Genomic DNA, 72,089 nt, shown 5'->3' with positions numbered 1-72,089 from the left:
CACGAATGACTCAATATACCAAATTTACAGACTCAATAACATTTATGCCCGAAAACAAAGTGCCCTTACACAATAAATTTGTAAAAGGAAAGCTGTAAATCTAAAAGCCCTAATCCCAAAACCATCCAAATTGCAAACCATTCATAAAACATTCATCAACCATGAAAATTTACGGAATGCATCCATAAAAAACTGCAATTAAATTCTGGAATATAATAATATTGGGATTGAAACCTGGCTCTGATACCAATTGAAAGGAAACCATTGACGCTTTCAAAGCGAAAGTGATAATCGATCCCAATTTTTTATTTTCACAGAATTACAGAATTAACAGAATTATGCATTACATATAAAATTTACAGCATGCCTTTAAGGGAAATTGGAAGAAGAATACATACCCTTTGAAGAACACTTTCATCAAGAATTCCCTCGATCTAAATCACGAACTGATCTCCAAATCCAAAATTCCTAATTAGGCACCAGCACTTGAGAACTATTCTCTAGGGATTAGAACTGAGTAGAAAGTATAAGCAATGCTCAATTCTTTAGAAGAGGGAAGGAAGGAGATTGAGAGGGGAAAAGAAGAAGAACTTTTTCTTCAAAGAGAATTTCTCTATCATACAAAGGAAGAAGATGATGGGACGAGTCGTCTTTACCAACCACCGACACACTGCACGTATTGGTTGAGATAAATTAGGCCCTTTAATTAAATTAAATATAAAATTAACTTAATTAAAATAATATATATAATAACCACTTTTTTATTATTATTATTATTATTATATGTTATATCAAATACAATATAGCATAGAGTTTTATTATTTCTCAACAATGCATGGTATTTAATATAAATCATATTTATACTAAATTCAATATATGAATCTCATTCATATAATTAATATTTGAATCATATCCAAATATTTAATTCCTTTAAACTATTTATGGTTTTTAACATAAATTATATTTACATTAAATTTAATTATATAAATCTCATACATATAATTAATATTTGAATCATATTCAAATTCCTCTCAGAATACTTTATAGTATAATGTATCAAATGCATTATATTAATTCTATCATATATAATTAATTTAATTAATTCTATCATATATAATTAATTCCCTAAATTAATTTGAACAATTCAAATAAATCCAAAAAATAATTCTCAATTAAATCCATGTTGAGCTACGGAATGGACCTTATGGACCAGTAGAAGTAGATTGAAGCTCCAGTGGTGCTTGGATAATTAATTAAACTCTTTAATTAAATTACCCAACTTTCATTAACTATTGGTCACTCCGATAAAGACCGAAAGTTGCACTCTTCGTACTACAGATATATTTCTATATCCATTGGATATAATCAATCAATAGTATGATGACCCTTTACAAATTGCTCGTAAATATAGTTGGGCCAATATAACCATTTTGCCCCTATAATTACATGGAATCAGCCCTTAAAAGAGCAATTTATCTACTTAGCCCGACATTAGGGAAGAAGTGAATTTTATATTGTGTAGTTGTGTTCCCAACTCCCAATCAGTCAAATTCTCAAATGGCAGGCATATTGAGTTGGCAATATGGCTACTTCCACCCTTACAAATCAAAGGACCGCCTTCATGAGCAAGGGTTCACAGCTCACTCAGTATTCAGGTCATGTCACCTATGGTTATCGTGGTGAAATGTAAGTCTCTATTATTAACGGTGTTATATGATGAGACTAACCATTTCGTGGTCCGGTCTTATACAAACTCTTTGTATAGGACACCCTCGCTGGCATGTCTCTACATGAATCAGGATCAGATCATTTATTGCACTTTACAACACTTGTAACATATACAAAGCGGGTCGTATCTGTAGTGTTACTAGGATAAGATACCCAGCCTTATCCATCTACTACAGACCGTTTAGGTTATTATTTAAACAAGATCCACCTGTATGTCTCTACATACTTGTTTAAATTACATAAAATAACCTAGGATATTAGTTTATTAGATTGGGTGTATGCTCATAAAATACAATTATTTTATTAACAACAATTTGTTTATACAATGTTTACAAACTACGAGAATACAAGAGATTTAGGACACCAATCCCAACAGTTTATACATTACAAACTATGAGATTTTGGACATAAACCCAACAATCTCCCACTTGTCCTAAAGCTAATGGAATGTACAATACAATTAATATAACAATTAAAATACAGTAATGTACACTAATACAATAAATTAGGCATACTCTATACCCACATCCCCTACTTGCCCTAGACAATGTAGTGCATATTCCGTAAACCTAGACTGTCTAAATGACCCTCAAATACTTTACCTGTGAGAACCTTTGTAAATGGATCAGCAACATTGTGCTCCGAGTCGATTTTCATGACAATCACGTCTCCCCATTGCACAATCTCCCTTATCAAGTGGTATTTCCTTTCAATATGCTTTCCTCTCTTGTGGCTTCGAGATTCTTTGGAGTTTGCCACAACACCACTATTATCACAATAAAGTATGAAGGGCAAAGTCATATTTGGAACAACTTCCAAATTTGTCAAGAACTTTCTAAGTCATACGGCTTCTTTAATAGCTTCATATTCAGCCTCCATGGTAGATTCAACAATGCATCCTTGTTTGATGCTCTGACAAACTATAGCTCCATTCGTTAAGAGTGAACATTGATCCTGATGTGGATTTTCTAGAATCCCTGTTAGTCTAAAAATCAGAGTCAGTATATTCTGTAAAGATCAAATCCTTAGCGCCATACACAAGCATATAGTCCCTCATTCTCGTAACATACTTGAAGATTATTTTAACTACAGTTCAGTGATCAAATCTTCAATCTACGGTGTTACGGAGAGAGATTAATTATTCTACAGTCCAGTCTTATACAAACTCTTTGTATAGGATACCTCCACTCGCATGTCTATATATGAACAAATTGAATCAAATCATTTATAACACTTACAGAGTGGGTCGTATCCATAGTGTTACCAAAATAAAACATTCAACCTTATCCATATACTATAGACTTTTTAGATTATTACTTGAACATGATCCACCTATATGTCAGCCACATACTATTTAAACTTGGATGTTAGTTTATTGGATTATGTTACACAATTCTAAATGGAAATTAAAAATAACTTCTTATTTTATTAAATAAATGACCATTACAAACTACAATATCTAGAGCATAAACCCCAACTAAACGTACATTAGCGGTAGAAATCGAACCCCTAAATGATAAAAATTGAACCTTTGGATTAATTCAATTGTTACATTTTTTGCAATTATGTAAGTTATAATTTTAACAATTGTATAAATTTGATGAGCCAATTTTTATAACAGGAAGTTTGAGGGTATAATTGTAACTACCATTATATTTAACAAGTGATTTTGCAGTTTCCCCTAAACATAAAATCGAAAAATTGTTAGAAATAGCACTTGGAAGTTTTCATCTTTTAAAACTAACACTCTTTATGAAAACTTGTTAAAAATATTTTTTTTTTGTACATCTTGGTCAGGATTTGAATAAAAAGTTGACTTTTTCATCTTATCGATTTTTTTGCACTTTTTTAGTAAAATCTTGTCGGAATGAACCCCAAGATTCTCCTAATTAATTTTCCAAATATTACATAACCTTTCCAAATTCTATATCAAATCTCCTCTCTTTTCAAATTTTCTTCAAATTTTGTGATCTTTATCAAATCTTATTTTAAAATTTTCAACTCTTTCGCTCACTTAATGTTTCATTATATGAATTTTCAGATTTTTAAATGGATTTACCAATTATCTAAATAGATTTTGGAAAATATTTGAAAAAATTTAATGGATCTTATGTCATCCTAATAAATTTTTTTACCGAGAAAGTCTGATCAGTGTTTATCCCGGGCAAAATTGTACTCAGAAAGCCAAAAGAATGGATAATTTTGTGCTTTCTCAATACAATTTCGCCCAAGATTAAGTGAGGTCCACATATTTTTTTTCAAATATTCTACAATTTTTCCAAATCGTATACTAATTCCTATCTCATTTCAAATTTCCGTAAATAAATTTACTAATTATCTTTTCAATTTTTGTGCAATATTTAGCAATGTGAATTTAAATTTTAGAAAGATTTGGAAAAATTATGTGAATCTCGGTCTTCATCCTGATAGAGATTCACGGAGAAACCCAAAAAAATCAACAGTTTGAATATAAGTTGAAAAATTTATGGGTGTTATTTATGACAATTTCCCCACAAAATCCTTTAGATTTCTCCATGAGAACTCTTTGGTCACCACCATTTCAGGGCTGAGTCTGAGTATATGCCCCCACTTCACCTCTAAGGTCGGACCTTCCGTCTTTCGGCCAAGTCAAGAGAGAGCACACCCCAATTTGTACAAGCTTTACCACTGGGCCGTTAAGTTTCATCCAAGTCAAAGCTATGGCCTATGGGTTTGCTGATACTTTCTGCCAATTGATAAGCTTTTATGTAATGTAAAATATAGTCATCAGTACCCATTTACATTAAACAATTCCACAATCATGAGATCAAAGGTACCAAAGTCCAAACATTGTTTCTCAACAAAGCATAATATTCCTCGTCTCTGGTGGTGTCTCATTAGGCCCTCTTTCACGATCTCTGTGTTTATTTTAATCAAGTTTTCCAATAAAAATGCTTGTTTTGTCTTCACCAGCCTTTTGACCTGCATCAATGAACAAAGAACCAAGGGGAGTTTCCTGATGTTTGGTCTCTTGGTGAGATTTAATGTTTTTCTTTGGTATTACAGACAGCTTTCTTTCATAGTTATGTACAAGGTCTTGTACATTATTATGTGCAGGTGGATTGTACCAATCTCTTGTGCATCTCGTCCAACACCCAATAAATTGTGTCATGTGGCACAATTTTTTTGTAGAAAATATATGGATGGTATGGAAATAGGTGCAACTTAGGCCATACCTAATCATATCTTGTCGAATAAATTTAGTTGGAATAGATCAGATACAATTGTCTCGTGGATTCACTACTGGTGGAAACGAACAATTCTAGGTGTCTTGTGATATATAAGCTTTAGATTGACAGGATTTTTTTTTTTTTTTTCTAATAAACAATTTCGTGGACTTAGAAAATTTACTGGACATAGGAATTTTGCATGATTTTTTTCCTTTTGAAAAGAACCGCAAGGCGGTTTAGGGCATAAACCTCAAGTATTACTGATTATAATAGTCATATAAAAATAAAAACAAAATAAAATGGTCAGCACTCAAAGCTTTATATTTTTGAAGAACGAGACAAATGAATATTATTAATATTATTTTAACTGTTACACGAGTTGTAGAGACTTCAAGTCTTAGTATGTTTTCATAGAGGCATAAGTCTCTTTTGGTTCAAACAAGGCACAAGTCTTAAGGCTAAAATTAGAGTATTGTCATGAGACGAGAATTAAGACATAAGCTTGTTTTAGACTTTTAGTTAAATAGGGAAAAGTAGAAACATCAACCCGTATCAAATAGACCTCTAAACTTGTTCAAGCTGATTATACTTTATTAGATGATATCCTATTGAAGAACCCGTTCAAATTGTGTTAGTTAATTTTTTTTTGTTAAATTAGAACTTTAGTTCATCAACTTTTATGTTTGTGTCAAAATAGATCTCTAAATTTTGAAAAGTTTCTAACAAGTTTGTATCGAATAGGTTCTACAATTTTAAAAAGTGTTTAATAAATTATTAGACTTTCAATTTCGTTGCTAATAAGTCCTTAGACTTTCAATTTAATGTCTAATTAAACATTTCTTTTTAAAATTCATACCTATTAGACATAAAATTAAATTTCAAAATTTTATGTCTAATAGATTTATTGATTTAAAAAATGATTAATATAATATGATAAGATCTATTAGACAAGAGTTGAAAATTCAAAACCTATTAGATACTTTTTAGTATTTATGGACCTATATATTTAACACAAACATGAAAGTTGTAGACCAAATTTGTAGTTGAGAAAAATACTTTTTTCGTCCCTGAATTTTCAAGAGATGCATTTGATCGTTAATGTTTCAAATGGATCATTTTAGTCCTTGAGTTTTCAATTTTTTGAAAAGGTATTTTTCCCTTTCTAATTTAATCTTTCATTTTCATAATGAGTTATTGGAAAACAAAAGTCAAAATGATTGTGGTATATTTGATACTTTAACATTCCTTTCGAAGATATGCAAATAAGATAAAAAAAACTATATATGATATATAATTTAAAGATATTTTAATATTCTTGGATTAATAAAGTCCTACGCATTTGATACTTTGTTAGAAGCCATCAAAATGAACGTAACTAAGTGGTAATAGACATCTACTTGTTCTTTTAAAATTGGAGGTTCAAATATCTACATCCACCCATTGCAACTTTTGAATAATGAATAGAGTTATTTAATTTCTTAAATGAAGTTCGAAATTTCTTTTGTATATGATTTCATTTTGTTGAAATTCCTATTATAGATGACTCAATCAATCATTCCAAAGACGAATTCACCAAATGGCAACTTCATTGCTCTCTTCCTACCAACTTCATTCCTTCATATGCTCTCCCCTTAAATTCTTCAATATCAATTGAGGTAAACACATAAAGCAAAAGGCCAACATCATAATTCATAGCTGTGGAATTGGGTCCTTATATTCTAATTTCATTTGTCTCCTCGGATATTTTTTTAAATATTGGTTTGGAAAACTATTTAGTAATATAAGATTGTTTTTAAAGTATTAGAGATTTGTAGTTGTTCTAAAGATTTCGAAGTTGGGAAAAAGTTTAAAATATTATGTCGAGGGGTGAACCCTTGACCTAAAAATAATTAAAGAACAAGTCGAGGATTCAGCCCTCGACCTAATTGGAGGACATGTCGAGGGTCCAACCCTCAATCTAATTAAAGCGCTCTACTGCATGGTCAACGATTCGTCCCATCGGCACCAAAAATACACCTTCCCAACGCTCTTTGTTCCCTCTTTAATTTCCAACGACCAAATTAATCCGTGGAAACTCGACCTACAAGCTTTTAAGCCCCCCCTTCCACTTCTCAAATCACAGATTGCCCTGCCTTCTTCGAAGAACTGTTCATCTTCTTCTCCTTCGAAAACTTCTAAAAAATTTTACTCTCCGTCGGTTTCTCTTCTTTTTCGAAAACTTATAAAAAAATCACTCCCTTTTTTGTTCTAAATCTTCTTCTTTCCCCACATTCGTTCATCAAATTGTGTGGTTTATACATTTACTATACAAAATTTTGATTTTTTTTTTTAAATAACTATAAATTTTGTTCCTATTCTCATACTATTATATTCTTTTTATAGTTTTTGTTGTTGTTTGGGAAACAAAGAACAGAAAAGAGGTACGTTAACAAAATTTCTATATTCTCATAATATTTTGTTTTTTTTTTCATAGTTTTTGTTGTAGATCCATATTCTCATAATATTTTGTTTTTTTTCATAGTATTTGTTGTCAGATAACAAATAGCAGAGAAAAGAGAGACCATTGTCACTTTGAGAGAAAAAAGTAAAACCGCTATTAAATTTGTGAGTTTACTGTTTATTTATTACTTGTTTTTTTTATATTTAGTAGATCTATCATGTTAATTTTTTAATAGTTGTTGAATTCAATAATATTTACATATTGATGTTAGTAGTTCTTTCTCTATTAATGTTAATCTTAGTAGTTGTTATTAGTGTTAATCTTATTTATATTATGTTATACCTACCATGTTAATCTTATTTATATTTTATTTATTTTTGTTTGCATTTAAGTATAGTTTATTGTTATGTTTAAAAAGTTGATGTTTATACTTTAATATTTTTAGTTTAATACAAAATTATTGTGATTTTTTTAAATATATTTCTTATGATATTTGATTTTTTTTAGTATTAACTTTGAAAACATAATTTAAAATAGTTTTAAAAAGCTTAATTTATTGTTATGTTTAAAAAGTTGATGTTTATAGTTTAAAGACCTTAATATTTTTAGTTTAATACAAAATTATTGTGATTTTTTAATATATTTCTTATGATATTTTCTTTTTTTTTTTAGTATTAAATTTGAAAAATTAGTTTTAAAAAGTTTACCTTAGTGTTATGTTTAAAAAGTTGATGTTTATAGTTTAACAACTTTAATATTTTTAGTTTAATACAAAATTATTGTGATTTTTTTAATATATTTCTTATGGTATTTTAGTTTTTTTAATATTAAATTTTAAAAAATAGTTTTAAAAAGTTTACCTTATTGTTATGTTTAAAAAGTTGATGTTCATAGTTTAAAAACTTTAAAATTTTTAGTTTAATACAAAATTATTATGATTTTTTTAATATATTTCTTATGATATTTTATTTTATTTTATTTTATTAGTATTAAATTTTAAAAATAGTTTTAAAAAGTTTACCATATTGTTATGTTTAAAAAATTGATGTCTATAGTTTAAAAACTTTAATATTTTTAGTTTAATACAAAATTAGTGTGATTTTTTTAAATATATTTCTTATGATATTTTATTTTATTAGTATTAAATTTTAAAAATAGTTTAAAAAAGTTTACCATATTGTTATGTTTAAAAAATTAATGTCTATAGTTTAAAAACTTTAATATTTTTAGTTTAATACAAAATTAGTGTGATTTTTTTAAATATATTTCTTATGATTTTTTTATTTTTTAGTATTAACTTTGAAAAAATAGTTTTAAATAATTTTAAAAAGTATAATTTATTGTTATGTTAAAAATGTGATGTTTATAGTTTAAGAATCTTAATATTTTTTTAGTATTAACTTTGAAAAATAGTTTTAAAAAGTTTGCCTTATTGTGATTTTTATTGTAATTTTTTGAAAATATATTTCTTATATTTCTTATATATATTTCTTATTGTGATTTTTATTGTGATTTGTTTTTGTTTAAGTTTGATAATTAGTAGAATAATTAGTAACGTATTGTTTGTCTTTTTTTTTTTTAAAAAATGGCAGACAAATGTTTGGAATTTATGTTATTTACAAATGGTAATATGATTGATGGTATTGATGGAGTTGATTATGACCAACCACCAAGTGTGGGTTTTAGAATAGTGAAATTGTATTTGAACAATTCATTGAAATTGTTGGGATGTCACTTCGTGTAGATATGGGAACAGTTATAAATAATATATAGACATCATAACCTAGAACCATCAGGATCAATAAGGTTTATGCCATTCCCTATTCTGAATGCACAAGCTATGAACTTGATGTTCTCAATCGTGATGTCACTCCCGAATTTAGTGCATTTGTATGTAAATGTAAATAGGATAAGATTGGATATAAATTTGAATGCACTCTTTAGTCAGTTTGAAGATCCAACTCAATGTATTGATCGTGATGCGAAGTCAGTTACATCGCTTTGTGATGATGAAGATATGACGGCTAACAGTCAGTATAGAGATTTTAGAACAGAAACGGACGATGAATTTGAAGAGGAAAATTACTGATTGCTACATCAGTTGATTCGAACGGGCATCTTCTTCCACTTGCATTCACCGTTGCAGATGAAGAGTCTACAGACTCATGGGCATGGTTCTTGAAACACTTGAGAGAAATTGTAATACATGAAGAGGTGTGTTTAATTTCATATCGACATACTGGCATCATTGAAATAATGAACAATCCAAAAAATGGTTGGACAAGACCAAAATGTCACCATCGTTTCTGCTTACGACATATCGTCAGCAACTTTAATAAAAATACAAATTTAATATACTAAAAAATTATGTTTATCTTATCGGGTATTTCAAATTTGAAAGTTTAATAAAGCAATTAAAGATATCAAAGAAATAAATCAGAGTTGTCTGAGTTTTTTTTTTTTGACAACATGATATAGAACAATGGAATCAAGCAAATGATGGAGGGTTCAGATACGGGTGGATGATGAAAAATCTATTAGAGTGCATAAATGGCGTCCTCAAAGGAGCTCGAATGTTGTCGATAAATGCTCTTGCTAAAATAACATTCTTCAAGTGCGTAAATTATTTCGAGAAAAGAAGAGAAGAAATAAAGGTTGTTTTGGAGCGTCAAGATAAATACATCCAGTAATATTATTTTATATATATATATGTGTGTGTGTGTGTGTTATTAACAATTTGATTCAAGCATATTTATAATACTAAGTGGAGTAAAAATTCAGATACGCACACGAAAAAATTAATAAATAGGCTGCAAGATCTATTAAACATAAAGTACAGTCATACTGTCGATATGAAGGTGTGTTTCATGTGAAGACTGGATGTCATAGTCTCAATGCTAAATGAGGAAATGTTCAAATATTGAGGCTAAACAGGTTCGACTGGTACTGTTCATGTAACAAGTGGCAAAGGTTTGATATTTCATGATCGCATTTTATGGCAGTTTGCTCACATTTTAACATGAATTACGAAAATTTTATTGAGGACTACTATAATTAAATTATCAACGTAGGTTGAATATTACTCTCCTCAATTTCAACTTGTACCACATGAAGATTACTGAATCACGTACCCTAATATGGTCGTCTTACATGTTGATCCATCGTTGTTGAGAAAACCTGGTAGACTAAAAAGTTCACGTTATCATAACAAGATGGAGGACAGAACCAATCACTCGACAACGATGTGGATTTTGTAATCAGTTAGGTAATAATTGAAGGAAATGTCCTTCGTTACTAAGATAGGGCTCCAAACCGTTAGGGATTGAGAAATAAATAATTTTTTTCATGTATATTTAACTAATTGTAGATGATACTTTTATTATATATTTAATTTTTTTTAATTATAATTTATAAAGTTGTACATTATTTTTTTAATTAAGTTATACATTATTTAATTGAGAAATAAATAATTTTTTTCATGTATATTTAATTAAGTACAAATGATACTTTTATTGTATATTTAATTTTTTTATTATAATTTATAAAGTTGTACATTGTTCTTTTAATTAAGTTGTATATTATTTAATTGAGAAATAAATATATATTTTTTTAGATCATGGCTTTAAATCCAGGACCTATTGATCTTGATGTTTTGTACGACCAATCCATTCATCGATCATCTGTTGTATGGCAAGATTGTACTATCCCACCCCACCCTCGAATACTATCGCTACTCCGTACATCTAGATTTTATGGAGTTGCCATATTGGGATTTATTCATCTGATCACAGCCTTGGTCGAGAGATGGAGGCCTGAGACGCATATATTTCATATATCTATTGGAGAGTGCACTATCACTCTACAAGACATAGAAGTATTGTTGGGGTTACCTATTGACGGTGAACCTGTCATCAGAGTGATATATGATGATTGGTTACAAGTTTGTCAACTGTACCTTGGTGTGACCCCACCTGTCGACAAAATTAAAAGATCGAGGTTAAGTTTGATATGGATAGGGACATAATTCCGTGAGCTCGCAGATGATGCAGACGAGAAAACCGTCATGAGATATGCGTGAGCATATATACTACATATGATGGGTGGAAGTCTATTTTCTGACAAATCAAGTCATTTTGTTCACTTGATGTTCCTGCCACTGTTAGCTAATATCTATGATGTGGGACGGTATTCGTGGAGTGGAGCATGTTTGGCATGATTGTATAGACAATTTTGCAAAGCAACATGACCTGAAGTTCGTGAGATAGTTGGGCCTCTCATACTTTTGCAACTATGGGCTTGGGAGCGATTTCCAACAATGGCTCCACAGCTACAATATGTAAATGACGCTCAGTTAGCTGGACGAGCCTACGGTTCTCGATATATTGTTTTAATTCAATATAATTTTTATATGACTGATCTAGTTAATTCAGAATCTAAATTATCAATTTAAAAATTTAGGTGGAGAGACAAATTTTATGTGACTAGGACAGCCACACATGCAAATACATGTTTAATCTACTTCAACCTGATCAGATATATTAATACTGAACCAAATTGATTATTTTATACACATTTTTATTATATTTTTCTTTAATGTTTTACAATATAATATTTTGTGTTTCGGATTATTTGGGAGCCCTGCAAACTTATTATGCACACTTTGTCCAATTTCTGTACGAATGATCAAAACATACGATGGACGATAAGTCCCCTCATATGTTTTCACATTGGTGAGTGACATCTTTCTGACAGGATGATGAGACAATTCGATTTTCAGCAGGATGTCCCATCGCCTTGTAATACTGAACCTTTATTGTATGATATTGACTTAAGAACTAGAGATTGGTCTGGAAAAGTTACATATTTGGTAGTGTGATGGCACTATCATGCAATATTTATTGCAGTGGGGGTTTCTATTAAAGATGTCACTCAAAACTACATTAATTGGTAATAATATCACAATGCGCTACGTTACTCATCTGGGAGCAGTTGTTGGTCATCTAGTAAATAAATGAATATTATCTAATTATTTTTAATTTAAATTTATTTTAAATATTATCTAGATGTTTTATAATTCACAGAGACCGAACAAGAATAGACTCCTTGATGTTGCGAATGATCCGAACCAGGTTCTTGCTATATGCAGTGACAACCAGAGCTATATGGAGGAGATACATTATATGTGCGATATATCTATTGTTCCTCCACCAGCTCCTAGACGTAGAGGACCTGTTCGAGAAGAAGAAGACGAGTTCGATGAGGTTGCCCACAATGTGGATGAGTTGCCCTTGTGAGCAAAAGCAGAGCCAAACTAATATGTTAGTTTGATGATGATGATGCCAATATTTGGTTCAGGACATTATGACTCAGAGGCTGGTCCATCATCTTCATACGTGCATGGGCATGGTTAGGGTTGTTGAGAGCATAATGAATATTTATATGATGAAGCGCCTGCAGAGGTACCAGAGCAACATCAAGAAGAACCAGATCAACCTCAAGTTCGAAGTCGACGACGACAACCAACTCGAAATCGACGATGTCCGCCTTGTGGGACACATTGATTTTTGTAATTATTTTTATATAAATGAGATGTTTTAAATTTTTATGAGATATTATACTTTTTAATTTGTTCTTTTTAGAGTTAAGTTAAGAAAATGGTTTAATAAATAATAAAAATAATAAATAAAATGTAAAGAGGAATATACTAAATAATAAAATGAAAAAGAGAATTAAAATATTAAAATAACATAACGGAAAATGAAATATTAAAATAACATAATGGAAAATAAAAAAATAAAAAAAATGGAGGTCAAGTCTTCAAAACTCAACTTGAAATATTAAAATAACATAACGGAAAATTAAATATTAAAATAACATAATGAAAAATAAAAAAATAAAAAAATGGAGATTGAGTCTTCAAAACTCGACCTAGGTTTGTCAAATTTTGAAGACTCAACCTCTTTTGTCAAGTTTTCAAAACTCGACGACGTAAATTATAAAAAAAAAAGTATAATATTTTTATAAATAGTTTTGAAACAACAATATTTTTATAAATAGTTTCAAAAATCACAATTAATTTAAATATATTTTAATATTCTTGAATTAATGAAGTCCTACGCATTTGATACTTTGTTAGAAGCCATCAAAATGAACGTAACTAAGTGGTAATAGACATCTACTTCTTCTTTTAAAATTGGAGGTTCAAATATCTACATCCACCCGTTGTAACTTTTGAATAATGAATAGAGGTATTTAATTTCTTAAATGAAGTTCGAAATTTCTTTTGTATATGGTCTCATTTTGTTGAAATTCCTATTATAGATGACTCAATCAATTATTCTAAAGACGAATTCACCAAATGGCAACTTCATTGCTCTCTTCCTACCAACTTCATTCCTTCATATGCTCTCCCCTTAAATTCTTCAATATCAATTGAGGTAAACACATAAAGCAAAATGCCAACACATAATTCATAGCTGTGGAATTGGGTCCTTATATTCTAATTTCATCTGTCTCATCTGTATGGCTTTTGAAATTAGAGAATGATGATTGAAGAATGGTTTTTTTAATAAAAAAAAAATGGGTTGTTGTTCCTTTTATTAGTGCATGTCCCATCTCTTTCCATCAAGATTTTCTTAGTGCGCATCTCTTTCATTCATTTCACTGAAATGGTCAGTTTGAATTGTGGGGTAAATGACATCATCCTACTCATCCCAATACTTTCTACTTTATCAGTTTTGATTGGATTTTTAGGTCCATATTTGAGATGCATATTATTTTAATATTGATTATAAAAGACAAAAAAGAATAATTACATAATGTATTTAAGGAAGATTTTAAAATAGTTTTACTGTACGTAAATATAGATTATAATAATTGAAAAATTCAGTTATTATAATAGGAAGTCCGAATCTTAAATAAGTTATAGTCAACTCCATTCAATACCGAGGAAAATGACATTACAATCACTAGAGACAGAGTCTGTTTGATTGGCTTTTTATTTATGTTATGTCATCCCCACCATCTTGTTCTTCTTGTTGGTGGTAATTAGCTAGTTCTAGGCATATTCCTTGACATGTGAACTACTTGTTTTGGGCTACAAAGTTCTAGAAAGCTTGCAACTTGTGATGATCCACTAATTCTTTGGCACATGCATATGTGTTCTACTATTTTTTTTTTTTTCTTACAAAGGGAGAGATGAACAAATTTTCACTTTTTATGCAAAAGGAAAAGGTTCTGTTGCATCCAATATTAATGGATTTTTCACTCTTTTAACCCCCATTTGATAGCCCATTTTTTTAGAATAGATAGCTTATTATTTAATTTATATGAATTATTTTATATAGTTTAAATTATTATTGAATAACTTAAAAGAAATGTGCAACTGTTTGGGTACTAAATTGAGCATTCATATGTTTGTTGAATTTATTATATCTTTAGAGTTTTTATGTCTATATTTCGAGTGCAAAATTATTTTATCTGAATTAGAAAGTCACTGTTAGGGTGTTGAGTTGAGTTCATATGTCAAGAATATTTGGTACAATTTTTTTTAAATAAATAATTTGTTTTTATGGTGGTTATTTTTGTTTGAAATTTTTTTATTTAATAATTCTATATATATATATATATTAATAAACTATGTTGCATTTTTTTTTTTTAAGTACACATGTATTGTTGGGAATGTTAAGAGAAATGGAGTTTAGGATTTACTTTTGGATCATGCATTTCAATTTTTTTTTTTTAATTTAAACAACCATTTTACAAATTTGATGTTTCTAGTTAAGTTCAACAAAATTGTATTGGATTCATGGAAACAAAATAAATTTGGATTTATATTGTAAGCAAAATATTCTCGAAATGTAATTGTACTATAATGACCTTGTTAGTGGTCATATTACATAGTTGGCACAAAAAATAAGTAAAAAATGGTCAAATTCTCCACCCCAGTTATATGATACAAAAAAAATATATATTATACATGATATGAGCCAATAAGTGGCTAAGTCCACTTACACAAAAAAAATCACATAAACGTCCATCCAAATCATCTATCTGGTAGATATGCTCGACAACTTTCTTCTACCTTCAAACTTTAGTTCATATATATATATATATATTTATGATACAAATTTTTGTTTGGATTACCTTGGAAAAATCAATTTTTCAAAAAGTTATTTTCATTTATCATTTTTGATAAAAACTATCTAAAATAAAAATGCTCATGAGTTTAGCAACTCTTTCTTAAAATTGTTTCTATATACAATGACTTTGTTTGGTATGTTATGTGCTAAGAGTATTTTTTATTAATGTCAAATTACTACAAAGGACGACTATAAAATATTATGAGCTAATAATGGTCGTTAAAATTGATGGAGGTGGTTCTTAAAGAAGCTTGCCAGAGTTGGTCGGAGGTGGCGGCCAAATTGCCAATTGGGGTATCAGTGGTGATGAGGGCTAACTGCACTGTTATTAAGTAAGTGGACATGGGTATAAAATATCAGTGACATACAAAGTTGGACTCCAAACACTGATAGCTCAATTAATAGCAACTCATAACAACTCAAATACTCTCACCCCAAACACCCCTAAAAGTTCTAACAAATGGGTGAGATGGAAAATGAGGCATCATCCATATCTTTCTTTCTCTTCTCTCTTTGTTGTTGAATTACATTATGAGATTTTTAAATAGATAGTCTTTCTACACCATATATTTTATAAATGTCCTAAATTTTGAATTATTTTCTTGAAGTGCTTTTAACATTGATTTTGGACCAATTTAACCTTTTCACTATTAAATGTAAATTTTCAAAATTTATAATTATTTCCTTATTTATTTTATTTTGAATTTGATTTATCTTTTACATTTATGATTTTTGGTTACTTAGTTTTTAATACATAATCTTTTCTTTAAAAAAAAAAAATCATTCATTTTTAGGAATTTATTTTAATATAGGACCATTTTGTATCTTTCCTAATTTGTTCAATCGATTACAAATTTTCATTTTTATAGATGTTAAATTTTGACTTAAAATTCAGAATCTCCAATTTTGATGGATTGCATTTAATCCATTACAACTTTTTGTTTTCTATTTGCATTTTTTTATATATTTATATGAGATTTATTTCAAATATATACAAGGTTTATTTCGAATATACTTTCAACAATGTTAGTTATATAATAAATACCCAAATTTTAATTTTAATCCCATTTCTATTGATATATTTCATATACTTTTTCATATATATGTATGTAAATTTTGTTATTTTCAAATATATATCTCATATTATATCATTTTTATCTTTATTAGTCATAATACTTGATAAATTAGGGCATAATTTTGGAAAATAAAACACAGTTAATTATTCCCAAATTATTTGAAAAAATAAACAAATATATATTTGAATATTTAAAACAAAATTTAGAAATAAACCCCGTACATATACTATAACAATAATGTCTACATAAATATATATGCTTATACATATTATATACTCTTAAACAACATATTTGGTTAGCAACAAGAGCAACGGGCGTCAAAGGAATGGCAAAATTCTCCGCGGGGTCGGGGAGTGGAGAATCTCCGATTTGATTGGGAACAATGATCAAACCAGGGATTTAAATCGGGTCCCCAATCGGAGAGGGGAGGGGATCCCCCACCCCGATTTTTTAATTCTTAATATATATATAATAAAATAAAAAATGTGGATTTTTTCTGTGGGAACCCGAATCCCCAAACGGGATTCACCGACCAACCCCGAGTCCCCAAAATGGGAAATAGGGTGGGGACGAGGATTAAAAATCCCCACGGAACGAGGATGGGGAGTGCATCCCTCCCCTACCCCGACCCTGTAGCCATCCGTAGCTTCGATGACGGCCATGGTGGAGGCTTAATTTCTTCATTTTTCTCCTTTGTTATCAATCATCTTCCTCTAGACTTTCTCTCTCTAAAACCTGCAACTCTATAAAGAGAGAGACCTGCAGCTTCTTCGCAAAACCGCTACCGGTTTCTCAATCGGATGCTACCTGTCGCCGAACATATTGACGACATAATTATACTCTCATGGTCCTTATCCAACATTGGCGCTCTTCTTCTCAACAAATACCTTCTAAGCTTTTATGGCTACTAGTACCGAATCTTCTTCACCATGCTTCACAAACTTGCTTGTGCGGAGTTAACATTGAATTCAACTTTTTACTAAATTTGTAGAAGAGGAATCTTCAGTTTTCTTTTATGATTTTTCTTTACCTTTTTTAATATTTAAATGGTTTCAGGGTTGAAATGTAAATGTTCTATAATATTTGTGTAAAATAATAATATATTAGACTATTTAGATTAAAAAAATAAAACAAGTTTAGACAATCATGTAATTAGACGTTATATGCATGAAAAGTCATATTATTGTTTGTTCACTTTATACTTTCACAAATATAAATATCCACAATTCTTTTCATAGAGTTGTACCATTTTCTTCCCTTATGAACTTTATTTAAGATTTGAATTCAAGTGTGTATGCATAACCTTAAGGAGTATTATATTCAAGTGATACATCCTTTCACATAGTACTTAATTATAGCTAAAAAGGATAATGATCCCATCCAAAAACCTATTGAATACTTCAATTATTATCAATATTGAAGTGTAAAGTTTGATCTCTCTCCCTCTACATGTTGTTAAATTAGAGAGATTCTAATTATACTAGAGATAGATATAAGTGGTCACTTTACTTTTGTATCAAATATTAAATTGGTAGATATACTATTGGTCTCTTAAACTTGAAGTTGGTTTTAGTTTGATTCTAACATTTTAAAGTCAATATTTTTATCTTTCATATTTGAATTTCATTTCTGATCTTTGAAGTTTAGAAGTGACATGTTAAGTACATTTAAATTTGATTTAACTATCGAATATTTTTTTTAAAAAAAAATCAAGTATAGCCAACATGTTTCAATTTTTCATGTCAACCCTACCCAAGAATAATTTCAAAATTGAAGGGTGAATTAAAAATGAGAATTTTTAGAAAAGAAAAAAGAAACCTTGACAAGTGGGAAGGCCAATGAAGTATGGCCACTTAGTTAGGAAGATTTGATGGGTATTATTGGTAAAGGAAGCAGACATTCCGGACAATGTTGCTTTGAGAGACTGTCAGAGAGAGAGAGAGAGAGAGAGAGAGAGAAGAAAGTGAAAAGTGAAAGTGAATGCCACACCATTCTATTTTTCTCCATCCAAACACATTGCATTTACTCAAAAGAAGATATCTTTAATAAGTGCTTTTCCTTTCATTTCCCACATGCTCTTCCACCCATTTCAGTTCCCTCTTTCATTTCATGCTCTCTAAATTTTTCTCACTTTCAGTGTCATTCCTCATAACTTCCTTGTCTTTACCTTAAAACATCCTTATTTCTCATCTTTAGCTTCTTGAAATCGGTTTGTTTTATCTTGTTTGGGTTTACTCAAAAGCCATAAAATTCTAACTTCCCTAATTAGTTGAGGGTCAAAATATTATTGATCTGTTACCAGACTTTACTTGTATTAATTTTTTTATGGTCTAGATTCAAACAGGTTGGTGTTCAGATCTTATTTGTGTTAGGTTTCGCTACGGGTGTTCGATGGCCTTAACCTTTGACCCGCTTCTCTCCGGTCTAGTCTTAGAGAATTTTGCATCGGTGTGGTATCGAGCCTACTACACTCTGATGTATAAGTTAGTACAATGATTGACTAATTCAACTAAGTATAAAAAGAAGTAAGGTCGGATCTCTCCTTTAGGATAGTCGTGAAGCTGTTTATAAGTCAACTTTTGACACACATTGGTTAAGTGTGATGACAATGGTGTCAGGAACTTTTCTAGCGCTTGAGGTTGTAGGGTGTCAATTTAGAGTCGGCTTGGTTATTTCTCGATTGGTATATACTCACACTAGCTTAGCTAGTTGGCCCAAACCCTGAGACACTGACATCTTTCTTTTAGGATGTGCACTCCTCTATGCCATTTCCCACCTTGGATAACCCTCAACAAATTAAAACATATCGACCATATTGATACATCCCTCAATTTGGTCGCCTTTTCATGGACAATCTACAATTAGGCATTCATATAATATTATATTTGAAAATTTGCATACCCCTAGTAATCACTTAGATATGAATTTAAAGTATTTTTATAGTTTCATTCTCACACATCCAAAAATGCAAAATTGTCAGCTGCATTATCGCAATCTCCTTATAATAACTTCTCTCATTTCAAACATAGAAGAAACATCGGGGTTGTTTGAGAAACGTATTTGGACAATTTTTTCCAAAAGATCTTTTTCTTATTATTTATAAAAAGTGTATTAATTAGTTTAATTGGGTTAATTTAGAAAAAAAGTTTAATTAAACCCTATTCAGCCCCCTCTAAGGTTGCCATATCGATCCAACAATTGGTATCAGAGCGGGTTGCTCTTCTTGAAATATTTATTTCTTGATAAACTTAATTATTTTTGAGCTATGACAACTTTAGGTTTTATCCCTTTTATTGATAGTCAATCTATTACAAAGCTTTCTTTCTTTAATGGTACTAATTATAATTATTGGAAAAATAGAATGAGATTTTTCTTGCTTTCTATTGATTATGATTTATGGGATATTGTTGAGAAAGGTTTTAAAATTCCAACAAAAGATGATGGTGTTAGCACTATAAAACCTAAGGAAGAATGGTCAATAAATGAAAAGAAAGCATGCTCTTTAAATGCCAAAGCTATTAATTGTTTATTTTGTGCTTTGAATGAAGTTGAGTATAATAGAGTGTCTATTTGCAAATTTGCAAAACTGCTAAAGAGATATGGGATAAATTAGAAATTACTCATGAAGGAACTAGTCAAGTAAAAGAAACAAAGATTGACATATTAGTTCATCAATATGAAATGTTTAAAATTGATGAAAATGAAGCTATTTTCGATATGTTTATTAGATTTACTAATATTGTCAATGCTTTAGAAGGACTTGGAAAAAATTACTCAAATCTTGAGAAGATAAAGAAGCTATTGTGGTCTTTGCCTAAACAATAGGAGCCTAAAATCATCGTCATTCAAGAGGCAAAGGATCTCAAATCTCTCTCCATTGATGAACTCATGGGCTCGTTGTTGACGCATGAGATAAAGATCAAGAAAAACATGGAGGATGAGAAGAAAAAGAAAGAAAAAAGTATAGCTTTAAAGACCATCGAGTATAGCTTTAAAGACTATCTTTTTAGAAGTTGATTCCCAAAATGAAGATGACCCTGAATGAAGATGATTGTGCCTACCTTTCACATAAGTATAATGCAAACTTCATCAAAGAAGAAGCAATTCAAGAAGCATCTCTCCAACCAAAAAAGAATCAAAGGTGAAAAGAGCAAAAAAGGATGAGGTACTATGCTATGAATGCAAAAAGTCGGGTCATAATTAGAACCGATTGTCCTTTTTCTCAAAATCATCCAAAGAAAATCCAGAAGAAAGCAATGAAAGCTACTTGGGATGATAGCGATGAAAGCGAAAGTGGGAGTGATAATGAAGAAATGACCAATTTTTTGCTTCATGGCTTCATAGTGACAAAAGAGGATGAACAAAATGATGAGGTAATCACTCTAGAAACCTCTTTCTTATAATGAATTGTTCAAAGCTTTTGAAAATATGCAAAATGATTTAGAAAAACTTAGTTCTAAGTATTTTGTGCTTAAAAAAAAAACAATATTTTATCTAGTAAAAATAAGTCTTTATTTGAAGAAATTGCTTGCTTAAAAGAGAATGAGCATGATGCCTATGCATATTGATGAAATGAATATCTCTTGTGACATGCATGATTTTGATTGTGATGAGAAAATGTCTTGTTTGACAAAGTTAAATTTCTTGAGCATGATAGTTGTGAAAAAGATAATTTGATTAAATTACTCAAAGAAAAGGAATTTAGTACTTTGCAGGAACTTGATAAGTGCTAAAGAATCTATTAAAAAGTGACAATAATGCTCAAAGATTAGGCAAGATATTGAAGTAGGCAAGCCTTTTTGGTGAAAGAGAGGTTTAGGCTAATTTGATGAATGTTTCTACTCCTTCAAGTTCTAAAACACCTTTGTTAAAGCATCTCATAATATGCCTAAGCTTAATAATGCCTAAGGTTGTAATCTAAGCATGTTAATCTAACTTTGTGCTATATGTCATTATTGTGGTGTTGAAGGCCATATTAGACCTAAGTGTTTTTAAATTGAAATATGCTCATACTACTTCTTCCAAGAAGAAATTTTCTCAAAGGGCAAAGTTTCACAATCTCCCAAGGAATAATTTTCTCCAAGAAAAGTAGAGTGCATAAATTTGTTGTTAAGAGATAAATCTTTTGCATAATGTTATTTGTTTCTCATGTAGCAAGTTTGGAATCATACAACTTATTCTTGTTACTTGTCTAAATCCAATGCCTTAAATGTCTATGCAAAATTGAAATGAATTCTCAAGTTTGTCAATGTTAACCCATCTAGGACCCAGAACAATGTGGGTACCAAAGATCAAACTTGAACATTTGTGTTCGTAGGTTTGTTTTGAAAGCCTCTAAGAAAAACAAGTGGTACTTGGATTAGTGGTTGCTCGAGGCACATGACGGGAGACCCATTCAGGTTTGTCTCTCTCTCCAAAAAGGATGGAGGTCTTGTAACTTTTGGTGACACACAGAAAGGTAAAATAATGGGTAAAGGTAGTATAGGTAATGAATCTTCTATTTTAATTGAAAATGTACTTTTGGTTGATGGTTTGAAAGCATGATTTACTTAGTATTAGTCAATTGTGTGATAAGACTTATAGAGTTGTGTTTGATAAAAAGAATTGCATTCATTGAAAATTGCTCAGTGATTGAAAAGTTTATATTTGTTGGAAATAGAGATGAAAATGTTTTATACTATTGATTTGAATGATTGTTCCTATTAATGATAAATGTTTATCGGCTTTGGCATAATGATTCTTGGTTATGACATAGAAGAACTAGAACATGCTAGCATGCACTTAATTTCAAATATTTTCCAAGAATTCTTGGTTAAAGGTCTTCCCGAAATTTAAATTTTGAAAAAGACAGTTTGTGATATTTGTCAAATGGGTAAGCAAACTATTCTCTTTCAATATCTAAAAATGTAATCTCTACAACTAGACCCCTTCACTATTACACAGATTTATTTGGCCTTCTAGAATTGCTAGTTTTGGAGGGAACTATTATGCCTTTGTGATAGTTGATGATTTTCAAGATTTACTTGGGTTTGATGCTAAACATAAGGATGATGCTTTGAAAAGCTTTTTCTAGTTTTGCAAAAGAGAGTTCAAAATGAAAAAGATTTTTTTTTATTTCTAAAACTAGGAGTGATCATGGAGGAGAATTTGATAGCAATGGCTTTTGAAACTTTTTGTGAAGAAAATGGTTTTTCTCAAAATCTCTCCGCTCCAAGAACTCCTCAACAAAACAGTGTAGTTGAAAGGAAAAATCATACTTTGTGAAGAATTTGCTAGATCAATGTTGCATAGTATGGTTTACCTACATACTTTTGGGCGGAAGCCTTTAACACCGCTTGTTATGTTTAAATAGAGTTTTAATTAGACTCTTTTGGATAAAACTCCTTATGAACTTTGGCATAACAAAATTCCAAATATTGGGTATTTCAAAGTTTTTGTTGCAAATGTTTTATTTTGAATAACAAATAAAAACTTGGAAAATTTGATTTAAGACGGATGTTGGTATTTTTCCTTGCTATTCCTCTACTAGTAAAGCTTATAGAGTTTTCAATAAAAGACTTTGTAATTGAGGAATCTATGCATGTAGTATTTGATGCAATCTTGCAATGTTATTTTAATGAGCCTATTTATAGTGATATTTTAGAAGAATTTTGGAGATTTACTGTTAGTGACAAAGGCAAGGAAATTGTTTCAAGTAAGCAAGAGGTGAGCTTAAATCGAAAAGAACGAAAATTGGTTCTTCATCCAATGCCTAAAGAGTGGAGGTATGATTCCTTCCCATCCCAAAGAATTAATTGCTTGGTGATCCCGAACAAGGTGTGAAAACTCGTTCCCTCTTAATATGTTTAATAATTCTTGCTTTTGTTTCTCAAATTGAACGAAAAAGTTTTAAGATACCGAAAATAATGAATTTTAGATTTAGCTATGCAAGAAGAATAGCTTATGCAAGAAAGAATTAAATCAATTTGAAAGGAACAAAGTTTGAGAGTTAGTCCCTAGGACCCTTCTCCAGGTTCTATATTAGAACTAAAATGGGTTCTTTAGATAAAATGGATGAAATGGAAATATCATTAGAAATAAAGCTAGACTTGTAGCCTCAAGTTTATTGTCAATGAGGAAGGAATAGATTATGAAGAAACTTTTGCACCCTTTGCAGATTAGAAAGCATAGAATGATGCTTACTTTTGCTTCTTTAAGAATATTCATTTTGTTCAATATGGATGTGAAAGGCATATTTTAATGGTTATATCATGGAGGAAGTTTATGTAGAACAACCTCCGGGGTTTTGAAAGTTTTTGATTTTCCTAATATGTTTATAAGTTGAAAAAGGACTCTTTAGTGGCTTAAAACAAGCTCCAAGAGCTTGTATGATAGACTTAGAATCTTGCTTGAGAATGGATGTTAAAATGGATAAAATTAGATACTACTCTTTTTTATTTTAAGACTAAAGAAAAGTGAATGCTTTTAGTACAAATATTATGTGGATGATATTATTTTTTGTTCTACTAATCCATCTTTGTGTGAAGTATTTTCTAAGTGTATGCATAGTGAATTTGAGAGAGTATGATGGGAGAACTGTAGGCTTCCCTTGGACTCCTAAATCAAACAACTCAAGAATGATATTTTCATCGAGTCAAAAAATACACAAGGATTTGGCTCCAAAAAAGGTTTCAAATCAATGAAGATAAATTGCAAAAACTCCTATGAGCACATCCATAAGCTTGACAAGGATGAAAAAAAGGTAAGTGCTGTGGTATTAAAAACTTATAGAGGTAGGATTGGATCGTACTTTTATTTAACGCTAGTAGACCGATATTATTGTTTAGTGTATGTCTTTGTGCTAGATTTCAATCTTGTCCTTAAGGAATCACATTTACATTGCCGGTTAAAAGAATTTTTAAATATTTCTTGTAGCTATTGATTTAAGCTTATGGTATCCTAGAAATGTTGAATTTAATTTGGTAAGATATTCCGAGCCGGATTTATGCGAGTAGTTTACTTGACCGTAAGAGTACTAGTGGGACTTGTCAATTTCTTGTGTCCTTAGTTTCTTGGTTAGTAAAAAGCAAAATTCGTTGCCTTCCATGCCACATCGAAGCGGAATATATTGCAGTTGTCTAGTTGTTGTGCAGTTTGATGAAGTGCTATATTTTGTATAATTACTAGTCTAGTAATTTGACTAAAAATCCTATACATCATCTTAGGGACTAAAGCATATTGATTATCAGGCATCACTTTAATTGGAATCATGTGCATAAATGATTAGATATTACTCTTGAATTTTAGGGTTCTAATAATCAATTAGCGGATATTTTTACCGAGCCTTTGAATGAAGAAAACTTTTACAAAAATAGGCTTGAGCTCGGTATATTCATTGTGATGCTCTTGATTTTATAATTTTACTTGTTAAATCTTTTTAGAAGTAATTTTGATAGGGGGAGAATATGTTCATGTTTTTAAGGGAAACATTATGTAGTTCTAAAATTTTCTTAATATATCTTTTTGATGATTCCCAAAGGGGGAGAAGTTTAAAAAAATATGCTATAAATTTGTTATGATTTGGATTGTATTAATAGGGGGATAATTTATTTTTTTTTTGAGTGAATTTCAAGAATGATCTTTATGGTGATATGTTAATTTTATTATGTCTACATATGGTTTACATGTATTTCAAGCTATTTTTCTTGAATGGTTTATTAGAAGAGCATGTGCAAATGATAATATACTCTTGAATTTGTAGGCTCTAATAATCAATTAGCGATATTTTTACCGAGCCTTTGAATGAAAAACCTTTACAAAAATAGGCTTGAGCTCGGTATTATTCGTTGTGATGCTCTTGATTTTATAATTTTACTTGTATAAATCTTTTAGAAAGTCATTTTGATAGGGGGGAATATGTTCAGTTTTTTAAGGGAACATTTATATTTCTAAATTTTTCTAATTATCTTTTTTGATGATTCCAAAGGGGGAGAAGTTTAAGAAAAATATGCTATAAATTTGTTGTGATTTGATTGTATTAATTAGGGGGAGAATTATTTTTTTGAGTGGAATTTCAAGAATGATCTTTATGGTGATATGTTTAAATTTTATCATGTGCTACATATGGTTTACATGTATTTCAAGTTATTTTTCTTGAATGGTTTGTCATCATCAAAAAGTGGGAGATTGTTGGTTTTTGGCCCTTAATCTCAAATTAATTAATCTATATTTTGATGATAACAAACTCAATTTTTAATTACTGAGAATCTTAGTGTTTAATATGTCCATAGCGTAGAGCTCGGAATAACGATTCTAACACCTCTTGAATCACTCAAATCGGAGCTCAAACGAAGACGATATGACCGAAACAAGTCTATAGAGAAAATATCGTGGTGGATGACGTGGCATAACCAGACCATTTGCATGTAGACATGTGTGGCAGCATATTGGTTGAATGGTGGATCATTAAGAGATTAACATATGATGGACTTTTGATTTTTGGATTGATTTAAAATAAAAAAAATTAAAATTAAAAAAATTAAAAGAAAAATAAATTTAATATTATTTTATGTTTGTGTCTAACAGCTAGTTTTTTACACATGTATGTTTATTATTTTTGGATTAACTTTAAAAAATAATGAATTTAAAAAAAAATGAATTAAAAGAAATGAATTTAATATTATTTTATGTTTGTGTCTAACGGCTAGTTTTTGACACATGGTATGTTTTTTTATTTTTTGGATTAATTTTAAAAGAAAATGAATTTCAAAAGAAAAAAAATTTAATATTATATTTTGTTTGTATCTAACGATTAGTTTAGTTTAAAACTCCATCATTGATTAATTGTGGTTTCTAAAAATTTTTCCATCTCTATATAAACCATCTTCCTCTCCAAATTTTAAACCAATAAATTTTACATTTCATAATCCTCATAACTCAAAAGTTTCATTGTTGCTCTTTCCCAATTTTTTTTCTTTTCATCTTATTCTTGAGAGAGTGTTATTGTATTGTGAGGATAAACTTGTTGAGTGCTTAAACTTGTAAATCCACTCTAGTGAGAGTTGTATTGTATTCTTAAAAAATTCCAACATTTGTAACGGTTTAATCCTAAACCGTGGAAAGGATCGAGTTTGCTCTTGAACCCGTAAAAGGAGCGGTGGTGTAACGGTTGGACTCTACTCCGTGGAAAGAGTCGGAAATATTTTATTCAAATTCCCAAGAGATGCTTGGGGAGTGGAGTAAATCGTGTTTGACCGAACCACTATAAAAATTACTGTGTCTTCTTCTCTAACTCTTTCATTTTTATTTTTTCAATTAATTTAAGTAATTTATTGTATGTTTTAGTGTGTTCTTATTTATTTGCTAAAATTTGATAGAATTAAATTATCACATTTTTGTCATCTTATTTGTTGCATAAATTGAATTTTTCTTATTATTTATAAAAAGTATATTAATTAGTTTAATTGGGTTAATTAAGAAAAAAAATTTAATTAAATCCTATTCACCCCCTCTAGGGTTGCCATATTGATCCAACAGCAGTGTGCCCACAAAAGATAAATTCACTAATATATTGTCAAACGATTGCAGGGTTGTACTTATTTATAAATAAATGATAATTACAGTGACATACAAATAGCTTAACTTCTTGAATGATCACTTGGGCCCCTATTAAGTATAAGACTCCCTCTCAATGAAACTTAGGCTCCCTTAAGAGTGAGACTCCCTCTTAACTTCCATCTTTTCAACTTTAAATGAAAACCACTTCACTTGGAAACTTAGGCTCTGCGTAAGTTTGAGAATCCTTTCTCAAGATGTAGTAAACAATTCACCAAGATCTAGAGAAAACACTCTAGATCGACAATAGCACAAACTTCACAATCGTAAGGTTGACGCATTTGTGTTTTCCAGCATAAACACAAGACAGTGGCTCAAAATAAAGACCAGGTTTACCAATCCATAATGAAAATAGTTGTAATCATTATAGGCCACAATCGAAAATGTAATTGAATTGCTTTTGATTATGTTTACTTAGAATTATGACTATGTCACATTTACTGTTATCGTTACTGTTACTATTACCTTTTAGATCAAACGGTAACGATAACTGTAATAGTTGTAATTGTAATGGTAACCATAACATAATTTTCAAAAGCAATCGAATTAATCATCTTTCGTTCCTCAAACGGATTGTGTTTTTTTTTATTACAAATTAGGAAGTGAGCCCCAGATGTCAATATAGATATGGAATATAAGTAAACAACACTAAATGTAATCAAGGGCCCACTTTTTTGGATTACCATTGATTTGTTACGTTTGACTGAGGTAATCGTGGCCTTCAAAGCAACAACCCCAAAAAAATCACATTCTCTTAAATATGCATAGCGGAAAAGGAGAACCAAACTCTCACCATAATCTGTAGAGCTCAGAAAAGGAAACAAATAAATCAGTGAGAATAAACACACAGTATTCGAGATAAGGAAAATATATTCTGTTTAGAACAACATTCTTAGGACATCGTTCTATCCAGAACAACATTTGTAGGGACATCCTGAAGGACAATCTGACAAAATGACAAACAACTCAGAGGATAATTGCCACAATATCCTTAAAAAATACCGCCAACACTAAGTATCTAACACTTCTATCCGAAATAATAGTCTATCATTGATAGACTTAAGAGCTAGATCTAAAATTTGCTATATCTACAAATTCTTTTGCATTGTGTTATATCTACTAATACTTTTGTCTTATTGTAATATTTGTAACTACGTTTTTTAATATAAAAATATTCAAATTAATAAATAAACATTTTACACCTTTTAAACACGTTAAATAGGTATTATTTTTAGTATATTTACATCAATTATGTTTCATGGATTTTTCTACAATATAATGAAAATGTCAACTTACCTATTTTATCGATTCGATGTTGAACTCATAGAACATCTTGAAATGTCAAAGAAAATATAATACCTTGTTCATAGATCCTAACTTCAATTTTTGTATCAAAAAAACTATTAGATATTTTAACTCAAAGTTTAATCATGCAAAAGTTACATTTTAGTCTCCATGTTTGGAAGAATATATGTCTTTGGTCTCTAAGTCTTTAAAATGAATTTTTTTTTCTAGTCCTCAAGTTTTAAAGAATATGTACATTTGGTTCCTAGATTTTCGAAATGTATTTTTATATTCACTGAGTTTTTAAAAAGTCGTTAGATTATCTTTTATTATTCTAAAATTAAAAATTATCTCTTATCTCTAAAATTAAGTTTTTTAAGTACTCTAAAGTTTATTTTTAAAATTTGCTTCTAATTCAAATTTTCATGTAGTTATGTGTATATATAAACTTATTTTAGGGATTTTTTAAACTCACTCTTATAAATTTGGGGACTAAAAAATAATATTTTAAAAATTCAGACACCAAATGCGTCTATTCTAAAAAAAATCGAGAACTAAAAAGATCTGTTTCAAAACTTAGGGACCAAAGACATCTATTGGCTAAAAATATAATTTGTTTCTTTAATAATTAATTAAACACTTCTAAACTTCACACTTGATGTTATATATTCCTTTCCAAATCACTGGATTTTGTGAATCTACTGGCATAGTAACACAACTTTTTACAAGTTACAATACTTAGAAAGTAGTTCTAAAATTAAGATGGCTATTTTAAAAACCAATTTCTTTTATAATTTCTTCTTATCAAGGCCATGAATGATTTTGCATTGGATCCCAACTTTCACAAGATTTTTTTTTTCTTTTTCCTTTTTCACTATGGATTTTTACCATTTAGCTTGAGTTGGACACAATCATTTATTAAGAGAGTGAAATAATAGGAGCATTATTTGTTGTGAAAAGGAATCTAAAGTACTTAGTTGCATAATTTTTTGCCCCACTATGTTCTTGGATAGGGACCAAAATGATAAAACTATCAAAATCTTTACACATTTTTCTTGTACCACTTACTACTATTTCCTTTTATTTATTTTCCTACATAATCCTTTAGTTGATTTCCCTAAATAATTAAACACTCACAAACTTTACCATTTATTTGAAAAATACACACCCTTATTCTTTCAAAGATAGGCAATATTATTGTAACATTTCATAAACATCTTAAAATTACATGTGTATAGTAGAAATTCTTTACATTAGTGTAATCCTGGACTTCCCAGCTCACGTTTTCCAAATGTTTTGTTCCCTCTCTATGTAGTGAAAGAGTTTTGGGTGCCACTGGAAATCAAGGTCTGCCACACCTATAAGGTTAATTCATTGTCTTAGTTATTTAGGAGTCTTGTAAATTTGTTCGTGGGTATTGAAGTTGGATGTTAGAACTTGATGAAAAATGTTAAATTTGATTGTAATAAAGTAAATTATTTGTACTTTAAAATTTGTAGATTTATAAAGGTGGGCAAACAGATGAGAATGGACCGTAGGAATCATAAAAGGGTGGTATCTGTTGTTTTCACATTTTCTTTTGGATAAATAAAAATCAAGACTTGAAACACTATCACATTTTCATTGTAGATACCTTTGCCACACCGTTCGAAGTCTTAAATTCTACTTCAAGAGTAGTTTTAGAACGTTAAGGTAATATTTTAACTTTTATAAGAATAAGAGTGTTTTTTAAAGAAATGATAAAGTTTAAGGAACTTTCTTTTATTTATTTTTTTTTAAAAAAAGTATTTCTTTTATAATTTAGCCTATATATGTAAAATGGAATGACTAAATGAAATATCTTTGTAAAAAAACCACCACAAAGTAGATACCTAGTTCTTGAATATCCATCTTTTGGTAGGGCTAGATTTATAGTCTTCCATGAAATGAAAACTAGGAGAAATTACATCTTTTACACCTTTTTCATATAATTTGCTGAAAATCATCTTGACTTTGTGGGATATTTTGATTATATAATTGACTGAACTTTATACCATTATTATGGGTTTTGAAGAAAGGCTTGTAAAAAAAACTCTAGCCAGGGTTTTATTTACTTATTGTTATTATTTTAAAATACTTGTACAAACATAAATTTAGGTTAAATTACAAATTTAGTCTTTAAATTTTGAAATTTATTTTTATTTGATTTCTAAACTTTCAGGAATGTCTAATATAACTTTAAGAAGGCTTAGAAAATCTCTAACATATACTTGAAATTTAAATTATGTTTCTAAGTACGCCCGTGATTAACATCAAATAGATCAATGATCTATTAGACACATAATTAAAAATTAGCAACCTATTGGATACAAGTTTAAATTTTTAAGAATTTATTAAAACACTTTTTAGGTTTAGAGATTTATTAGATACAAAATTGAAATTCAAATATTTATTAGACACTTTTAAAAATTCAGAAACCAAATGGACGCAAACCTCAAAATTCGATCCCAAATTTATATACAACTTTGAGGAAAAAAAAATGTGTGGCTGAAATTCAGTGACTAAAATCCATATTAATAAATTTAATAAAAAAAATCTCAATATTAATGGACAAGATCTTCTTCTCTCGAGATCGGAGATTCGATCCTCCTTCCTATCATTGTTGTACTAAAAAAATAACTATGTTTTAATGGTGAGATTAAACCATAGTGGTTATATGTTAAAATCCATTTAGTGAAACAATATATATATATATATATAATTATAAATATAATATAAAAGTTAAGTTTTTATTAGAAAAAAGAAAAAAGAAAAAATTGTGGATGATTAACTAGACTAATGTTAAGAAACAGATTCTCTAGATTTAGCATTTATCTCTAAACAAAGTCAGTTTGATTTGCTTCTTGGTCTAAAGAGACTGCACCTGTTTAGATTTCTTTGTACCCTTGCTGGATTTTTGTGTTGTTTTAATGAATTTTCTTCTTAAAAAGCCTTTAAATTTTATTTAAAGTGCAAGATTATAATGAAATCCAACCTAAACTTTTGTTTTGACCAATCAGACATATTTTTAAATATAAAAAAATTAATCAAAATATTTATAAATATAGTAAATTTTTACTGTCTATCTACGGATCTATTTTTTTTGTTATGATATATACAGATAGTAGCCTTTTGCGATTTATCGTAGATACATTATGATATTTTACTTTCATTTATAAATATTTCCAGCTGTTTTATCATTTTAAATAATTTTTCTTTTTTTTTTTTATTATTTTCTACTATTAAAAAAATGAAAAAGGGAAAGAAATTGAAAGCGAAGCATAGTATGAAATGTTGTTAAAAGGAAGTTCACATTGATTGAAGAAACATGCTGAGTTTCAGTACCACTCCTTTTATATTTTTATTTATTTATTTTTATATAAATCATTCATTTGATTCATTGCTCTATTATTGTGACTCATCATATTTCTACTTTTCCTTTTTGTTTTCTTTTTTTAAAAAAATTATTTATTTATCACTGACACTATTTTTTCATTTGTGTTGATTTCATGCACTAGAATCCTATCTCAAATAAATTTGTGTCCCGTGACATAAATTTTTAAATTTGTCATAGGCCTGATTATTATATTTGCAACTCTTTAATATATTTTAAAAAATTCAATGACTAAAAAGATATATTTTAAAAATGTGATCTCATTTATTTAAACTTATTCTATTTTTTAGTAAATAAATAAATATGTTCATTACCAAAGCGAGCATAACTCAACTAGCATACCCACCATCTATAATACTTAAAAAAAAAAAAGATAAATAAGTACGTTTAACTAATTTCAATTATTAATATTTTTTTTTCAAGTACCAAAGCTGGAATATGTAATAAAAATTCGAGTGGATAGAAAACTTGTCAATATCTTAACCAGTTGAATTATATTTTCATTCGACGTTTTAACGATAGTTACCTTTTGACCGTCAATAGGTCAATTAATCTAAAAAGATTTTGATTCGAATCTCCTATTCTATATTGTATCACACCATACTTTTTTTTTTATTAAAAAGTTTTAAAATTTAAAATGTGAGGTTGACAAAACCATAGCCATGAATCAATTTGTCATACTTTTTTTTTTCTTCTTTCTTTGTGTTGTTGGGATGTGTGTGAGAGAGGGCTAGCATTAAATGATTTATTGGTACAATTTTAGCAATAATGTGGTTCAAAATGGCTCTTGAAAACATTTTTTTTCTCTTTGTGACGTTAGATTGGGTTTGAATTTTCTTCATTTAAATTTAAATGACAATTTTATAGATTTCTATTAGTTTTTAAATAATTGGTATTAATATTTCTGTATCAATTAAAATGACAAATTTAGATATAAATGTTTTGAATAGACTTTCACAATTTCGTCTTTCATTTTTTAAATAATAGACAGTGATTTTTTAAACTAATATATCATGTAGAAAAAATTTAAAATTCAAAATAAAAAAATTTAAAATTAAAATTATATGATAATTAAGGAAAAGGACCTAACAATATATAACAAAGACTAAAAAGTGATTTTATAAAATTTTAATTAACGTCATATAAATTATTATTGTACGTAGACTTCATATTATATTTATATATATAATTGTGAAAATTGCGTGCATCACATATGTTTTAAAATATTGAAATTTAAAGTCAACATAATCAGCCTCCACTTTATAGAATATATAATATTCAACTTAAATCATTGCATGAAAATACATGGCATTTTAAAATGTTGTCTTAAAATGCACAAAATATCCTTCACTTACCAAACTTGTTATTTTTTCTTCAAATTAAAAATGGGAGAGAGAGAGCCACAAAAAATATTAATGATAAATTTTAGTTAACAACTATTAGGCTAATATCTTTTTTAAAGAAACTATTAAGGCTAACTTACACATTTACCTAATTAAACAAAGAGCTTAATTAATTATAGTCTAACATAGAATTGGACCTCTAATTTGCTATCGAAAATATATATTTTTTAATTTTTAATTTGTTGAACGGTTTAAATCGACATTATAATAGATAATTACATAGACTACTAAATATAATAGACCAACATTTTAAAATTATCAACGATATTTAAAATGGAACATAGAGTAAAAACACAATTAAAAATTTTATTGAAACCTTCTAAAAGTTTCTCTTTTTTTTTTTGTTAAAATATTTTTTAAAGTTCAAAATACTTCATATATTCATACTACATGAGTTTATAATATATTTTTTTTTGTGAGTGCACATGAATTTATAATTTAATCAAATATAAATTAGGTATTAAAATAAAAATTATATCAAGTATGGAGATAGAACTATATTTGTTGTTTGGTTGGAGAGAAAGCTACATGAAAAGTTTAACCATTTTACCCTAAAGTTTTCCTAGTTTCTCAATAAAGTGGCCAAGTTGAAATATCAAATTAAGTACAATATTGCAAGAAAATGATGACCCCTAGGCTCAAATTTGTACCAACACTTTTAATCTAAAAAGAACTAATTAATCTAGAGAGGAAGAGGAAATAACTTATTGGATAGGAAGATCTTAGGGTTTAAGAAATTTTCCAAGTGGGTTTTTGCTTTAGGGAAAAAAATATTTAAAGCAAAAGAAAAATACCAAAAAGAAAAAGAAAATGTTTTCTACTTTCTTTAGTTGATAAACCACCATATGTGAAGTCTTGACAATTAATGAAAGAGTTGAGTTGACGACAGTTATATGAATACAATCAAATCTTTAGAGTAGAAATACAATGATCAGTTGTGACCAATTAGATAAATAAATCTTTCATATAAGTATAACATTGTTATATACAATGAAAACGATAATATTATTTATTTATGTAAATTCTTAAAGGGAAAAATAAAACTACACATAATTTAGTAATTTGACACCTTTTCCAGAGTTTTCTTGAGCTAGAAAAAATTTTCCCCCAATTTTTATTTTATTATTTGTGAATGATTAATTAGTCACGAGACTTTGATAAACATTTTAAGATTAATAAGTGATAATTCGATGGATTAAATTCAATTAATTTAAACTATAAATAAAAGTTTAATTTTGATTATTCTCCTATTTTATAATAAAAATTTTGAACTTCTTAATCGTATTTTTTTTAATAAATAAATAGTCAACATAAACCTAGCTCAATTTAATTAAAATCACCTGAGATCTTTACATTAAAAGTACTATATATATATATATATATATAGTTTGGATGGAGAAGCATGGAAGGGTGGCGTCAATTGTTTTGGGTTGGAGGAATTTCAATTTCCATCGCACGTGGGCATAGAATTTAATTTGTCCAACAAAAATCAATGTCTTCCTAATGAAGGATTGTAATTCTTTTCTCACACCATGGCTCGACAATTCTTTTATATTTTAATTTTCCTTTTTCTTTTTCCTACTTTAAAAAAAAAAAAAAATTAAGTCTAAAAGAATTGAAAATACTAGATTCATTGTCTGTATTTGTCTTTTTTTATTATTTTCCACGTGGCATAGCTTCCGAGTATCTTCCTAGAATCATCTCTTAAGATGATAAGATTTTTTTTTTGACCTGTTCAAAGATGACAAGGAATTAGTCTTTGGACACTTAATATATTAAACTTTTAAGTTAATTATTTTATTTTTTATTTTGGTTTTAAAAAAACAAATTTGTTTTATTTCTATTTTTTTACTTCTTTAAATATAATGGTTTAATTTTTAGTACAATTCTAAAAACAAAAACAAATTATTAAAAGCTACTTTTTTTTTTAGTTTAAAAAATTTGACTTGATTTTTAAATTTTCGAAACATGGATAGAAAGTAAATAAATGAGCAAAAATTCCAAGGAGGAAGTAGGGTCTACTTTAGGCTTAACTTTCAAAAATAAAAAATAAAAAACCAAATGATTACAAAGTGAGACTTTAATATTTTTGTATTTATTTATAATCTTTAAAATTTTAAATTTGGATTTATCAAGTTTTTGAACTTTTAATTTGATTTAAATTTTTAAAAAACTTGATTTATTGTATATGGATTTAAATTTTATGTCCAATAAAATCTTAACTTTTAATTTTGTGTATAGTAGATACATGAATTTAAAAAAAAAAATCAAAAAAAAAAATTAAATTTATAGTTTTAAAATTTTAAATATCAAATAAATACATAACTCAACTTTAGAAACTAAGCATATAATTTAATCATTTCTAATTAATATATGAAAAAATAAATCTTCCAAATATTTTTCTAAATTCAAACAATAGTTCATTCGATTTATTTGTTGTGGTGGTGATTTAATCTTGGAATGGAAGGGAAAAAAAGATAGATTGAAAAAAAAAATGTCAATATACGTGGGAATAATTTTACTGGCATAAAACATTTATTTTTAACCAAAGAGTCAGAAGTTCAAATTTTTAATTTAGTGTATTGTTGAACTAAACACGTGATATTACTAATTATACAATTGGATTTTTAAGAATTTAATCATAAAAAATAAAGAAAAAGAAAAGATAATTTAGAAAAATATATGTTGAGTATATGGAGATAAGTTTGTTACTCTGAGATAATTTTAATTAACTATAGATGTTTCCAATTAAATCAAAATTTGTCTACTAGAACAGCATAAAATATCTTAAGAAGTTGGGATTAATTATGCTAATTATATATTAATAACATTTATGAATTGAATTGCATATAGAAATATTATATTGTGTAATGAGATAAAACTTTATTTTTATAGTTGGACATCTACCAAACATACCAAAATGGGGAAAAGAATTTTCTATAAAAATTGGTAGGAAAAAATTGGTGGCACCTACAATATGCCAGTTTGGTGTGGAGTTTTCCATTTTTGAAAAAAGATATATTTTTATAGTAAAAGCTAATTGAATTAAATTCAATATTGCACCATAATGGGAAAAAAAAAATTGTATAACAAGCTTTTTCTAAATTATAGTTTGGGTTTTGGATGGGAGGACAAAATATAATGATATACTAAAAAAATATGTAGTTGAAATGAAGTTGAATTTCAAGATATATAAACGTTGATGGTTTTATATGGAAATTTTAATTAATTTGAACCTAATGACACAAATGTCATGTACTTTTAAAAGTTTAATTTTATCATTAAATTATAAACTTATTTTTAAGTATATATATATATCCTTTTTATTAAAATAACTATGAAAAACTGACCACGTGACAGTGGCTTCAACAGTAGCACGTGTTATAGGATAGAAAACTTCAATTATTTACCTAAATTTTAGAACACGTTTTGGTTAAACATTTATCATTTCAAAAGTTTTATTTTAATCACTGACCATCAAAGTCAAACCCAATATATCTTAACTAGCATAGAACTGGGATTTCGAAAATTGTTTTAACAGTCTTATATCTATTTTTGCCCTCTAAATTACTAGACCATTTAAAATGGGATAGAAACTCTTTCATTCTTTATCATTTGCTACAGAAGTATCACTTTATTTATTAATCTTAATTTTAATAGAGACACTGATAAAATTGTATGAGTTTTAACTTTTAAAAAATCGGTGAAGTGAAACTTTTAGAACAATAAATTCATAATAAAATCCAACATATAAAATTGAAACCTTTCATCTATTTTAGATGTACCACTATTTTACATTATTACATCATTTTTTTCATTTTTTTTAACAACAAAATCAAATGATTATTTAGAAAGAATTTTAAAGGTGTTTTATGGAACATTATTGAAACTTATCCAAAGTTCAAATTGTATTTTATATACTTTAACAAAAATTATTGGAGAAAGTTCGAATGTACCACAATTGTTTTGTTTGATCCAACCTTATTGGAGAAGATTCAAAATTAGAGAATTTATTGAAATTCGAAAAGAACAAGAAATTAAAATCAAACTTGCGGACTTTGTTGATTGCGAAATAATAATAATAATAATTAAAACTAAATTAAGCCATGAATTATTCTTGCATGTTGATGTGCAAATATGGAACATATTTTATCAATAAATTTATTATTTTAAAAAAAGACATTCGAAAAATAATAGTTTGAACATCAATGTGGTACTTAAGATAAACTAAAAATATAACAATCGTCTATGTATTTTATTTTTTCATAAGTCAAGAGGTTGAAGACGAAGAACAAATTGCTAGTTTATTCTATTTTTCTATGCAGTTTTTTTTAAAAAAATTGGGTTTATTATTATATACTTAGTCAATAATGAAAATTTACTAATATGTTATCTATTTAAGACAAATTACCTTCTAAAATCAGATTATTTTTTTAAAAAAAATCATAATAGTCTTTTAAAATAATAATAAAAAATAAGGTTAAATTTCAATTTTAATCAAGGAGAGTTTGGAAATTTTAAATTTATGGATTTACTAAACAATAAATTGAAAGTTTAGAGTCTTACTATAAAAATAAGTTTTATATGTAACATAACAATTGATTTTTAAAAATTTAAAATATTGCAATGGCTTATTAGACATAAAGTTTAATGTTTATGATATTGTTAAACATTTTTAAGTTGATATATCTTTTTAGACATATAACTGAAAACTTACAAAATTCATTATATATTTTTGAGGCAGATGTCAATTTATATATCTGAACTTTGAATGTGGTATTAATTTAAACTCTGAATTTTGGGATTGTATTAATTTAAATCTTGAACTTTGGGGCTTCTGTCAATTTAAATTTCAAACTAGTAACAGTATCAATTTAAACCATGAATTTTCGATAACATTTTATTGTGTCAGGAGCTCATAGAGAGCCATAAGGAGGGCAGAGCGAAGTCGCGTTGTGTGTTAAAGGTAGACCTTCAGAAGGCTTACGCCCCCTTCAATTTGTTAGTTGGGTGAGAGCTTGTGTTACTTCGCCTAAGTTCTCTGTGATGATTAATGGTTCCGTTGAAGGGTTTTTTCCTGATAGGAAGGAGTTAAGGCAGAGGGATCCGTTGTCTCTCTCTCTCTCTCTCTCTCTTTTTTTTTTATTTTTTTTTTTATTTTTTATGATGGTGATGGAGGCCTTGTCTAGGTTGTTGAATAAACCTCTTGTGTGGTTTAGGTTCCCTGATCAATATGAGCGCTTGGGCCTAACTCATTTGGTTTTTGCAAACGATTTGATAATTTTTCTGTACAACTGAGAGAGATTCTTTGGAGTTTGTGAGAATTGATAGACTTTGCAGAGTTGTCTGGGTTAGTTACAAATGTTGGGAAGAGTTTCATGTTTGTTGCAGGTGTAGAGTCTGGGGAGGCGGAGGAACTAGTTACGTATATGGGTGTCTCTCTTGGTTCGTTACCTATTAGGTATCTGGGTTTACCTTTATTGGCGGGTCGGCTGAGAGCTGTGGATTGTGCGCCTTTGATATAGAGGATTACAACTCGTATTAGAAGCTGGGTAGCAAGGCCCCTCTCCTTTGCTGGGAGATTGCAGCTTGTTAGGTCTGTTTTACAGTCCTTTCAGGTTTTTTGGTATAGCATATTTGTGTTGCCTGCGTGTGTAACTCATGAGGTTGATCGTCTGTTACGTAGTTATTTGTGGAAGGGTAGTGTGGTGAGTCGGGGTGATGCACGGGTGGCGTGTGCTTGCCGTTGGGATATGGTGGGTTGGGTGTGAAGCATGTGGCCTCTTGGAATCAGACTGCTATTATGAAGCTACGCTGGCTTCTCTTAATTAAATCGGGGTCACTTTGGGTGGTGTGGGTGGAGGCGTATGTTTTGCGTGGGCGGTCGTTGTGGGTTGTTAGGAGTGAGGTTGAGAGATCTTGGTGCTTGAGGGCTATCTTGCGAAGTAGAGCTAGATTCAAGCAATTGGTTCATTTGATGATTGGCGATTGACGGTCTTATTTTGTTTGGTGGGATCCTTAGCTGCCGGGGGGTGCGATTTTGGATTCATAGGGGTCTATGGTAGTTCATGATGCAAGGAGTAGTTTGAAAGCACAGTTGTCGGAGTTCTTGGATGGTGAAGGAGGTTGAAGGTGGCCTACAGTGTCTTAAGAGCTGCTTGAGATCTAGGGTTTTATCCAGGTAGAGGATTATTAGGTTTGGGTGCCGGATCTTAGTGGTCGATTTTCTATCATTAGTGCTTAGGAGAGTATACGTCCTCGTCGTCCTAAGGTGTCTTAGGCTGGTATTTTGTCGACCGAGGTTGGTGTCTGCTCTGGTTCACCTTATGGTCTTTACGGTTCGTACTTGTGCTACTTCCTGGCGGGTTGACCTTCTTGGTCTTATCTAATATGTATACGGATGTTTTTTTTTCCTTTTGAACTTCATGTTGTTCTCTGTTTTGCTATAGCCCCTAGTTTGTGGGGTTTTGGGTTCATTTCTCTGCCTTTCCTCCTAGTGGTTTGCGAATTTGCGTCTATGTGTTGATTTTGTTCTGGTTTTATCCTGTTGGCTTTGTTTTGGTTTTGATGCCCCGTCTTTGTTTGTGCTTTGTTGCTTTGATACCTTGATCTTGGGTTGTGGGATCCTCCTTGTTGTTGTATAATAATATCACCTATTCTAAAATAAATTAATTTGAAAAATATCATTTAAAATATTTAATTTTTTGAATTAAATTTATAAATTATTATAAGTTTTTGGTCCAGAACCTTTATTAGGACTAGTTTATTACCACGTGTCATGCACGTTAATTTTTTAATCATAATTATTAATGGTTTAATTATTTATCAACCATTAATTAGTCCAACCATATATATATATATATATCTTTGAAATAGCTACATATATTTTTAATTGTCTTTTGAAATAGCCAAATAGAAGTAGAATTTTATATTCGAATTAAATGTTAAAGAAATCAAACGTAACTATTTATAATTTATTAAAAATCTAAAAGGCAAAATTGTCTAAAAATGTTTTCAAACATTAATATAGTATAGATTATAGAGAAATGTAGAGTGCACTGCGAGACTTGATCAATATCAAAACTTTGTTATTTCAATCTTGAAGTTGTAAGTTGGAGAAACAATATATATATACTTAAATGAAATAGAACTAATTTGCCACAAAACGAATAACATTGTCGTTTTTTACTTTATAAATGACAATAAATAAAAATGTAGCAATAGATTTATTTATTAAGAACATAATATAACTTTTTTTTTAATAGGTAATATTATTATACAACAATGAGAGGGAACCCACAGCCCGGGAACAAGACACCAAAGCAAAAGGAACACCTACAAAGATGCACAGTGACGAACAAACATAACTAACAAAAAGACAATACGAAAATAATAAAACATTCAGAAAAACAAAAAATACCCATAATCCGAAAACATAAAAAAAAACATAATATAACTTGGAAAAAAAATTTGGAAGATCTTTACTATGCACCTCTCAAAAAAGAACTTAAATGTTGAATATTGTTCGTCACATTTAAAGGTGGTTAATTAAGAATTTCAAAAGGCTCTTAAGCTGGAAAATTATAGAACATTTAAAGTCATTAATTAAGAATTAATTATTAATTAAGAATTTCAAAAGGCTGATTTATTGGCTTTTTAAAAACGGAAATTGATTACTACTAATTACTAAGAATTTTTAAAGACTCTCAAGTGGAGGATTTTATCTAAAAAGAATAATTGTCTATTGGTTTTATAAAGAAGATAACGATTGGATTTTCAGTATATGAATTAATTATTAATACCTAATAATTAAAATGGGTAAAAGTATAATTATCAAATATTTTCGTAGATTATATTTGAAATTAGTCAATGCATAAATTTTTATACGTGTATGTCCAAAGATCAATTTAACAAAATTGACGATTATGATTTGAATGGTTGATAAAATTACAAGCTGAACACGATATTTATCCAAATAAAAGCATAATGGATGATTTAAATTGATACACTTATTAGTTTAGGTTCAAATTGATATAACCCAAAAATTTAGGAATATAAATTAATATTTGCCCTATTTTTTTATGCATACAAGTCTTTTATACATACTTAAAATGGATTAAAGAAAAGAAAAGAAAAGAAAAAAAAAAGATATACTTTTTTTAATTTAAAGCATACAAACAACGTTTAAAATGTCGATATTGATAAAAAATTTGAAATATCAATTTTATAAAAATGTTAGTGAAAATATTGATAGAATGTCGATGTCGATGAATATATTTTTTTTAAAAGAATTAAAAACACTAAAAGCTAGTTAAATATTTATTTATATATATTATATTCATATGCTTACGGTTTTTTTTTTAATAATAGAAATATGAAACCATGAAAATGTAAACACATTGACATGTCATTACAAATTTAATACGTACAAGTGAAAATATGTATTAACTAAAAATTAGAAACTCCCTTTAAAAAAGAAACTCCCTTGACAATGAAACGCCACTACGTGGGGAAATGAAGAAGAAAAGCCCCATAGAAGGGGAAATTACGAAATTGACATCGAGGTTTTTTTTAATTAATTAATTATTTCGTATAACGACCAATACGAGAAGAAAAAGTTTCTGTTTTGCAGGGTTGCAGCAGCAGAGAACGAAGTAGTGGCGGCTGAGTGGTCAACTTCCGGTCAAACTAAATCCCCCAATTCCAAATTCCAAATTCCAGATTCCAATTCCAATTCCAATTCCCAAATTTCAAGATTTTCAGTCCAAATCCAACATCTCCTCATCTTCACAAACAAATACATAACTCTGTTCTTAATCGAAATCCCTCTGTTTAATCGAAACTAAACTCCATAACCAAATCCACCATTCTCGTACTCATCTCAATCCAATCCCCTTTGTCGCCTTTCATCCTTATCAAAGCTCAATTTCCTCTTCCAGATAAGAATAACCCCCCACGTACGGCCACTCTACATTCCCTCTTCTTCTTCTTCTTCCTCTTTCTTTTCCAGATCTCTCAACATGTTTCTTCGCTAATAGAAACACGAAAAACACCAGTTGGGGTTGTGGGATTTTCTGTCTTTCTTTGATTCTTCGCTGTTTACAGAGATTTTTTTTCATGGGTTGTGCCACTTCTAAGCTCGACGATCTTCCTGCGGTTTCGCTCTGTCGTGAGCGTTGCGCTTTTCTTAACGAAGCCATTCAGTTTCGGCAAGCGTTCGCTCAGGCTCACACCACTTATATTCTCTCTCTTCAAGGGGTTGGCAAATCTTTGCACAATTTTATTGAACCGGGTTATGATTATTCCGACCCCTCTTCTTCGTCTAAGCTCAAGCTTCCTCCTCAGAGAAAGGGCGATCCTGATCTTGAACCTTCTAATTCTCCTCTTCATCGTTTATCTCACTCCAATTCCGGTTCCCATCTTCAATTACACTCCGATTCCGACGACGATTCCAGTTCCTTTCACCATTCCGACCACTCTTCGTCTTTGCACCAAACCCACGACGATTTTTTTGACTACCCAGATGGGAATCGCGGTGGTGGATATGTGCAGATCAATTATATGAAGAACAAAGCGATGCCGTCGGTGGTGCATCAGCAGGTGCCAGTTAGTTCAGAGAGGGTTTATCATATGGGTGAATCTTCTTCTTCCTCTGCTAATTATCTTCATCCTTATTCGAATAATGGGTATCCAAATTATGGCGGTGGTTATGGCGGTGTTTATGGCGGTGGTTATGGCGGTGTGTATTATGGTTCTTCGCCGCCTCCCGCTTATGGGGGTATGTCGAATATGCTACCTCCGGCTTCTTCCTCAAAGCCGCCACCGCCGCCTCCCTCTCCGCCGAGAGTCTCTACCTGGGATTTATTTAACTTCTTTGAGACTCCGGCGATGACGAACTACTATGGCGGCTACACGCCGGGCAGGGATCCAAGGGAAGTGAGAGAGGAAGAGGGAATTCCCGAATTGGAAGATGTACGATATCACCAACCCGAGGTTGTGAAGAAGGTCTACGGTGAGCAGAAGTTCGCCGAGGACGGCGGCGAGAAGCACTCAAAGGCGATGGCGGACGACCAATTGAAGATAATGAACAAGAAGAACGTCGCCGAGGGCTTCGCGGTTGATGACGCTGTGCAATATGAGTTGGGAGTTGTTGATAAGAAGGTTGTGGAGAAGGATAAAAAACTAGAGGACCATGGAAAAGGAGCTCCTGCTATTGCTGCAACATTGAAAGGGGCAGGAGTTGGTTCAAGGGATATTTATGAGGTGGTTAGAGAAATTGAAGTTTTGTTCAAGAAAGCCTCAGAGTTTGGAGATGAAATTGCCAAAATGTTGGAGATGGGGCAGCTTCCTCATCAGCGTAAACATGGTAAGAGTTCAGAGGAATCCTTTGTTTTGAGTACTTTTTATTGAAAACAAGTTAATGTTTATTCATGGAGGTGTGTTTTCTAAGATGTTGATGGGTTTTATATGTATCAGCATTCTTGGCTCGACCTCCCGCTACACGGAGGAGGGCAAAGTCCTCTGCGAGAGCTGGCGTTGCTGAAGTTGTTTTTGTTGAGGATATGGGAATGAGATCTGGAAATCTTTCATCTACCTTGAAGAAGTTGTATATGTGGGAGAAGAAACTTTATAATGAAGTGAAGGTAATGTGTGTTTTTCTTCTTGGATTTAAGCTACTTTTACAGCTGAATTGTTTAGAAAGCTGAATCCTTATGCTCTTCCTAATGCTAGTTTATTCGAACTTTCTATATCTAACAATATGGTGTCATAGCTTTGTTTTTTGTCTAAACACAGAGGTGATTCTGTACTCAGAATGGTTTCCATTCAAACTTTCTGGCTGAGTCTTTTTATGGTTTAGAAATGTAAAGCATTTAAGTGTCGGTCATGACATTGATTGTATTGATTTTACACTGAAAATTTAGCAAGGTTAGGAGGCAGACATGTCTACATTCTTTTGTTCGCTTATCATCTTTACTGAAAAATGTATGTTTATACATTTCTCCAGGGAGAGGAAAAGATGCGAATGACCCATGACAAGAAGCGCCGCCAGCTAAAACGTTTGCACGAGAGGGGTGCTGAGGCCCAGAAAGTTGAGGCCACTCAGACGTCCATAAATACCTTGGCAACGAACTTAAAAATTGCAATTCAGGTTGTTGACAAGATTTCTGAGACAATAAACAAGATTAGGGATGAAGAGCTCTGGCCACAAGTGAATGAACTGATCCAGGGGTAATTGGGTTCTTCAATTCTTTGTTTGCTTTACTTCACACATTGATATTTGATGCCATTCAAAAGCATCATCAAATTTTCTTTTCTTGAATTTGATGGTTTCCATGTCTATCCATTGCGAATGCATCATGTAATGTGATATACATCGGTTTTTCCTGTCTTAGTACAATACCGCCAATACTGGATTGCTTTTTTATTTTTAATGTATATTCTTAAAGAATTTGTCGGTTCTTCAATACGTTTTTGGATGTTTCTGTAGTATATTATACGAGAATGTTATTATGTTTCTCTGATCTTGCCTATTTCATTTGCTCAAACATTGTTTCCTCGGCGTTAAAACGGTGGAATGCATCTTGATTGTAGGTTAACTAGGATGTGGAAAGGTATGCTGGAATGCCATCATGCTCAGTTTCAAGCGATTAAAGAATCGCGTGGTTTAGGCCATATTAGATCTGGTGGAAAGCCTAGTGATGTCGATCTTCGAGTGACACTACAACTTGATCACGAGCTCATTAGCTGGACAACTAGTTTCTCGAGTTGGATAAGTGCCCAGAAAAATTTTGTGAGATCCTTGAATAATTGGCTTCTGAAATGTCTCCTGTATGAGCCTGAAGAATCAGCAGATGGAATCGTTCCTTTCTCACCCAGCAGAATTGGTGCACCACCCATTTTTGTAATCTGCAATCAATGGTCACAAGGTCTGGACAGATTCTCTGAGAAGAAGGTAATTGATTCTATGCATGTTTTTGCTAAGAGCGTGCTTCAAATATGGGAGCATGATAAGCAAGAAGTGCGTCAAACAATGATAACGAACAAGGATCTCGAAAGGAAAGTGAAAAAAATCGACAGAGATGACCAAAAGTTGCAAAAAAAGATTCAGGCATTAGACAAGAAACTGATTCTAGTAACTGAACATGTGCATGGAGCTGGCAGTAGCAATAGCCGCAGCCTGCAGGCAGATCTGCAATTCATTTTCGAGGCCCTCGAGAGCTTTGCATCAGACTCCATGAAAGCATACGAAGATCTTTTGCAACGAAGCGCCGAAGAAATTGCCAAGACAAGAGCATGAAGAAGATCACTTGTTTCTACTTGTGATTTGAATCACCATCAGACTGCCAAACTTGGCCATATTGCACTAGGGACTGAAGTAATGAACTTGGTCGTGAACCATGCAGTCGCTAGACATCATATTGAAATGGCAGTTACATTCTGCAGACAAACCCTCGAATCTCAGCAGAATGTGTCTGCTAGTGGCCGGTGAACTTGACGTGGTTCAGTTTCTCAGTACGAGGGTTAAGAAATGCATGGGTTATGAGTTGAGACAAGGCGACGAGGAAGTTTGTGCCATATTGAGTTCATGTCAGCTAAAATGAAGGATTCAAATGTATGGGTTATGAGTTGAGAAATGCATTGAGTTCATGTCAGCTAAAATGAAGGATTCAAGCAAAATACAAGGTGATTGGAGAGCTGGGATGGTATGATCATTACATGTAATTGGTATAGTTTTTTGGTTACTTGTCATTGTATATAAAGATATTTTTTTCTTTTTTGTAAAGAAAGTAGATGAAAATGAGAAGAGTTTTGATTCTGATTGGAAGAGGAGGAGAAGAAAATGATGCAGCACAACTAAAAAGGACAGACAGAAATGAATGTGAAAAGGAAAACTGTAATGACATTAAATTTGTCTGTCTTCTCAATTATTTGATGGTTCTATGTAGTTGTTGTGGATACAAACAATGGAATCATCTCTTAACTTCACCTTTTTTTTTCCCCTATAACCTCCATTCTTATTTTATAAATATGTCAATTTCTCTCTTTTCTTTGTTCATCCCTATGGTTTATTGATTTAATTACTTGCTACATGACAAAAGTACCATTAAATTGTCTTTTCTTTTAAACAAAGACTCCATAGTTTCAAAACTACACGAGGCGATTTTATGGGTATGAATTTTTAATTTCTTGGGATATAAATGTCTAGAATAATTAAAGTTTGTGTTTTTAAATGTGTCAAATAATTGATATATTTGAATTAGATGTTGGGGTTTGTTTTAACAATTTTTTACACAGAAATCAAAAAATAAATAATTACGTATAAAATACTAAGGATGTATTTAGAATATGTTTTCAAATGTTTAATTTAAGAAATAAGTCATTTTAAAAGAGAGTAGAGTGTTCGACAATCAATCAAAATTTTTTTTCAAGTGTATTTTAATCAGTTTTTTTATAAAATATGTTTTTAACAAAAATGATTTTTTGTAGAACATTTTTTTTCTCAATTCAATCTAAACAAGTCCTAACATAGTATTGATAATTGAGTTTTTGCCAAATTGTGCAAGGTTTGTAGTTTAAATTCCCTACTCCATTCATACTAAAAAAATGATTTTTTTTTTTCATATCTATAATATCACATTCTACTAGATAATTATTGATAGAGATACCAGTCAGTATACCAAAATTTTGTTTTCATCTAAGATTCCAATTCTTCCACAAAATGCATGACATGGCGGGAAAATGTGCATACTTACATTTTCAGACAAATCCGTTATACTAAGACCCACAAAAATACATATCGGTTCAAGGAAAGGATCCTTGAATGAGTCCTTTTAATTATTGCAAAATTTAGAAATTATTATTAATATATAAGCAGTGGCGGGTTCAAAAATTTTGTCAACGAGGGCTTTATATAATTTAGTAAAAATAAACGTAATAAGTGGGAGGTTGAACTTGGGTCTAGTATGACTAAAAGAAGAATTTACAACAAGACTAGCTAGTGGTTTTCATACTTTGCCATTTATATATATATTAATTAAAAGTTATAACAAACCTTTATAAAATTATCCATCCAAAAACATAAGCAAATAATGAAAATTGAAATAGTTATAAAATTAACTTAAAATAGTACTAAGTTAAAACAATTCGTACATATGTGATTTAAAAAAAAAATAAAACCAATACATAATAATATAAAAGTAAAATTAAAAAAAAAAACCCTCCAATTTGAAAACTTTAAAATTTATATACATACATACATATATACATACATACATATATATATATATAAAACTGAGATGCCTACGTAGATCCGCACATGTATATGAATGATAACATACCATACTATATAAATTGCAATATCTTTTATATTTGAAGTGAATTTGCTAATGGAGTTTGATGAAATTGAATGTTTAGAAAAAAAAATGATATATATTTATCAATATTAGGTTTAAAACGACTTTACATTTACCAATATTAGGTTTAAAACGCTTTTTTTAATTATTATTTTTGTATGAATATATTATATTATAAATATTATAATTTAGGTGTAATATACTACAGAAACAATTGTCAATCTCCTATCACCTCATGCGTCACTCTACATGTTATTCATGTGTCTCGTGCTTACAGATCATTATTGTCCATGTAATCCCACCCCCTACTTGCTAGTGGTATTTGAAAGAATGCACATTGATGAAAAATATTGGTGATAAGTTTTGGAGAAAAAATTCAAAGAGAAGAAAAAAAAAATCTTAATTTTCCTAATTTCTATATTTTCTACATTTATTTCAAAGCTGTTATTAATATTATTTTGTTAATTTCTTTTATTTTTTATTATATTACATTACAATTTTGGTTTTTTCGTGGTGCCTCATTTTGCTCCTCAAATTTACAAGATGACATCAATATGAGTTCTTGTCGTTTCCCCTGCTTAAGGTAGGTCCTAAAGATAGGTCATTTTGTCCTCTTTATTAAATTAGTAAATTAAATGTTATTTTGCATGTTTAGTATATATTAAACTTCTAGTATAAATACAATATTTTGTAATAGTGTTACCATGACAAATATTAGAAAACTAGAATTCACAGCCCTTGGCATCAATGGTAACAATTATTTGTCATGGATGTTTGATGTCGAAATACAACTAAATGGAAGCTAGATAACTTCATTGTTCCCAAAGACGTGATTGGAAGCTGGATAACTTCTTCGTTCCCTTTTGTATTTTAGAATTTTCTTTTGTATTATGTGCATTCTTGAATGTCTATCAAAGCCATGTTAGGCTAAATTTCTCATAGTTTTAGGTGTAGATGATTACTAAGGTTTAATTGTTGAACAATTTGTTTCTTGAATGTTAATTTGCATTTACGCTTTCTAGCATGACCATTCTTAATGGAATGTTTGATCAACATTTGAATGCTTTTATGATGGAACCTTTCTCGAAAGAGTAGGTTTTAGATTAGATCATGCATGCTAGGCTATCGTTTGAATACACAAGAGTAGTTAGATAAAGATAACTTGTATCTGTACAAGTTATTGTCTCTTAAAGTAGAATTAATTGATAAGAAAAGCATTGAAATGATATAAGAATAGAGCAAAATTTCTTTCCATGCATTTAATAAGTTTAAAAGAGAGCTTAAGTAAAATTTATCTTACTAATGCATTAATTGTGCAGGAATATAGATGAAAACAGAAGGAGAAGGAGTTATCCGGTGGACTTATCAGACAAAGACTCATTATATGGAATAATAATACAAAACAAGTCAAGCGGTGAGGCAACCTATGCGATAAACAAGAGAGCCAAACGCATATGAGGGGACTACCGACAACTACAACAACGAATGTATGTCTGCCAAAGTCTTGTATGACAGAAGTGGTCCCCGCATCTTGAATGTTGTTCTTTCCATGCTCCTATCCTAACAATTCCTCAGTACTCATGCATTTTTGAGCTCGTGTCATGAGCTCAACATAGGATGTCATTTCTCTTTTTCCTAACGATTTCAAGAATCTTCTATCTCTCACCCCATTGACTATTGCGATTAAAGCTCATTCATCTATATAACCTTCTACCTCTAATGCTTCACTATTGAAGCATGCTTTGACTTCTGCTTTATTGACAACAAATGGGTTGTTGGTTTTCTCTGATCTTGCTGATCAACCAAACATGTATGAATGATAAAATGAGAATAAATATGGTCTAAGTGCAAGCATACACTCTCGATGAAGTAATAAATCTTGAAGTATTCCAAGAGTCAAATCCCACGAGACTATTTATGCAATTCAATCTTTCTAAGAAAGAGTTTTCGATGCAAACAAAAGGGTAATTGATAAATAAGTGAGTTTGAAGTTTAATGATGATAAAATAAGTAAAGAATAACGTTAAACAAGGATATAGTTATGTTCCAACCTTTCAGGTTCTATGTTGTAAGTGATGTGACTGCATCATACCAAGAAAGTGAAATATGCATGAACAAAAAATTACTTCTACTCGGTCTGGTGTCCAGTTCCTTTGGGAGGTTCAAGCAGTTACTACCGAATATTCCCATGGGTATTTAAATCTTAGATTAATTCAAGCTTAGATTCTTTATTCTACGGTGTCCCTTATTCCTAAGGTGTCTGACCCTCTTATTCCTAGGTTCCTAGTCTCGTAATCCTTTGTGACGTTAGTTTATATCCTAACCTTCTCAGTATTAGGACTCCACTAGATTGCTAAATTAAGTGATCAACTTAACTTAACAATATTTACCCATAAACTAAACAAAGAAAATGCAAAAAGTCAAAGAGGTGTGAAACATAAGCATTGCTCAAGCCATAGAACCCTATGACACATAATTGCACCCCTTAAAGAATTTAGCTCATGATAAATGATAAAATACTGAACTTTATTAAAGCAAGAATCATAAAAAAATATGATGTTCTATGGGTAAAGAAAGAAAGAAGAGAATTACAAGAAAATACATTAAATAATACAATTCAAAGATTCGTTGGGACAATTCCTCAAATTCTTAGTCTTTCCTTAGGTTGATTCCTTTCACCACACGCTTCCATGGGATGAGACGACCTAAAGCCGCTACGCCTTAGAGGAACTTTCGCTCTCAAGGCTACTGACCTGAGAATTTGAGAAGAAGCGCAAGGGGAATGATGAAAATGACAAAAAATGAGAATAAATTGTGACAGATTTGTGGATGGAGAGTTGAATAATGAAATGGGAAACTTCCTGTCCTTTATATAAGCCAAAATTAGTTGAAGGATGGCCTAAAATCATGGCTGACCACTTTTCCATCATTTTAGGTGTGGAATAACAGATTTGACTAAGGAAATAGCAACCATAGTTGACTGGGCGTGATTCTTGAAAATTAGGGCTTTCTTATGCGGGTGCATCACTTTGCTGTGGGTATATCATTTTGCTACAGGTGCATTAGACAAAAATTTTCAATTCATCCAAATAGTATTGATGTTGGCATATCAGATTTGGTGTTGCAGTCGCATCAGATAGAAATCGACCAAAATCGTTAGAAATCTTTTTCTACTTTTTTTCCCCAGTTTTTCTTCTTCTTCAAAACCTAGCACATTTACATAACATTTCATGGAATAAATGTCTAAGTGTATAAGCTCTCCCCCCAAACTTAAGAGAGGCAATTTCCTCATAATGAGTATGAAAAATGGTACAAAAACAAGGTAGATACTTTGGCTAGACTACAAACCAAAAGGCTAGCCTTTCCTAGTATGCTGGATTGTGTGAACATGTGGAAGACTAGCCTAAGAAGGTTTTGCACATAAAAACAAATGATACTCTTAGTTTTGTACACTTTAGATAGAAAGGCATGTGAAACACACACAAAATGTGCGTTATTTGTCTTAGATTTAGAATGGTTTTTAATATGATTTTATAAGTTTTGATGTGTTTGCTAGTGATTTTTAGGTTTTATGTTACAGAATGGAAATGTACTCAAAATGAGTTAAAATGGATCAAATTATGCCCAAAGAAATCAAAACCGAGCAATGGATTAAAATAAAAGAAGAAAAGAAGGGGAAAAAAAAAATATAAAGATGTGAAAATTTTCCATCCGTCATCTTTTGTCTGTCATTAAAAGGACAACATGGCACATAGGGTTGCGACGCTGCCCATTTACGTTGAAAGATAGTAGCTACCTTAATTGGAGTGTTGTGAGGCTAGGCATAGCATTGCAACGCTACGATATTTGATAAGATGCAGATTCGCAATGCTACAAGTAGTGTAGCCTTACGTTATAGCAACAAAAAACTAGCGTCGCAATGCTGCATCACAGCGTTGCAACGCTACCTTTCCATAAATAAAAAATTCTTGCATTTTAGGAAAGATCTTGGGCTCCAAGTTAGCTTCCTCTATATATTTTAGACGATTTTAAGCATTTAGGGATATCAAGAATTGATCACGAAGGACATCAAAGGCCTAATTTCTAACCTAAAGAGAGAGTTTATACTTAAAAGTTAGAGAATTTGAGGAATATTTTGAAGGTCGTTCGAGTTCTCGAGGTTATGATAAAGACAAGCTTGGAAGACTCAAGAGATTAAAGAAGTCTTCGAGAGGATTCTTCTTAGGTTCCCTTTTCTTTCTCTAAATCTTATGCTTGAACAAATGTATGAAAATATGTTTGTGCAAGTATGAGTGGCTAAACTTGTCCGTTTTAGGGTATTGATGAAGTTGTTATGAATTTAGATTGAATCTAATTCTTTTCATGGATATTATTGAACTCTTGCTTTTTAATGATATCATATTTTATTCTTATTGATTGGTCATCAATGATTGCTAGGTTGAATATTTGATTGAGAGATTGAATGTTTTATCGGATCTATATCATTAAATCATTATTAATCTTTCATGATCATAGTTAGGTTAATAGTGAAAGTCGTTGATGACAATTCTTAATGTCGTGTTTCTTAATATGATTTCATAAGATTTAGTTATCAATTAAGTTGCATGAGAATAGTTTTTTTTTTTTTTAGAGAAAATAATCTTGAGTTAAGTTTTTAGACTTAGGCATAATGTTCATGCATGATTTCATAAATTGACTAGAGTAGATCTAATGAAGTGATTAACGGATTCAATACCCTAAAACGCTCTTATTCTCAAATTTTCAAAACACCTTTATTGCTTTATTTTATTGATTTCTAAAACCATAAATTCAAACTCGATTTTGATTTCTTAGCTAAAATTGACAAAATTTTGAGATAGCTAAACAATAACTGTTAACTTGATATCATAGCACGATACTCGGCCTGACAAGTCGTTTTAATATTATAACTTGACCATATACATTTGCGTGCAACACAAAATCACCACATTAAGTTTTTGGCGCTATTACTGGGGATCAAAATAACGATTTTTTATTTAATATTTAAGAGTTTGAGATATTCCAGACTAAGGGTTATTCTTGTTCTAACTTTGTTTGGTTTTTCTTGTGCATGTCCCATGACAAAGACACCCTTCTTTTGCCTCTTGACCCTGAGATTGAACAACCCTTGAGGAGGAATCTTAGGAATAAGTAAGAAGTAAAAGAAGAGATGGCCGAGGAGGGAGATGGAAATTAGAGATTCTTTCCAAACATCTCTCCCTATTGCTCAATCCAGAATTATGGAGGCACCAATAAATACAAATAATTTTGAGCTAAAACCGGGGTTCATTCAAATGGCGAGGGATATTGCTTTTAGAGGACACCCCACTGAAGATCCTTAGAAGCACCTGAGATATTTTCTTGAAATTTGTGGAACAGTTAAGATTAATGGAGTTATGAATGATGCAATTAGACTAAATTGTTCCCCTTTTCTTTACATGATAAGGCTAAGGATTGGCTAGAGACCATTCCATCGAAAAGTATAACCATTTGGGAGGAGCTAGCTCAAGCATTCTTGAATAAATATTTTTCTAAATTGAGGTATGATTTTTTTTCTTTTTCTCAACAAATGGATGAACAATTATTTGAATGTTGGGAAAGGTACAAGGATCTCCTTAGGAAGTGCCCACAACATGGATACCCTAGTTGGTTGCAAATACAATTTTTCTATGATGGGTTGAATGACAACACCAAATCCATTCTAGATACTATTGTTGTGCATCTCTTTTCTCTAGAACTGCTACAGAAGCTTACATTATTTTGGAAAACATGGCCTCTACAAGTTATAATTGGCCAAATGATAAGGCTTCCACCAAGTAGCAGAAGTTTATGAAGTTGATGAGGTAAGTGCTATAAAAGCTCAATTGACCACAATTACTAATGCTTTGAATAAATTGACATAGATGGTCAAGCACAAAATTCATTGTCCATAGCCTCTTTAGCAGCTAAGGCATCTGAAAGTCAACAAGTTTGGGACTCACACGACACTCAGAGGGTTAATTATGTGGATACAAGACAATGTAGAGGCCAACAACAAATTCCCGCACACTACCACCCAGGTTTGAGAAATCATTAAAATTTTTCTTATGCAAATAACAAAAATATTTTGGCCCCTCTAGATTTTCTTAAGAAAAGAAACCGTACTTGGAGGAATTGATAATGGACCTTATCAAGGTGTCCACGGAGAAAACATCTACCTTGGAGAATTCAATTCATAATATCTTGGGCACCATACAAAACCATGACAAGTCCATTGAAAATTTGGAGATGCAAATGAGCCAAGTAGCTTCCACTGTGCATACCTTACAAAAAGGTAAGTTTCCTAGTTTCCTCGAGAAAAATCCAAGAGAAGAATGCAAGGCAATCACACTTAGGAGTGGCAAAAAATTAAATGAGCCTATTATGAATGGGGATGAACCAACTCGATAGGAGATTGAATTTACCATTGAGGATGAGTCTACAAAGGAGAAACATGAAGAAAAATCCAAATAAAACCAGGGAGTACTTCTAACTCTTTACTTTTTTGTTCTTAATTCTAATCCATATCCTCAAATATTTAAGAAAAAAGAAGGAAAATGCACCATTTTCTAGAATTTTTGAAATTTTTAAGAAGTTGCATATTTACATACCTTTTTCTGAAACCTTAGAGAAAATGTCAAAATATGCTAAATTCATGAAAGATGTCCTGTCCTGGAAGAATATGATTGGTATGTATGAGACAGTGGCTTTGAATGAGGAGTGTAGTGCGGTGATACAAAATAAATTGCCTCCTAAACTAAAAGATATAGGGAGTTTTTCAGTGGATTTTGTGGTTCTTGACATGGAAGAAGATGTCGGTATTAAAATAATCCTTGGAAGGCCATTCTTAGCTACCAGAGAGGGGCTCTCATTTATGTTAAGATGGTAAGCTAATCTTTAGGTTCAATGATGAAGAGGTAAAATTTGATCTATGTTAAACTCTTAGCCATGCGGATATTGAGGTTATTGATGAGCTTCATGAGACAAGTAAGTGTGTTAATACTTCATCTTCTTCTGGTAAATATTCTTTTAATGGTGGATTCTTCTTTGAAGGTGATTGATAAAGATGATGGAGTGAATGGTGAATGTTATGTTAAATTAGGAAGTGAAAAATTAGAAAAGCATTGTGATGAGAATCATGCCTCTACTTTTGTTAACGCTCTTAATGATTGCATGTCTTCAAAATTTAGTTCTAAGATGGAGTATGAAAAAGTAATGGAGAAGCATGTAAAGAAGATGTGTGTAGTCCCGTGAGATCTCCTAAAAATGATACATTGAATTTCATTGATTATGTTCATAAAGGAAATATTGATTTGGATGATAAGGAAGGAATGCATGGTGTGTGTACTGGCAATGTTAAATTAAACGATNTTTTTTTTTTTTTTTTTTTTTTTTTTTTTTTTTTTTTGTGAATGCCAATGTGGGTGAAAACTTTTGGTTCCAAGATGTTCTAGGATTGACATGACAAAACCATCTTAGGATCTGGCATGATTTATAAGCCCCGTCTAACTAGAGGATGTTAAACCAAGCGCTACTTGGGGCAACCCAAGTTTTTAATTGCTTTCTTTAAATTTATGTCTTTAGTTTTTTTATTTTTTATTATTTATTTATTTATTTATTTTTTTAATGAAGACATTCATAGCTTTCATTTGTATTGAGGATCATCATTTAAACAAAAAGTACTCATTCTATGAGCCTATTCGATGGACTCTCGTACACACCTAGGCTTGTATTTCTATCTTTTTCTTGCATTGAGGACAATGCAAATTTCTAAGTTTGAGTTGGGTGTCCTTCGTAATTTTGTGGTGTTTTTTTTCATTTTGTTATGCATGCTAATGTGGTTTTATTGATAATATGTATGTTAATCTTTTGCAAAAATTGGAAAATTTTGAATTTTTTTTATTGAGATTTGAGAAGATGATGAGAGTTCTTTGTTGTGTGTTGTTGATGTTGATTGTCCATGATGAGACTTGAATATGCATGATTAGATGAATTATTATGAAAATAGACAAGTAATATCTTGAGTTATGATCTATTTATGTCCCTCTTTGTGTTTCCGACATCATGAGCACGTAGTCACTTTGATTTAGAAACTTTAACTAAAACAAGGACCATGCTAAGTATATTTGGTTGTCACCTCGAAAAGCCCTACCAGTTAGAGAGTTGATGTGCATGATGGTTTGTAATATCAGATGATGTGGAAAGAAAAGAATATTGTGTTTGCCTCTGAAAAAAATAGTGATCTTCATGTTCTTAAAAGAAATATCTTTTTATTGTTTAAACTTGTAATGTGTATGCATGGATAGGGGTAAAAAGAGCTACCTTTACTGTGATTAGTTAGGACACTTGGGAATTGACTAGGTATGGTTCCCTGCAATGAATGTGTGAAAGCTAGTGACCCTAGGTAAAATGATGCAAGTTTAGGGCCGTTGTTGTTAAAAAAAATCAAGGCACCTTAGTGGACATATTACTTTCTTGAAATGTATAGATGCTTGTGTTGGGGTTGATACCCTAAATCTCATAGGGTCCTGTAGTTTGTAAACACTTGTATGAACAGACATTTTGTGATTAATATATGATATTTTATTCACTTCAGTCTATGAAATATGAGATATTTTAGTTGCATGTACCACAAACCAATAAACTAAGATCCATGGTTATCGTTGTAACTTGAGCATATATGTGGAGACATACAACTGGATCGTGTTTTAAGTGATACTCTAAATGGTCTATAGTATATGGATAAAGGAAGGATACCTTATCCTGGTGACACTACGAGTGTGGTCCGCTTTGTAAATGTTACAAATATTGTAAAGTGGTACAAATGATTTGATCCTGATCATTCATGTATTAGACATGCGGGCGGGTATACTCTATACAAAGAAATATGTATAAGACTGAACCACAAAATATTTAGTCTCGTTATATAACACCTTCATTTTACTAGGATGACCATAGGTAACATGACCTTAATCCTGAGTGAGTTGTGAACTCCTACCTATGAGGGCGGTCCTTTGATTTGCATGGGTGAGAGTGGCAAGATCACCGACTCAACAAGCCTACCACTTTGGAGATTCATCTGATTGGGGAGCTGGGAACTAAACTACATAAGATGAAATCCGCTCCTTCCTTGATGTAGGGGTAAGTAGATAAACTGCTCCTTTAAGGGTTGATTCCGAGGCTTGAACAATGTAGCGCCAAACCTTCTCTTGACCCGAGAAGGGTTTAGTCATAGTAGGACTATGATCTTAGTTCATTAGAGGAATTAGTGGTACTTAAGGAGTTAGATGTAACTATAGGGGCAAAACGGTGATTTGACCTAGTTGTACTTACGAGCGATTTGTGAAGGGTCATTGTACTGTTGATTGGTTATATCCAATGGACACAGAAATATATCTGTAGTGCGAAGAGTGCAGCTGTCGGTCTTGGAGTGCTCGATAGTTAAGGATGGTGGATAATGTGATTAAAGAATTTAGTCAGTTATTCACGTACCGTTGGAGCTTCAAGCTATAGGTCCATAAGGTCCCCTTGGTAACTCAATGGATTCAAGTTGAGAATCAATTTTTGGGTTAGTTTGAAATGTTTAAATTAAAAAGAGGGATTTCGATTATATATTATATAATAAAAAATGATTTAACTAAAATATAATATGATATAATTGATTTAATATATTTGATACATTATTATTTGATTGGAGGAATTAATATAAATATGATTTATATTAAATGCCATAAAATAAAAAAAGAACTATGGTTTATATTTGCATATGATGCAATATTAAAACAATAGTTAATAAATATAATATGATGTTAGTTATTATATTTATTTATAATTTATTAATTATATAATAATTGATATTTCTTTTTCTCAATAACCAACCTTAGTAGGTGGTTATACAGTTATTATGGCTAAGTGGGATAAAATGAAAAATAGTTTTTCAATTCATTTTGACGATTACGCGTTATCAGATTGACTATCGAGTGACTAAATGATCACATCGAGTTTACTATACAATAGTACTCGCTTCTAAACAATCGGGCATCGATCTATACGATAAACTTCATCTACTAGACGATTGTGTGATCGCATACTTGATCGTCTACTCTAATCCATCCCTCTATCCAAAATCAGTTAGAGCCCACAACTCCTGGATTCTCACACCGAGAATATTAAGGTAATCTTGTGGTGGTGTCTAGTTCTATTCGAGGATCGAGTTTTACTCGCTGGTGTTCAAGGAAGTTCCAATTGATCGTTATGTTCGAGTTTGTTCGAGGGAAATATGTGAAGAAAGAGTTCTTCAAAGGTATTGTCTCTCTTATCCTTTGTTTTCTATTCGAAGCATGCTATAATTTATCTTTAATGCATAATCATTTCTGTATGATTGTAAATGTTTTTTTGAATTCTTTTACAATGGAGTTTGGAACGATCGACTTCTGCTCAAAAGTCCTCTATATTTAGAGTTCCTTCAGCTTGGTGATTAGTGCATGAGCCAGAGTAGGGGGAAAATTGGAGAAGTTTTCTTGAACCTAATTATTAGTTCTTGTGTTTTAAATGAATGTGGCTTACACACAAGCACATGGAAGATAAATTGATTTGGCCATGAATGACGATAATAATGGACTTGCTTGACTATTTCTTTGTAGGTTTCTATATGGCTATTCTTTGAGGCATGAGTCATTGGCACACTTATTTCTGTTAGGTTGATGCCCTAAATCTCGTAGGGTCCTATAGTTTGTAAACATTGCCGAACAAACTCTTTATGTGATTAATAAAATATATGATATTTTATTCACTTTGTCTATAAAATATATGATATTTTAGTTGCATTAACCACAAACCAATAAACTAGCATCCAAGGTTATCTTTGTAACTTAAACATGTATGTGGAGACACACAGGTGGATCATGTTTAAGTGATAACCTAAATGATCTGTAGTATATGGACAAGACTAGGTACCTTATCTTAGTGACACTATGAGTATGACCTGTTTGTAGGTGTTACAATTGTTGTAAAATGCTACAAATGATTTGATCCTGATCATTCATGTATTAGACATGCGAGCGGGGATATTCTATATAAAGCAATTTGTATAAGACCGGACCACGAAATGTTTAGTCTCACTATATAACACCGTTCACAATAGAGACTTACATTTCACCAGGATGACCATAGGTAACATGACCTGAATCTTGAGTTAGTTGTGAACTCTTGCCTATGAGGGTGATCCTTTGATTTGTATGGGTGAGAGTAGCCAGATTGCTGACCCAACAAGCCTACCATTTTGGGGATTCATCTGATTGGGGAGCTGGGAACACAGCTACACAAGATGGAATTCACCCCTTCCCCGAAGCAGGGGTAAGTAGATTAATTGCTCCCTTAAGGGCTGATTCTGGGTCTTGAACAATGTGGCACCACACCCTCTTCTGGCATGAGAGGGATTTAGTCATAGTAGGGCTATGATCTATTGTTCATTAGAGGGATCGATGGTACTTAAGGAGTTAGATGTAACTATATGAGCAAAACGGTAATTTGGCCTAACTGTACTTACGAGCAATTTGTGAAGGGTCATCGTACTGTTGATTGGTTATATCCAATGGACATAGAAATATATTTGTAGTGCGAAGAGTGCAGCTGTCGGTCTTTAGTGGAATGCCCGACAGTTAACAAATGGTGAATAATGTAATTAAAGAGTTTAATTAATTATTCATGTACCATTTGAGCTTCAAGCTACAGGTCCATAAGGTCTCATTGGTAGCTCGTAAGGATTTAGTTGAGAATCAGTTTTTGGTTTAATTTGAATTGTTCAAATTAATAGAGAGATTTAATTATATATGATATAATTAAATTATTTCAATTATATGTGATATAATTGTCCTAATGTATTTGATACATTATAGTTTAATGGAAGAAAATAAATATTTGGATGAGATTCAAATATATTTTCTAAGAATGTGATTCATAGTTGTTAAATTTAATATAAATGAGATTTATATTAAATGCCATTTAAAAGAGAAAAGAAATTATAGTTGATACTGTATGTGATACAATATTAAAACTATAGGTTGTGTTATATTTGATATAACATATAATTTAATATAAATATAATATGATAAGTTAGTTATCCTATTTATTTATATTATTTTGTTATTTTTATTTGAATTATATGCCCCATCTTTTCTCTCCACCCACTTTAGCGATTGAAGTTTTATTTATTTATTTTTTTATTTTTACAGAAGAGTTCTGTGTTCTTGTGTTCTCGAGAGAATTCTCAATCTTCTTCCTCCATACATTAAACCTTTCCCTCAAACCAAAATAGTTAGAGCCCACCACTCCTAGGTTCTCACCCCGAGAATACCAAAGACTCTTTGTGGTTGTGTACGGGTTTTGATTTGAGAAAATCTTGAAGAAGGTCTTCAAGAAATTGTTGATTCTGTTCGAGGGAGGATTTATGGAGAAAAAGGTCTTCAAAGGTAATGTATCTTGAACCCTTTACTTGAAAAAGCATGCTGTAATTTAACTTTAAAAGCATATCACTTGTATATTTATTGTAAACTTAGTATTTGATAATTAATGGAATTTAGACGATCTGCTTCCACTCAAGGTTCTCCTCACACAAATTCCTTCAATTGGTATCAGAGCTAGGTTGTTGGTTTCTGATTCCAAATTCCATTCTTGTATTGAATCATTTACAGTACTGGTGGGTTTTATTAACTGATTCTGTTTATATGATGAATGGTTGTGGATGTATTGTTGGTGGATGTTTTGGGATAGAAATCTCAGTTTAAGGCTATCTTTAAATTTACAAAGTTGGTTTGTAAAAGACCCCTGCGTTTTTGGGCATTAAACATTGCAACCGAGTTTGTATTTGTTAGTTTTGAGTCGCTTGTGAAGCTTCAAAGAAGGGTTGCAGATTAATTTTTCGATGGAGAAGATGAAACAGAGGTTACCGCATCGTGTAGCTAGAGCTAAACGATCACATAACAGATTGTGTAGAGTTTGCTACACGATCATGTAGCATTTGCTAAACGATCGCATAACTAATGCTACACCGATCGTGTAGATTTTGCTACACAATCGTGTTGCGTTGGCTACAGGATCACATAGGCGCTCGCTTGCTGGACGATCGTGCGATATTTGATACTCGACGCATCCTTGCGTGCTACACAATCGCGTAGACTATCATGCTCATCGCATAGTCATTAGCTATGCGGTCACATAGTATATGATACTCAACGCCTGGATGTTTACTGCACGATCGCGTATACTTTCATGCTCATCGCATAGTTATTAGCTACACGATCACATAGACACAATGCATAGCTGCTCGACGCATAGGCGTTTGCTACACGATCAGCTGCAAGGGTTCTTTAAGGAGTGGTTCGGGTCGAGAGGTTCAAGACCCGGTTCACTTGTTCCGAACTGGTGAACTCAAATATGTAATAGTTATCCTTTGCTTTTCTTTTTAGAGCGGCTCTATCCCAATCCATCAACTTTTAGTATAAATATACATGTGATGTATGTTTTTATTATATGCCATAATGTATGTCATATAGTTTTAAAAACCACCATAGGTTATGCATTTATTTTCATGCAACATTTTATATTATAAGTGCTATAAATATTAGTATGCACGATTTAAATTACATAAAGCATCCTCATACATCATATAATATAAGAGTTATTGTATATGTATGTATGCATTATAGCATATCCATGCATCATTTATATTATAAGGGACCTTTTGTCTAATGCTGGTTCTAACTAGGTTGGGGTACTTAAGTCGATGGAAATATCGCACCCCTACCTGGGAACCTACCTGGAAAGGTGAATTAGATAGATTTATTACATGCATGCAAGTTTGATAAGTATATTAAAGAGTTTAATGAGACTTGAATCAAAGTTGTTTAATCATCAAAGACGAGTTTTTTTTAGCAAATTAAAAAAACACTTAGATAAAATAAGTACATTTCTCTAAGTTAATTAACCCTAGGTAGAACACTTAGTGGGAAGAAAAAGGGTATATGATACTTCAATTTTTTCCTCTACATGTTTCTTCCAAAAAGCTCACACCGTGAGATCTACTCTCGGCCTTGAGGCACCATGGGTGTCCTCCTATGGGTGGCATTTGGGTAGGTCAATACCAAGATGAATGGAGAGAGTGTTTATAGTAAGTGGGAGCGGGGCGTGTGACAACACATCCCTTTGTTTCTCTCATTAGGTTGAATAAAGTTTCATGCATTGCCTTCGTGGCATCTTGGGTGTCCCCTTAAAGGATGGCAGTATTGCACGACACTTTATTTGATCTCAAAAAATGGATAAGGTTGCTTTAGTCTCTTGTTCCAATCAACTTTTCCCTAAGGTTGGCACATTGGGGCAGGACTCTAGAATCTAAAATGAGGGGTTACACTTACACAAAATTGTTAAGGATGTTAACAAATTCTGGACCGAACAATGGTGACTATTAGTTACAAGGACAAGGAGTTGTTTCTGTTTAATGGTTGAGAATGTCTCATTTCAGTGAACGGGCACTTGATCACCCTATGGTGACTTTTGTCCTACCTCACTAAAGCATCATTGTAAAATAGATGTCACTTAGGGTACACTAGACTATTTTGCAAAACTTGATTGGTTTTCTAAAAGTGCGAGAACTATGTTAGTTTACTTGCCGCTGATAAACTAACTGCTACACTTAGTTTTCTAAAAGAGTGATAGGTTCCCGGTGGTGGGGTGTGAAAGCTAGCCCTCTAGGTAAAATGAATGCCCTTTATGTTTTATATGTGTGAGTTTAGGCACCCTTGTCTTAGTGTTGCCATCATTTTTTTTTTCTTGCAAGTTTGGTATGTCCTGAAGGAAATTGGACATGAGGATTTCTATGAGCAGTGGAATGATCATTCCAAATTCCATTCGTATTTGAAAATACACAATTACAATCAAGAAACTGAAATTTACAGGTTATGCACAAAACGAAATTACAACAGGCTTTACATAAGATCAAGGGATAGAATTATACATACCTTTGAAGACTCATCTTCAGACACCCTTGATCTCGAATGCTCGTACAATTAGCAAGATAGCAATCACGGAAGCTCGAACACTACAACTGCAACATAGCACGATCACAATGACCACTAACACAGTGAACAACCTCTAAATACCTCGACTTAGTCGAGTTGAGTAAGACTCCAACACAATGGCTACTTTTGTATTCTCGGCGTGAGAATCTAGAAGTGTGGGCTCTGTGTGGACTTGGTTAGAGGAAGAGACCGGAGGAATAACAATCGTGTAAACAATTGAACAAGTGGGAGATGGAAAAAGTCTATAGTATAGACGATGTCCAATCGTTTAACAAGTGCTATGCGATCATTTAGCGAAAGCTCCGCGATCGTTTAGTTAAAGGCCAGTTGAGTGAACTATCGTCTAGTGTCACTCCATGATTGTCTAGTCTCTCTTTAGCTATCATTTAGTGAATCTAATCCACTTGACAGCCAACTGTGAGTTATTCCAAGAATGGAAAATGTCAATTCAATAACTACTAAATTTTGGAAAACATTTTTTCTTTTATCTCACGGTTACCATGAAACCACCAATAACTTCCCACTCAATTAATTATTAGAGAAAAAGAGAAAATTATCCAATAATTAATATTATTATAAGTATATATGATAACAAACTTACCATAGTCTATTTATAACCTATAGTTTTAATATTTCATCTCATGAAACATATAAACCATAGCTCTTTTCCTATTTCATGGCACTTAATGTAAATCTCATTTACATTAATCCTCTACTTGATGTTCTCATACATCACACTGATCATACATATTTAATTGAATTATCTCTTGTCAATTTGAAATCTTCAAATCAACACCAAGAACTGATCCTCAACTTGAATCCGTTGAGCTTCTAAGGGGACCTTATGGACCTATAGCTCGACGCTCCAACGGTACGTGAATAACTGACTAAACTCTTTAGTCACGGGATCCACCATCTGTTAACTGCCAGGCACTCCACTAAAGACTGACAGCTGATCTCTCCTTACTACAAATATATTATGTGTCCATATCAACCAATCAACAGTGCGATAACCCTTCACAGATCGCTCGTAAGTACAACTAGGCCGATAATCGTTATGCCCCTATAGTTACATCTAACTCCTTAAGTACCACTGATCTCTCTGATAAACATAAGTCATAGTCCTATTATGACTGAGTCCTCTCTTCCAAAGAGAAGTTATGGTCACTATGTTCAAGACTCGAAATCAGCCCTTAAGGGAGCAATCTATCTACTTACCCCTGCTTCAGGGAAGGAGTGAATTCCATCTTGTGTAACTAAGTTCCCAGCTCCCAAATTAGAAAAATCTCCAAACAAGTAGGCATGTTGATTTTGCAATCTGGCCACTCTCACCCATACTTATCAAAGGACCGCCCTCAAAGACAGGAGTTTCCAAAACACTCAGGATTGAGGTCATGTCACCTATGGTCGTTTAGGTGAGATGTAAGTCTCCAGTATCAACGACGTTATATACAGAAACTAGTCATCTTGTGGTCTAGTCTTATACAAAGTCTTTATATAGGACACCCCCGCTCGTATGTCTCCGCATGAATGGTCAGGATCTACCATCTGTAGTAGTTCATGATAACTTTTAGAAATAAAAGTTATTTATACTGTTTTATTTAGATATTGCGGCTAAAAGAAAAAAAAAGTTGCGTCGATAGTATAGAAATTAACTAAGAAATGCGAGAATTATAAATTGTTGTCAATACATCCACTAACACCATTGCGATGGTAGAATAGAATATTTCAATTTCTGTTTTGCAGGAGATCAATCACCGCATGCGTTAATGGCTCAAAGATAAAAGAAACAACGCATCTACGTCGCATTGCGCTTATCATTCAGGAATGAAGAGATGATCAACGCAATGACGACACATGCGACAATCGATCAAGAGCTTAGCGATCAACGCCAATTCAACCACATGTGGTAATAAAAAATAACACCGCATGCGGCGATCGATCGAAGATGTAAAAAGCAACGCATTTGCGGAGGATTTGGACGGATGTACAACTTTCAGTTGTGCATTTCTAACGGGTTGATTGTGTAACAGAAGGGATATTCACTCTGCCATTTCAGGAACTACCATAACTATAAAGTGGGGACCACAAATCAAAGAGCCATGCTACACCTATAAATAGCTTCTGCAAATTCACTGAAAGATATACTTGAATACATAGAGATGTGTATATACTGATCTGAGAGAGAGACTATTCTGAAGCGATTTCCAGAGTAGATCCGGGATAATTAAGAGACAAGGCCGAGAGGTGAGTCTCCGGGCAAAGAATCCTTCCGATCCCTATCGTAGAAGCTCTGTACGAAGGTTATTTCTACTAGAAGAGCAAGACTGAGAGGGAAGCTCTCCTCTCCATTTCTACCACACGCCGGCAAGCAAAACCTCCGTCCAAGATCCGTGTCAAGACGTTGATACTTTTCTGTATTTGTTTCTAATCTCTTTTTCATCATCTGTATTCATCTTCTTAATCTTTCATTCACACCATGTATCAAACGCTTAATCTTAGTATTAAATGTTATGATCATTTCCATTGTCATCTCTCTGTCTATTTCCGTTCAGCCATAACCATTTTCTCCATGATGTTTTCCTAATTCCCTGGGTAAATAGCAAGAGTTAAGCAAGTAAATTAATTTGTGTTAAGGAAATAATTAAGTTTAGCTAAAGCATGCTCGACGACATCTTCACCTGTGAGAGCAGAAGTGAAGATGTTGTTCCGCCTATCGAGAGAAGGTTGGAAGAATGTGTTAACTAAAGCGAGAAGTACTTCTAGAGATGGAAGCAACCTTGCGTTCATCACGTTCATCCCTGTTTCACCATAGAGATATGGGAACGCGGCCAATCACCGAGAGGTGTACGCCAAGGGAAAGCGGAATGTTAGTTGCATCTTTAATGCAATTGACAAACTTGCAATGTTTTTACTATTTATTCCTTCTATTTCTGGTTCATTCATAAAGACTTGCCATCGCATACCACGATCCTTTGTATAACTTCACAGTCAGTCTCGAACTCAGTATCATGTATCATGTATCTTGTATCTTGTATCATCTTAGTTTAGGATTTTATTTTCAACGTAATTTATTTTATCAACGCAATTTTATTTTCATCGCACTTTAGATCCCTGTATAATCCCAATTCTTTATTAATTGTAAAAACCGGTCGCATGTATCACAAAAGTAACGCATTAATGAAAACAATCCCTGTGTTCGACCTCGGATTATTCTGAGAAACTTGCATTGGAATTATACTTGGTTTTAGTGCAAGGAAACTTGTGACACACATTACTCTATCGCATACTGCAAGCCTATCATTAACAATGCATATTTAGAAGTAGTATTGCATAAAGACTAAAGATATAAAAACATCGTGTCAAGTTTATGGCATAGTGCACCCATAAAAAATAAAACCATCTTTAGTGTTACAAGTTTATGGTGCCTTTGCCGGGGATTGGTAACGGTTAATGTTGAGTACTTTTGTGGTATTTTGCAGGACAGATCTCTTTGTACTGTCTGTTTAACGCAAAGAATAGACTGACGGTTTATGAGTATTGGAACTGATCCAGAATTCGAAGCTGACCCAGTGATCGAGCGTACATTTCGCGCAAGGGCACGCCAGAATCGAGCAAGGCGTAAAAGAGTGAATATGGCAGAAAACAACAACAATGATAATGTGGCATCCGAAGTAAATCAAGGGGTGGGCCGGCCAGCGCAAGATCCCATTTTTCTTGCTGTTGACTGCAACATTCCAATGAGGAACTATGTGACGCCCAACCTCTATGACTTCTGGCCTGAAATTTCACGTTTGATAATTGAGGAGAACACACATTTCGAGATTAAGCCGGTTATGCTCCAAATGATTCAGAATATGGGGCAGTTCGGTGGTCTACAAGGTGAGGACCCACATGCCCATCTGACCAGTTTTGTTGAGATGTGCGGTAACTTTTCCATCCCTGGCATAACCCCAGAAGGTATCAGACTATACCTCTTCCCATACATCTTGAGGGATGAGGCTAAGAGGTGGGCTCATTCATTGGAGCCAAATGAAATAATTTCCTGGGACCAGTTGGTGGAACGGTTTATGAAGAAGTTCTTCCTTCCAGTAGTCAACGCAAGAAGATGAAAGGATGTGCTGAACTTTGAACAGATGGATAACGAGACCCTAAGCACCGCCTGGGTGCGATTCAGACGTTTGGTAAGAATTGTCTGCATATCCGGATACCCGATTTCGTTCTGATGGAAACGTTTTATAATGGCCTGAATAGATCAACGCAAGCCGTTGCTGATGCCTCCGCTGCGGGAGGATTTATGGATAAAATATACACTGAAGCCAAGGTCATCTTTGACCGCATCTCGTAGAATATGGATGACTGGGTAGATGACTGGTACGGAGGAAGAGGCTCCGAGAGAAGAAGAAATGATAATGCCATTGTACCTACAGATACAATGACAACTTTGGCCGCACGGATGGCCACAATAACCTCTCTTCTACAATCGATAGCATTTAATCAAGGTGCCCTCTCCCAAGGATCAGCGCAATCCAATGTGATGGCACAAGTGGCCACAATAAGTTGCGTCCAATGTGAAGGGGGCCATGCGATGGAAATGTGCCCATTAAACCCGTAGCAAGTGTGTTCTATCCAGAATAATCCATACAGCAACACTTATAATCCTAATTGGAGGAATCACCTTAACTTCGGTTGGGGAGGAAATCATAACCAATGGGGGCCAAGTAACCATCAGAATAGCAACTCTGGGAATCGAGGAAACCTTCCACCTTTTCACCAACACCAGAATCAAGGTCATTAGAGACAATCGCAAAACCAACCATCCTCCTCAAACACCTCTGGAAATTCATTGGAGTCCCTGCTCAAGCAATATATTGAGAAAAATGATGCTGTAATGCAGTTACATGCGTCTTCAATCAGAAACTTGGAGATCCAAGTTGGACAGTTGGCAGCCGAACTACGCAATAGAACACTTGGAACGCTGCCAAGCAATTTCGAAGCCCCAGGATCTCATGGGAAGGAGCAATGTCCTTGACGACATTGTGCAGGTAAGCTTGACCGCCTGCGGAGGTGTGGATTGTGTTCTTCATGGGAAATTGTCTTCTGGTCCATATCTCTAAATTCTATGTTTACTTTCTTCCTTAATTACTTCTTTATTGCTTTACGAATCTTGTTATTTAATACTTCCTTAGATTTCCTTTTATTGTTTATGAAATTATCTCTCATTTAATTCATTTGCGTTAATTTCCATGCTCTCTTTAATTTCCTTACTTTTCTGTATTAAATGCGTTATTCTTAAATTTTGGTGAATGATTGTTTAATAAGAAGAGAATTATTACCGCAACATCCTTGTGACTTGCGTTGATGAAAAAAAAATAATAAAAATAAGAATAATAACAATCAACATCTGATATGCATTGCGATGATGGGTGCGTCTTGTGCTAACAAGAGACACTTTGCGTTCATCCTACCCAAATGCATTGCGTTGAGGGGTGTGTTGCGCTTGTATGTATTTTTTGCCCGTCCTTAGCAAAAACGCACTATGTTGAGGTAGTGTTGCGCTAGTAGAAATACAGTGCGCTCATCCTCTAGAAATGCGTTGAGCCGGGGGCTGTGTTGCGCTAATACATGCATTGTTGCCCGTCCTCAGCAAAGATGCATTTGCATTGATGGAAGCATTGCGTTGATTCTTAACCTTGCGCCCATCCGAATAAAACACCAAAGATAAATTCTTTTTGCAAATAGAGTAGTCCAATCATTTAGGCTTCCAAGGAAATGATGATTTCACAGATGAAAGGATGTACTTCTCTGTGGAGTCATAAATGTGAGGAGCGCGACGGTAGGCTTTTTGAGTAAGGCCTGCCACTGCAGAATTTGCGTTGGGCCCATCAAGGCCCAACCTATAAATTCTCACTTCCTCTGTCTGAGAGTCTATTTGAGTCTTTTGCAAATAGAAACCCTAGTAGCTCTGCATACGAAGACTTACTTTCTTCCTAAAACCCTAAGAGTTTTCCCAGCTTTTTTACTCAGTTCATCCATGGCCGACTAGTCTTCCCATCCATCTTCTTTACCCTCATCACCCTTGCAAGCCAAAATCACTGCAAGAAAGGCGGCAATCCTTGCAGCAAACTGCCATCTCGCCGCCCAGCCACAAACTATCCCTTGAATCGCCGAAAAACCTCAGCGAAAGCCTGTAGCAGCCGGACCACTCCACATTAGAGAGAGGTAGAGCATGAAGAGTGCCCCACTCCCAACATTGTCTTCTGAAAGCGAGAGAAAAAGAAGAGATGACAGAGAAGTGTTCAGGAGTATTTTGAGTAACATGGAGAAGGAAGGAGGGCTGCCCGAAGTGGGGGTTGTTAATCAGCCACTACCTTCGGAGGAAGGGATGGAAGAAGCTTCAAGAAGGAGTGCCTTGGCTGTTTCAGATCCTAAGGAAACTGTTCAAGCAGAGTTCTATGAGATACCCATCAGGGTCGCTTTGGAGGAAGCGGTGGCGGAGAAACAGCCTGAAGTGGCTGAGGAGAAGAAGAAGAAGAAGAAGATCAAAGAGAAGAGGGCTGAAGGAGATGAGGAAGCCCATCCAATCAAGAAGAAAGAAAGAAGGACGGGTGAGAAGAGGGAATGCAGACAGGAGGAGAAGCGCCTGAAGAAGGAGGAAGAGAGGAGAAAGAAAGGCTGAGAGCCCAAAAATTGACGGAGAACACCTCCGCAAAGGTGGATAAGGGGGAGTCAGTGCAACTGAGAAATCAGCGCAACTTGAGGAAGAAACAACACAAGTAAAAATGGTTGCGACTGATGATGGTGAAGATTCAGACATTACCCCCCTTAGGTGGCGTCGCAAGGAGAATGCACCGTAAGGGTCAACAATCGACCCAACAATTTTGCAAAGTGCAGTAGAAGAAAAGGAAGAGAAAAGAAGAGATGAGGAAGAAAAGCAAGAGAAGATGTTGCGGGCACTGCAAATCATCGCAGAAGGTAGTCGAAGAAGAAAATTACAAGATGAGGATGTGCACCGCAACAACGCAATATCGGCAGAAGAGGAAAGAATAAGGCTCAAGGAAGAACAACGCATTTGTTTGGCCTTAAAGCAATTTGAAAGAGAATTTGGAAAAAGAAATAAGAGAAGAAGAGGAGGAAGAAATAAGAAGAAGGTTAAGAAGGAGAAGAGGCACCGAGAAAATGTTCAGCGCATTCGAGAAAAGAAGGGCAAAAGAAATTGCTGAGTGGGAGAAGGAAGAACAATGCAAGAAGAAAAGGAAAGGAACAAAACAAAGATCCTGCCTTGCATTGATTAAAGAGAAGGGAAAAGCAATAGCAGAAAGCAGTGAGCTTGCATTAGATAAGGGACGACCATCGAAGAAGAAAGAGAATGATGATATGATGATGGAGATGGGATTCTTCCCTGCGCCAACGCCACTACTGGACTTTTATCACAAGTGTTGTATTGGAACATGGATGGGAAACATTTACCAGTAGTCCATCCATCGTCATCCAACGTAGTGCGAGACTTCTATAATGGATAGCTCCATGGCACCAAAAATGCGGTGACCATGAAAGGGGAAGTGGTGCCTTTCAGCGCAAAGGACATCAATGAATTATATTTGATGAAGAACATCTCGGATGCATGGGTAATAAAATCATTGATGATGCCCACAGAAGAACAGATTGAAGATGCACTAAAGGTATTAATGCAACCGGACACTCAATGGTCGGTCTCCTTAAAAGGCATCAGAACTCTGCGTCCAAGACATTGCTTCCAGAAGCACGGCTTTGGGTCTATTTGGTGAAACGGTGACTCATCCCGACTTCACATGACAAAGCAATTTTGAGGGATAAGAGTCAATGGCCGCATACTGCATCGCATACGACATTCCAATAGACGTGGGCCAGTTGATCGTAAGACAAATTTGAGGTTTTTTGGGGCACATAAGAGGCCAATATTTCTTTCCTTGGACAGTTTCAAGCCTATGCCTTTCACTAGGTGTGGGTATTGAAGAGAAACCAATGTCGGAAGTACATGGTCTCATCAACGTCAAGATTTTGAGAATGCTTCTCAAAGATTCCTCACATTGCCCCAAACTCCCACCTAAAAGGCCCATCATCGACTTAAATGCGCCGCAGTAGCCGAAACCAAAGAAATAGCGCAAGGTTGACAAAGGAAAGGAAAAAGTCCAAGAGCCATCACCACAAGATTCGGAACCCTTCGACCCTTTGCCTTTAATCATTCGCCCTCCAAGCCCTCTTGCAGAACCTTCTTCCTCACTCCCCGAACATTTTACCAACTTTCTTCTTGCCCCTGATTCTCCAACCACATATCCAACAACTCCATCTTCACCTTCATCATCCCCGCAATTTTCCTTTCCACCGTCGCATGTTGATGCCCATGCGATTTGGGTGAAGGCACTTCTGCCCAACCCCAAAACGATGATGGCGAAACATCGCAGGCACAACCCACCATTTCTACCTTAGCTGCTGAACTTGCAGATATGCGTTCCCTTCTCTCCCATCAAAATGAACTCTTCTACTTGTGCATGACTGAGGTATACGAGCGACAAGCAGAATTGCAGTGCAGTGTTACTGTGACAAGGCAGGTGTTGATCAATATTCAACGCAATATTTATACAATACACCTGAACTAAAGGCAAGTAGCGGAGCCCAACCATGAATATTTCAACTTTTTGACAGCCTATCTTCATGGTCCCATGGTGCCTCTGCATCTTCAGCAACATCTGCATTTCGAAGAAGCAAGTAGTAGAGCGCAACTATGAGTACTTCACTTTTTGATAACATATCTACCTGTCTCTTATACACATCTAGATGTGTATAAGAGACAGGCCTATCTTCATGGTCCCATGGTGCCTCCGCATCTTCAGCAACATCTGCATTTCGAAGAAGCTCCTCGAGTACCTCATCAAAACCCTCCACCTGAACCTCCTCCTCAATAATTCTACAATTTTTTTTGCGGTCATTCTTTTATTTTTATTTCATTCATTATTTTTCTATGTATAAAAGCTATTACTTGATTCTTTGTACATGCTAAAATTTTGTATTGCGNAACTTTTTGACAGCCTATCTTCATGGTCCCATGGTGCCTCTGCATCTTCAGCAACATCTGCATTTCGAAGAAGCTCCTCGAGTACCTCATCAAAACCCTTCACCTGAACCTCTTCCTCAATAACTCTATAATTTTTTTTTCGATTGCGGTCATTCTTTTATTTTTATTTCATTCATTATTTTTCTATGTATAAAAGCTATTACTTGATTCTTTGTACATGCTAAAATTTTGTATTGCGTTATTTGTAATTCTTTGTATACTTAGTTAATTTTTAATACAACTGA

At 32.2% G+C, this 72,089-nt stretch overlaps 1 protein-coding gene across 1 annotated transcript; it reads left to right on the top strand.

Annotated features, from left to right (window-relative positions):
* The first annotated feature begins 41,836 nt into the window (after positions 1-41,836).
* LOC120088054 (protein ALTERED PHOSPHATE STARVATION RESPONSE 1-like) lies at positions 41,837-46,293 on the top strand. The gene is made up of 4 exons (XM_039045084.1): positions 41,837-43,652; positions 43,763-43,929; positions 44,292-44,515; positions 44,879-46,293. The coding sequence occupies exons 1-4, from the start codon at positions 42,404-42,406 to the stop codon at positions 45,582-45,584; spliced, it is 2,346 nt and encodes a 781-aa protein (XP_038901012.1). The 5' UTR covers positions 41,837-42,403; the 3' UTR covers positions 45,585-46,293.
* Positions 46,294-72,089: the final 25,796 nt, after the last annotated feature.

The sequence above is a fragment of the Benincasa hispida genome, chromosome 10, assembly GCF_009727055.1.
Source record: "Benincasa hispida cultivar B227 chromosome 10, ASM972705v1, whole genome shotgun sequence".
Taxonomy (NCBI): Eukaryota; Viridiplantae; Streptophyta; class Magnoliopsida; order Cucurbitales; family Cucurbitaceae; genus Benincasa; species Benincasa hispida.
Note: the sequence above shows the minus strand (reverse complement) of the source record. Positions and strands in the feature narration are given on the sequence as shown.

Excerpts from the sequence above, each read along its gene's own strand:
- LOC120088054 (XM_039045084.1), top strand. The coding sequence starts at position 42,404 with ATGGGTTGTGCCACTTCTAAGCTCGACGATCTTCCTGCGGTTTCGCTC. Across the intron at positions 43,653-43,762 it reads TCCTCATCAGCGTAAACATG|CATTCTTGGCTCGACCTCCC; the intron begins GTAAGAGTTCAG and ends TATATGTATCAG. Across the intron at positions 43,930-44,291 it reads AACTTTATAATGAAGTGAAG|GGAGAGGAAAAGATGCGAAT; the intron begins GTAATGTGTGTT and ends ACATTTCTCCAG.